Source organism: Artemia sp. Qi Xiang Cuo, chromosome 12 (genome assembly GCF_049724085.1).
Source record: "Artemia sp. Qi Xiang Cuo chromosome 12, ASM4972408v1, whole genome shotgun sequence".
NCBI classification, from domain to species: domain Eukaryota; kingdom Metazoa; phylum Arthropoda; class Branchiopoda; order Anostraca; family Artemiidae; genus Artemia; species Artemia sp. Qi Xiang Cuo.
Genome location: NC_142805.1, coordinates 32,694,269 through 32,756,410, shown reverse-complemented (window position 1 = coordinate 32,756,410; position 62,142 = coordinate 32,694,269). Strand labels below are relative to the sequence as shown.

The 62,142-nt window shown below is 36.3% G+C and overlaps 1 protein-coding gene across 1 annotated transcript; it reads left to right on the top strand.

Annotated features, from left to right (window-relative positions):
- Nucleotides 1–3,912: 3,912 nt before the first annotated feature.
- Src42A (Tyrosine-protein kinase Src42A) lies at nucleotides 3,913–51,916 on the top strand. Its single transcript, XM_089097966.1, has 10 exons — nucleotides 3,913–4,143; nucleotides 22,482–22,677; nucleotides 29,210–29,331; nucleotides 35,224–35,387; nucleotides 37,164–37,332; nucleotides 39,720–39,878; nucleotides 43,285–43,463; nucleotides 45,475–45,631; nucleotides 50,577–50,797; nucleotides 51,828–51,916. Exons 1-9 carry the CDS (start codon nucleotides 3,936–3,938, stop codon nucleotides 50,786–50,788), a joined length of 1,566 nt encoding a protein of 521 aa, XP_088954092.1. The 5' UTR covers nucleotides 3,913–3,935; the 3' UTR covers nucleotides 50,789–50,797; nucleotides 51,828–51,916.
- Nucleotides 51,917–62,142: the final 10,226 nt, after the last annotated feature.

Sequence of the window (62,142 nt, the reverse complement as noted above, 5' to 3'; positions counted from 1 at the left end):
TATCTTCTAAGAAAAATTTGGAACAATATTTTAAATTTTTTCATCTCTTTGAGAAAAATCTGAATTGAAGTGGAAAATTTTATATTATTTTGGGAAAATAGAATTGATCAATAACTTATTTCATTTTCATTGAGAAAATTCGGAATCGAAGTAGAACTTTTCTTCTTCCGGGGAAATATTTGGAACAGAACTTTAAATTTTTTCATCTCTTTGAGAATGGTCAGAACTGAATTTAAGAAAATTTAGAATTAAAGTGAAATTTTTTATCTTCATAGAAAATAATCACAATCATAGTATAACTTTTCCTATCTTCTACGGAAAAATTTAGAAGTGAACTTTAAATTTTTTATGTCTTGGGACTTTTCTTGTTCCGGGAAAATATTTGGAATAGAACTTTAAATTTGACTCTTTGAGAAAGGTCGGAACGTAAAAAGTTAAAAAATACCATGTTAAGAAATTCAAGAAAGTATTTGCAAATTGGGGAGGGGACTCTTTGAGGTTGGAAAATGGGTTTAGGAATGACATTATGAATGGAACTTGTTCAGAAGATATAATAAACCCATAAAAAATTATTAAAAAAATTGGCGTGGGGACTGTTGGGGGGGCCGGGGGAGGGTGTTTGGGGGACCGTTGGGGGAGGGTGTCCCTTCTGTGTCTCAATGCACAAAAAATATTAAAAAAATGGGGAGGGGAGGGGGGGAGGGGGAGGGGAGGAGGAGGGGAGGAGAGGGGGAGGAGGGGAGGGGGAGGGGAGGAGGAGGGGAGGAGAGGGGGAGGGGAGGGGGGGCTTGGGGGGCCTTTGGGGGTTCTGGGGGCCGGTTGAGAGCCTGGTGGACATTTGGAGACCGGGTGAAGGCCTTTGGGACCCCGGTGGTCTTTTGGGAGCTCGATCTGCCTTTGGGGGGCCCGGGGTGGGCCTTTGAGGGTCTGGGGGGCCGGTGGGAGCCCTGGGTACCTTTGGGGACCGGGGGGTTCCTTCTGGATTGGGGTATGGGGATTGGAACCCTTTGGATCGGGGTAGGGTGATCGGGGGCCCTTTGGGGTTGGGTAGAGGACCTCACGACACTGTTCAATTAGAACTTGTTTACTATAACGACCACACTCAAAACCTCTTCTAAAACCCTTTCTAAAATGATCTTTTAAAACGCCTCTAACGGTTTTGCCGAAATAATTCCATAACCTGTCTAAAACCGTTTCGCCCAAATAATCCCCTAAAAGTAATTTCTGTGTGTTCCTTTTGTTTTTTGGCATCTCTCTGCTTTCACATTTCAAATTTCTAGGAAACCCTTTCCTACGTTAATCTCTTCATCTCATAAATGTTCCTAGCTAAACTATTATGGTTTCGTTAGAATATCAATTTACCTCTCCGACTTAAAGCTCCGTGAAGCCGTATTTAAAAATAGAATTTCTATCTCTTTAGACTCCCGCATAATTCCAAGATAACAAGTGATGTCATTTATGATTCCTGACACTAAAGATCAATGAAGCCCTATTCAAAAATAGAATATTAATTTTTCTCTCTGTCCTAAAGAATGTTTATCCCTCAGACCTAAGATTAAAGAAGCCTTAATGTTTCTTAATTCCCTCTTCGTGAATCAACAATTTCCCCGCCGATTATGTAAATCAAGTTCAAAGGTTAGGTTAGCCAAACAATAATGAAGTCATGTTTGTTTCATAATTCCCCCTTCGTGAATCAATAATTTCCCCTAGCGATTATGTAAATCAAGTTCTCAGGCCAGGCTAGCCAAACAACAATGAAGCCATGTTTGTTTCTTAATTCCCCTTCGTGAACCAATAATTCCCCCATCGATTATGTAAATCACCCCACAGTGTCATAAATCAATAATTCCTCCATCGATTATGTAAATCACCCTTCATGCCATTACACGTGGCCAAACAACAACAACAGATCGATTGACCTTGACCCCCATTACGCAATCATTCTCCCTAATGACTCTATGCCCTTATTTGGGGCCCCGTCAGTATTCTATGCCCATATAAGGAGCCCCGTCACGAGCTCATGATAGGGTTCTACTGTTATTTATTGTAATTTCTTTTCGTTTTGGGTTTAATTTATTTATTGATTGTGAGTTGTAGTAGTTTTATGCTTGGGAAATTAGTTGACTTTATTTCTGCTAATTTTTTGTTTAATATAGCTCTTTTCTTTTCTTTGACATATTATAACATATTATTATATACATATTATAACATGTTAAAGTTAAAATAGTAACAATGATATGGCTGTATAAGCATAGTTAGTTTGCGATATTTTCGTTATTTATGGATTTAAAGATTATGAAGTATGGATAAAGATTCTTTGTAATCAGCTCGGTCTGTTTTAAAAGAAAATTGAAAAAAGTTCTTAAAACATTTTTTAAAACTAGGGAATATGTGGAGGTGGTTTTTGGAGAGGGACAGAGGGGGCACTTGCTTTGGGCCCAGAAATTTTAAGGGCCCAAAATTTAAATATATAATCTAACGGCTATAATTCTTTTGTAAAATTTGAATTTTTTTTATTAAAATAAAGTAGAGGGCGCAGTTAATAAATGAAAAATGATTATTAAAGTATTAATTAATTAACAAAATAAAAATAAATAAACACAATTTAATAATAATTATATACGTTAAATAACAAATTGAAAAATAATAAAAAATAAATTATTAATTAATTAATAAATTAAAAAGAATTTGGCAAATAAATGAAATTTTTCTTAAAATTCGGCCGGAAAATTTTGTAAGACAGAGGAGGGGGGGGCTAATTAATATTTAGCCCCGAGTGCAAGAGTGGACAGAACCGCCACTGGGGATATGTGGTATCTCATCAGGGCTCTTCAAAGAAAAAAAAACATTCCATTCCATGTCGTTTTCTCTTGGAGATGACATATTGATCACGGAATTTGTTTTACAGAAAAAGATATAGGCTACATTTCTGCAAATACATTAAAAATGTCTGTGATTCGTAAAGTTTTCGACTCTTCCACCGCAAATTAGTAACGGGTTAGTCATACTGTAAGAAAATAAGCGTATCACCTTCAATTTGACGTGTATAAGAATTTAATATATAAAATATACGTATACAAAACGTATTCAATTATAACGTATATAAGAATTTACTATCAACACATAAAAAAATTAGATAAATAAATAAAAGAACAGAACCAAAACAATAGAAAAAAGTAAGATTGGGCAAGAAAAGAAATGCTGGGAAAACAGTGCACGGAGGGTAGACCCGACATGAGCAGAGAAATGAAACAATAAAAAAAAGAATATTTTTATGCTCCATCATCAAAGGGAGCGACAGGAAGATCAATCTGCCCATTAGTGATTGATCGCTGGCTAGAACCCATGCCTAGGGTAGTTAATGTAGTTTCCGCAATTTTCGACCTGTTTTCGTGTTTTGGTTATTGGATGAGATTTTGACTTAAAACATAGTGAATGAGCTAAATAGTGAAACGTCATAAATTTACCAAATACAGTGGGCACATTTAATTCCCATTTTTAGGGAGGGGGCTAAAGAAAATTGGTAAATCAATTACCTTTCACGCCCTTCAAAAGGTGAAGTTTGTTTGCTATCAAACAAATAAGGTCTTTTTCTCTAATGGTAAAAACAAAGTGAACTGCATCAGCCGTCTTTCTCTCTTTCTCCTTTTCGTCATACCGCTTTCTCCGTTGATCTGGGAGCTAATTCCTCACGAAAGTCGCTTTCTGTTTATGGAAGGGACTATTGTCAAGCTTCTTTATTAACCAGGAGCATTATAGCTCCAGAAAAGGAAAAATAGAGAATTAAGGTCGTTTCAGGAGATGATTTAAAGCCTTAGTAGCTTGGCGACAAGATTTGACCTGAATTTGAAATCTGTGTTGTATTTGATAAAACATCCTAAAAACATAATTTACGATCATTCAATATTATTTAAGGTCATCTGTTTCCACCTAAGATGGGTAACTGCCTCAGTAGAGACGAGAATTCTGGAGGCAGACCAGATGTGGCATCAAATTCTGTTGATAGATTTCCTAGTATGGAGGCAGCGTTGTCACAGCCAGCTAACCATATATCGAACAACATTGATTCTCAATTGCATAGGGAACATGTCAAAAATGTTCCATCTCTCCCCGCAGTTCCAGAAAACGACATTGGCAACCCAGGTAAGGCTATTTTTTTCTCCATTTAGCGTTTTTTTCCAAAGCCTAGAAATGCCAAATTCATGTAGATGCCAATGCTTGTATTTTCTCACTGGTCAGATTCAATTTCGTCTTATTCTGGTATTTAAGGATTTCCGACGCTCGACAAAACTGGTATTTATGGTGCTAGAACTAGATTAACATCGATTGCTGAAATGTTTTCAAAATACAAGATACAAATTAAAGTGCCATAACACCCTATCTAATTTGCTTTTTATCAAATTTCTTATTGCTTTACTGTCTACTAACAAAATCATCTTGTCCAAATCTAGACGAAGAAAAAAAACAAACATCTGATGTAGTTTCTCTATATTCGATGTAAAAAGAAAAATCACTTTGAACATTTTTTCATTTTTGTGTGTGGAATTTTTCGTGTTTCAGGTAAGAAACCTTGAAAATTATTGCACAAAGATTAAGAAGCAACTACAAAACAACTGGTTATATTTTTGAATCCAGCATACATTAGAATACCCTGAATTACGGCAGATTGGGAAAATTCGGAAACTACGTTTGAAGATTCTGAAAAAACTATACGATTGTGTTAATGCATAAGCTTTACTCAGTCGGCTGGGTACTGCGGTGAGTTGTTAGTAGTAGTAGTAGTAGTTTAGCCTTTAGGAGGTAAGAGAAGGGGGTTGTAACAGTTCTGCTCTTATCTGCAGTAATTGCCCATTGTCTATATATAGGTTTAGTATTGGGAGGGGGGCACGTTTGATCCTGTGTCTCCAAAAGATTTACACAATTTATGTTTCGTCTAAATTCAACAACTGGAGTAATTTCAGGTCGTTTAGGTTTTGTTTGTAACTTTTGAATTTGGGTGTGACTTCTATTAAAATCACTCTTATTTTTGTAGGAAAAAAGAATTCAAATGTGTTCTCTATTGTAATTTTACTCTGCCAGTAATTGCGGTGTGTTACAGCATTTGCAAACTTTGCCCAGTTTGCTCACTCTTATTTTGCTCACTCCTGATGAGGGATATAAATCTTACCTACATATACGGGAGATCTTATTTTGCTCTCCAGTTTGCTCACTCTCATTTGCTCACTCCTGATGAGGGATATAAATCATACCTACATATACGGGAGATGGATGGGAATGTAGAAATTAATTTGATTTCTAGTGTCCCGGGGAAAATTACCGCAAGAGAGAAGAAGAAGAAGAAAAAATCGGAATAATATAAACTACATTGAATATAAAAACATTGCTAAGACATTTATAAAATTGTTGTACAGAAAGACACTTCGGACCTAAAGTTTTGGGAAAGTTTAGACCTAGAGTTGCGCCTTTTGTGCCATATAAACTTCCAAATATTCCGCTCCTCCTGACCTGTGTGCGTTTATGTTAGTATAGGCCTTTTCTGGAAAACTTTCAGTTTCAAGTTAGACAAGCGCATTCCTAGAGATAGGTACGAAATTTCAAAGTCGCTGGGACTTTGCGTCTTACCTTTGGTTGCAGTCCAATATTTAAATTCTTATAAACCCGTTTCAATATTAAATATTTATGTATCTTGTTGAACTCTTTCATGTCTGAGCCACTCACCAAAAGCTACAAAAAGCCCGAAAGCCTGAAAACCCTGAGAAAATTTGCCCGATTTTCGAAAAATGGGAAAAAACCACCGAGAAGTAAAGCAATCTGAATAAAAATCACAATATCAGATTTAGCATATTAGAAAACCTCAGTGTTTTGGTTTCAAGGTCCTGTCTACAAAAATGTGGAATTTGAAATTTCTGACCAAACATCACGGATGTGTCTTTATTTGTTTTTTTTTTCCAGGGGCAATCATATCGAATCAATGGTTCTAGAATGTCGGGAGAGGGCTTGTTCGAGAGGAAATAAAAAGTTCTACTACCCTTTTTAAGTCACCACAACGATTTGAGAGCAACTAGCCCCCTCATATGCCCCCTTATCCCCCAAAGACATCCGATCGAAATTTTGATGTTGCCATTTGATTCAACATGTTTGAAAGGTCTAATAACTACGCCTTTGGGTATGACATGGCCCCCTATAGTCCATGGGTTAAGGACTGTAAGTTACGCAATTTGCCCATCATTTACATATAGTACTTGATTTTGGGATTTATACGGAAGTTTTTGGAGTAGATTATTCTGTACATGGATAATTTTATGGGAGTAGGACAATTTCTGGGGTTGGTTTCCCAGGGTAAATTTTACATGGGAGGGGGGGGGGCAAGGATTTCTGGCATGATTTCAGAAACGGTCAGAAATTAATTAAAAAAATCAACTGAAAGTAAGGAGCAACATAAAAATTTTAAACGGATAGAAATTATTCTATATATGACAGGGTTGCCTCCTACTCAATCCCTCGCTGTTTACGCTGAAGTTTGACTTTTTTCACATTTCCTCAAGAAAGACCGTCCAAACACAAGAGCCGTTGAATTTGAATGAAAAATATTTTTAAAGAATTTTAAGACTTTAGGGTAAATTTTTTGAGAAGGGGGCAGTCCCTCTCATATACGGAAAATTTTCTGTTCCATTTAAGTTTTAATATTGCTCCTTACTTTCAGTTGAAAAAACTTGTTTTTTTATATTTAATTTCTTCCGGAGGCAGGGGCTTGAGGTTAAATTGGAAGATATCACATAAATCCTTGAAATTATCCAAAAGCCTTTTTTTATTCGTGAACTATAGCAGAGAGTCCTCGACGTTCTTGAAAAAATGTCAAATCTCCAACAAGGGACTAAACTGATATTGGATATTTTCAAATATTCAACACATTTTTTGTTGGATAAAATTTTGGTAACTAATCTACTTTCGATTTCACCTACCAACAAATAATCTTAGTATTTTTAGTGTGAATTCTCTACTGTGGCCTTTTAATCCGTTTTAGTTCTTTGGCTGCTTTGTCTCTCCTCTCGCTTGCTCTCTTTCTGTCATCTCCCTTCCTCTCTTTTTTCTCATGACATGGTCTTCGTCAAGTGGATCACTTAACAATCAATATTTCTAGGACAACTTTCTAGATTTTATTTATAAATAATAACACAAGAAGACTCGTGTAATGTTCGTGTTGTATTTGTGGCATTTGTTTTTGCGCATTTATTTCATTGATTTCCGTGCGAGATTCCTTTCTTCCTTTTCTTCTTTGATGAGTTTGAAGTGAACAATTAATGAAGCTTCTGAGATGTCAGTAGAGATGCCATAATAACTCGTGACAGGAGTCCTTATATGGGCATAGAATACTGACAGGAGTCCAAATATGGGCATAGAGTCATTAGGGAGAATGGTTGCGTAATGGGGTCAATGACCTCTTTCACCAGGTGTGTTTTTGGCACGCCCTCAGCGAATGTCAATGTTGTTGTTATTGTTTCCGAGGCAAAATGTCAAGGTCAATGTTGTTGTTGTTTTGAACAGAGTCATTAGAGAGAACACGTGGTTAATGGGGTCAATGTTGTTGTCGTTCGAAGCAAAGTTAATGACACTTCCTTCCTGTTCGAGGCGGATGTTATGATCCAGAAATAGTATTTGTTATTGTTATTCGAACCAGATGTTATGAGGTTCCGGGAAACAGTTAATGACACTTCCTTCCTGTTCGAGGCAGATGTTATGATCCAGAAATAGTATTTGTTATTGTTATTCGAGCCAGATGTTATGTGGTTCCCTTCCTGTTCTTGCATAAGAACAGGAAGAACTTGCATAAGAACTTGTGGTCCTGTCCCGGAAACAGTTAATTAATGTCTGACAGATGACGTCAAGTTAATTAATGTCCTTGCATTTCCAAAGAGAATTGTCACCGAGAAACACTTAGATCACACATGATGTCATGATTGATTGATTGACACGAAAGGGGAATTAATTTGTTGTTCTATAGAGAATTGATTCACGAAAGGGGAATTAATTTGGAGTTCTAACAAGAGAATCGTTTCCGAGGCAGATGTTTTGATCTTAGCGCGCAAAAAGGTTTCCAAATAATTTGAAATGCATTAGCGCAGAGATGCCAAACAAAAGGAACATGCTGAAAGTCCGTTTGGGGGGTAATTTTGGCGAAACCGTTTTAGCTATTTTATGGAATTATTTCGGCGAAACACTTAGAGACATTATAAAATATGATTTTTGAAGAGATTTTGGAGGAGGTTTTGAGTGTGGTCGTTATAATACACAAGTTTCAATTGAACAGTGTTGTGAGGTCCTCTACCCCAACCCCAAAGGGTTCCAATCCTCCTACCCCAACCCCGAAGGAAGCCCCCGGTCCTCCAAAGCCCCCCAAGCTCCCAAAGGCCCGCCCCCGGTCCCCAAATGGCCCCCCGGCCCCCCAAGGCCCGCCCTGGGCCCCAAAGGCCCCCCAAGCTCCCAAAGGGCCACCGGCGCCCCCAAAGGCCCACCCACACCCCCAAAGACCCAACCCCGCCCCCCCAAACGCCCCAAGAGCACCCAAACGACCCACCGGGTCCCAAAGGCCCACCACCGGTCCCCAACTGCTCCAAAGGCCCTCCCCTGGTCCTCAAAGGTCCCCCGGGCTCCCAAAGGACCAACGGGGTCCCAAAGGCCCTACCTTGCCCCAAAGGCCCCCCAGGCACCCAAAGGCCCTCCCGGCGCCCCCAAGGCCTACCCATACCCCCCACTGCCATCCCCGGCCCCCCCAAGCCCATCCCCCGGTCCCCAAAGGTCCCTCCGAGCTCCCAAAGGACCATCGACCCTCAAGGGACCCACAGACCCTCAAAGGCTCTCCCCGAGCACCCGTCTTTCGTTCATGTGTGTTGTCTGAAACCTATGATTTGGGATGTGTAGTTTGCTACTTCAGGCTTTTCTGAGCTAAGGTTTCCTAGTATTTCCTAGGTGAATGTTGTCTGAAACCAATAGTTTGGGATGAGTAGTTTGCTATTTCTGTCTTTTATGAGCTAGGTTTCTTAGACTTTCGTTGGTGTGTGTTGACTGAAACCGATGATTTGGGATATGTAGTTTGCTATTTTTGACTTTTCTGAGCTGGATTTCTTAGTCTTTCATAGGTGTGTAGTGTCTGAAACCTATGATTTGGGTTATGTAGTTTGCTAATTTCGACTTTTCTGAGCTGGATTTCTTAGCCTTTCATAGGTGTTTGTTGTCTGAAACCTATAGTTTGGGATGACTAGTTTGCTATTTCTGGCTTTTCTGAGCTAAGATTTTCTTAGCCGTTCATAGGTGAATGTTGTCTGAAACCAATAGTTTGGGATGAATAGTTTGCTATTTTTGACTTTTCTGAGCTAGGTTTCTTAGACTTTCGTAGGTGTGTGGTGTCTGAAACCGATGATTTGGGATATGTAGTTTGCTATTTTAGACTTTTCTGAGCTGGATTTCTTAGCCATTCGTAGGTGTCTGTTCTATGAAACCTATGATTTTGGGATGGGTGGATTGCTATTTTCGACTTTTCTGAGCTGGATTTCTTAGCCTTTCATAGGTGTTTGTTGTCTGAAACCTATAGTTTGGGATGTCTAGTTTGCTATTTTTGACTTTTCTGAGCTAGATTTCTTAGCCTATCATATGTTTGCCCTTTCAGAAAATTATGATTTGGGAGGTATAGTTTGCTTTTTGTACTTTTCAGAGCTAGGATTCTTAGTCACTCATAGGTGTTTGTTGTCTGAAACTTCGAGTTTGGGATGAGTAGTTGGCTATTTCAGACTTTTCTGAGCTAAGGTTTCTTAGTATTTCGTAGGTGAATGCTGTCTGAAACTTATGATTTGGGATATGTAAATTACTATTTCGGGCTTTTCTGAGTTAGATTTCTTAGTCTTTCATAGGTGCGTGATGTCTGAAACCTATGATTTGGGCTATGTACTTTCCCTTTCTAACTATTCATAACCGGATTTCTTAGTCTTTCGTAGGTGTGTGGTGTCTGAAACCTATGATTTGGGATGTGTGGGTTGCTATTTTTTGACTTTTCTGATCAGGATTTCTTAGCCATTCGTAGGTGTGTGTTGACTAAACCTATGATTTGGGATGGTTAATTTGCTATTTTTGACTTTTCTGAGCTAGATTTCTTAGCCTTTCATAGGTGTGTCCTTTCAGAAAATTATGATTTGGGAGGTATAGTTTGCTTTTTGGACTTTTCATAGCTAGGATTCTTAGTCACTCATAGGTGTTTGTTGTCTGAAACTTCGAGTTTGGGATGAGTAGTTGGCTATTTCAGACTTTTCTGAGCTAAGGTTTCTTAGTATTTCGTAGGTGAATGCTGTCTGAAACTTATGATTTGGGATATGTAAATTACTATTTCGGGCTTTTCTGAGTTGGATTTCTTAGTCTTTCATAGGTGTGTGATGTCTGAAACCTATGATTTGGGATGTGTAGTTTGTTATTTTCGACTTTTCTGAGCTAGGTTTCTTAGCCTTTCATAGGTATGTGTTGTCAGAAAATTATGATTTGGGATGTGTAGTTTGCTATTTCAGGCTTTTCTGAGTTAAGGTTTTCTAGTATTTCCTAGGTGAATGTTTTCTGAAACCAATAGTTTGGGATGAGTAGTTTGCTATTTCAGGCTTTTATGAGCTAGGTTTCTTAGCCTTTCGTTGGTGTGTGTTGAGTGAAACTTATGATTTGGGATATGTAGTTTGCTATTTTTGACTTTTCTGAGTTGGATTTCTTAGTCTTTCCTAGGTGTGTGTTGACTGAAACCTATGATTGGGATGAGTGGTTTGCTATTTTTGTCTTTTCTGAGCTAGATTTCTTAGCCTTTCATAGGTATGCGTTGTCTGAAACTTATGATTTAGGATGTATAGTTTGCTATTTGAACTTTTCATATCTATGATTCTTAGTCCGTCATAGGCGTTTGTTGTCTGAAACTTATAGTTTGGGGTGACTAGTTTCGCTATTTCAGGCTTTTCTGAGCTAGGTTTCTTAGTCGTTCTTAGGTGAATGATGTCTGAAACCTATGATTTGGGATATATAAATTACTATTTTGGGCTTTTCTGAGTGGGATTTCTTAGTCTTTCATAGGTGTGTGTTGTCTGAAACCTATGATTTGGGATGGGTGGATTGCTACTTTTGACTTTTCTGAGCTGAATTTCTTAGCCTTTCATAGGTGTTTGTTGTCTGAAACCTATAGTTTGTGATGACTAGTTTGCTATTTTTGACTTTTCTGAGCTAGGTTTCTTAGCCGTTCTTAGGTGAGTGTTGTCTGAAACCTAGGATTTGGGATAGATAAATTACTATTTCGGGCTTTTCTAAGCTAGATTTCTTAGTCTTTCATAGGTATGTGTTGTCTGAAACCTATGATTTGGGATGTGTGGGTTGCTATTTTTTGACTTTTCCGAGCTGGATTTCTTAGCCGTTCATAGGTGAGTGCTGTCTGAAACTTGTGATTTGAGATGGTTAATTTGCTATTTCCGGCTTTTATTAGCTAGGTTTCATAGCCTTTCATAGGTGTTTGTTGTCAGAAAATTACGATTTGGGATGTGTAGTTTGCTATTTGAACTTTTCAGAGCTAGAATTCTGAGTCCATCATTGGTTTTTGGTGTCTGAAACCAATAGTCTGGGATGACTAATTTTCTATTTCAGGCTTGTTCATTTTGAATGTCTGTCATGAAATGCAAGAGTTGGAAAATTAGGGTCTTAGTCCACCAGCCTGAATGGTTGAAATACACTATCTCAGTATTAGGGTCCAAGTCCACCAGCCTGAACGGTGGAAATCCACTAGCTCAGTATTAGGGTCCCAGTCCACCAGCCTGAACGGTGGAAATTCACTAGCTCAATATTGGGGTCTCAGTCCACCAGCCTGAATGGTGGAAATTCACTAGCTCAGAATTGGGGTCATAGTCCACCAGCCTGAATGGGTGAAATTCACATTAGACGACACAAAAACTTATACACACACAAAAACTTACACACACACACAAACTTACACATACACACGATAAATTACATGAACAAAAAAAATAACATGCACACAAAAACTTACAAACACACACAAGCAAACAAACATAAAACTTACACACACACACACACACGAAAAATTCCACACACACGCACAAACTGACACACACACAAAAACTGACAAACACACACACGCACACACAAACTAACACAATAATACAAAAAAAAACTCACACACACATTCACAAAAACTTACACACACACACACACACACACACAAACTTACACACACACACACGAAAACAAACACACAGACACAAAAACTTACACACAAAAAAACTTAAACACACACACACACACACACAAAACTTTCAAATTCACGTTAAAACTTAAATATACACAAAAACTTACATGAACACAAAAAATTACACACACACACAAAACTAAAAAACACACACACACGAAAAATCACACACACACACGACCAAACATAAAAACATCCAAACACATACACACACAACAACATACAAACACACAAAAAAACTTAAACAATAACACAAAAAAACTCACACTCACACACGCACACAAACTTACACAAACACACACACACACAAAACTTACACATACACACACCAAAAATAACACACACACGCCAAAACATACACACACACAAAAACTTACAAATCCACACTAAAAAAAAAACACACAAACAAGAACACAAAAACACACACGTCAAAAATAACACACACACACTAAAACACTTACAAATACAAACCAACAAACACTTACACACACACACACACACACACACAAACTCACACATTCACACTAAAACTTAAATGCACACAAAAACTTACATGCAAACAAAAACACACAAACACACACACACACACACACACACACACACACACACACCAAAACTAACACACACACGCCAAAACTAACACACACACAAAACTTACACACACACACACACACACACACACACAAACTTACACATGAACACAAAAAAACTCACACACACACTCACAAAAACTTACACACACACACACACACACACACAAAACTTCACACACACACACACGAAAACATAAACACACACAAAAAAACTAACACACACAAAACTTACACACATACACACACACACACACACACACAACTTACACACACACACACACAAAAACTTACACACACGCACAAAAACTAACACACACACACACACAAACTTACACACACACACACGAAAACTTACACACACACGCCAAAACTTGCACACACACACAACAACACACACACACACACACACACAAAAAAACTTACACATGCACACGAAAACTTACATGCACACAAAAACTAATACACACACACACACACTAAAACTTACACACACACGACAAAACAAACACACACAAAAGCTTAGACACACAAAAACTTACACACACACACACAAAAAAACTTACACACACATTCAAAAAATTACACACACACACACACACAAAATTACACACACACACACACACACACACACACACACAAACTTACACACACACACACGAAAACTTACGCACACAAAAAAACTTACACACACGCACAAACACTAACACACACACAAAAACTTACACACACGCACAAAAAATTACACACACACACACACGAAAACTTAATCACACACACGAAAAATACCATATAACATTTACATTGTCTTAATTTTTCAAATTTCATTTTGAATTTCTATCGTGAAATGCAAGAGTTGGAATATTTCAGTAGTGACTTGCTGTGCTTTACCTTCTCACAGTTACATTCTCTTGATTTTTCGAAGTTCATTTTGAATTTCTGTCATGAAATGCAAGAGTTGGAAAATTGGGGTCTTAGTCCACCAGCTCAGTATTGGGGACCCAGTCCACCAGCCTGAACGGTGGAAATTCACTATCTCAGAATTGGGGTCATAGTCCACCAGCCTGAATGGTGGAAATCCACTAGCTCAATATTGGGGTCTCAGTCCACCAGCCTGAATGGTGGAAATTCACTAGCTCAGACTTAGGGTCTTAGTCCACCAGCCTGAATGGTGGAAATTCACTAGCTCCGAATTGGGGTCTTAGTCCACCAGCCTGAATGGTTGAAATTCACATTAGACGAGGTTACGTGCGCACACACACACAGAGAGAGACGACTAACACACAGGGACAACACACACACAAAGAGACAACACCTAACCTTTTCTGGCGAGTATGGTTAGGTTAGGTTAGGCTAGATTAAGTTAGGTTAGGTTAAGCTAGGTTAGGTTAGCCCACATACGCTTCACTTTGGTTATCTTAGGTTAGGTGAGAGACAGGCAAAACGTTAGGTTTATTATGTGGTTAGGTTAGGTTATATTAAGTTAGGTTAGGTTAAGTTAGGTTAGGCTAGGTTAGCCTACGTACGCGCGCGTACGTAGGCTAACCTAGCCTAACCTAACTTAACCTAACCTAACTTAATCTAACCTAACCTAACCTAATCATACACCTAACTTTTTGCCTGTCTCTCACCTAACCTAAGCTAACCTAAGTGAAGCGTACGTGGGCTAACCTAACCTAACTTAACCTAACCTAACTTAATCTATCCTAAACTAACCTAACCATACTCGCCGGAAAAGGTTAGGTGTCGTCTCTTTGTGTGTGTGTTGTCCCTGTGTGTTAGTCGTCTCTCTCTGTGTGTGTGTGCGCACGTAACCTCGTCTAATGTGAATTTCAACCATTCAGGCTGGTGGACTAAGACCCTAATTCTGAGCTAGTGAATTTCCACCATTCAGGCTGGTGGACTATTACCCTAATTCTGAGCTAGTGAATTTCCACCATTCAGGCTGGTGGACTGAGACCCCTATATTGAGCTAGTGGATTTCCACCATTCAGGCTGGTGGAGTATGACCCCAATTCTGAGCTAGTGAATTTCCACCTTTCAGGCTGGTGGACTGGGTCCCCAATACTGAGCTGGTGGACTAAGACCCCAATTTTCCAACTCTTGCATTTCATGACAGAAATTCAAAATGAACTTCGAAAAATCAAGAGAATGTAACTGTGAGAAGGTAAAGCACAGCAAGTCACTACTGAAATATTCCAACTCTTGCATTTCACGATAGAAATTCAAAATATAATTTGAAAAAATAAGAGAATGTAACTGTGATATGGTAGTTTTCATGTGTGTGCATAAGTTTTCGTGCGTGTGTGTGTTTAAGTTGTTTTGGGGGTGTGTATGTTTTTGTGTGTGTGTGAGTGTGTGTGCGTGTGTGTTAGTTTGTGTGTGTGTGTATGTTTTGCTGTGTGTGTGTGTTTGTGTGTGTGTGTGTGTGTGTTTGTGTGTGTGTGTGTGTGTGTGTGTGTGTGTAAGTTTGTGTGTGGTGTAAGTTTTTGTGTGTGTGTGTGTGTAAGTTTTGTGTGTCTAAGCTCTTGTGTGTGTAAGTTTTGACGTGTGTGTGTAAGTTTTCGTGTGTGTGTGTGTGTATAAGTTTTTGTGTGAATGTAAGTTTTCGTGTGAATGTGTATGTTTTGTGTGTGTGTGTGTGTGTGTGTGTTATTTTGTGTTTGTGTGTGTTAGTTTTGGCGTGTGTGTGTAAGTGTTCGTGTGTGTGTGTGTGTAAGTTTTTGTGTGTGTGTGTGTAAGTTTTTGTGCGTGTGTGTTAGTTTTGTGTGTGTTTGTTTGTTTGTTTTTTTGTTTGGGTGTGTTTGTGCGTGTGTGTGTATGTTTTTGTGTGTGTAAGTTTTGGTGTGTGTGTGTGTAAGTTTTCGTGTGTGTGTGTGTGGAAGTTTTGTGTGTGTGTGTGTGTGTGTGTATTTTTTTGTGCGTGTGTGTGAGAGTTTTTTGTTTTCATGTTTAATTTTTTGTGTGTGTGTGTGTGTTTGTGTGTAAGTTTTTTTGTGTGTGTAAGTTTTGGCGTGTGTGTGTGAGTTTTCGTGTGTGTGTGTGTGTGTGTGTAAGTTTTTGTGTGTGTGTGTGTGTAAGTTTTTGTGTGCATGTAAGTTTTTGTGTGCATGTAAGTTTTCGTGTGCTTGTGTTAGTTTGTGTGTGTGTGTGTGTGTGTGTGTGTAAGTGTGTGTGTGTGTGTGTGTGTAAGTTTGTGTGTTTGTGTGTGTGTAATTTTTGAAGTGTGTGTGTAATTTTTCTTTTGTGTGTGTGTAAGTTTTCGTGTGCATGTGTAAGTTTTTGTGTGTGTGTAAGTTTTGGCGTGTGTGTGTAAGTTTTGGTGTGCGTGTGTGTAAGTTTTGTGTATTTGTATGTGTTTGTAAGTTTTTGTGAGTGTGTGTGTGAGTTTTTTTTTGTGTTAATGTGTATGTTTTTGTGTGTGTGTGTGTGTGTGTGTGTGTGTGTGTAATTGTTTGTGTGTTTTTATTTTTTTTCGTGTGTGTGTGTGTGTTTTAGTGTGTGTGTGTGTGTAAGTTTTGTGTGTGTGTGTGTGTGTAAGTTTTTGTGTGCATGTAAGTTTTTGTGTGAATGTAAGTTTTCGCGTGAATGTGTAAGTTTTTGTGTGTGTGTGTGTGTGTGTGTGTAAGTGTTTGTGTTTTTAATTTATTTCGAGAGTTTTTGATATTTCTATTTAGTGTGTTTTATTTTGTGTGTGTGTGTGTGTGTGTGTGTATTTTTTTTTTCATGTGTGTGTTTGTTTTTTTGTGTTCATGTGTTTGTTTGTGTGCGCGTGTGTGTGTGTTTGTTTATGGTTGTGTTTTTCTGTATTTTTTGGTGTGTGTGTGTGTGATTTTTAGTGTTTGTGTGTGTGTGTGTGTAATTGTTGTGTGTGTGTGTGTGTGTGTGTATTTTTTTTTTTTCATGTCAGTTTTTTTGTTAATTTAATTTTTAGTGTGCATGTGTAATTTTGTGTGTGTGTGTGTGTAAGTTTTTGTGTGTGTATAAGTTTTTGTGTCGTCTAATATGAATTTCAACCATTCGGGCTGTTGGACTAAGACCATAATTCTGAGCTAGTGAATTTCCACCATTCAGGCTGGTGGCCTGAGACCCCAATATTGAGTTAGTGGATTTCCACCATTCAGGCTGGTGGACTAACACCCCAATTATGAGCTAGTGAATTTCCACCGTTCAGGCTGGTGTACTGGGACCCTAATACTGAGCTAGTGGATTTCCACCATTCAGGCTGGTGGACTAAGACCCTAATTTTCCAACTCTTGCTTTTCAACGAAAGAAATTCAAAATGAACAAGCCTGAAATAGCAAACTAGTCATCCCAGACTATTGGTTTCAGACAACAAACACCAATGATGGACTAAGAATTCTAGCTCTGAAAAGTTCAAATAGCAAACTACACATCCCAAATCGTAATTTTCTGACAACACACACCTATGAAAGGCTATGAAACCTAGCTAATAAAAGACGGAAATAGCAAATTATCAATCTCAAATCACATGTTTCAGACAACAATCAAATATGAACGTATAATAAATAAAGATCGTAAAAGTAAAAAAATATCAACCCACACATCCCAAATCATAGGTTTCAGACAACACATACCTATGAAAGACTAAGAAATCTAGCTTAGAAAAGCCCGAAATAGTAATTTACATATCCCAAATCCTAGGTTTCAGACAACACTCACCTAAGAACGGTTAAGAGATCTAGCTCATAAAAGTCAAAAATAGCAAACTAGTCACCCCAAACTATATGTTTCATACAACAAACACCTATGAATGGCTAAGAAATTCAGCTCAGAAAAGTCAAAAGTAGCAATCCACCCATCCCAAATCATAGGTTTCAGACAACACACACCTCTGAAAGACTAAGAAATCCCACTCAGAAAAGCCCGAAATATTAATTTACATATCACAACTCATAGGTTTCAGACATCATTCACGTATGAAAGACTAAGAAATCTAGCTCAGAAAAGCCTGAAATAGCGAAACTAGTCATCCAAAACTAGAAGTTTCAGACAACAAACGCCTATGACGGACTAAGAATCATAGCTCTGAAAAGTTCAAATAGCAAACTATACATCCTAAATCATAAGTTTCAGACAACGCATACCTTTGAAAGGCTAAGAAATCTAGCTCAGAAAAGACAAAAATAGCAAACCCCTCATCCCAATCATAGGTTTCAGTCAACACACACCTAGGAAAGACTAAGAAATCCAACTCAGAAAAGTCAAAAATAGCAAACTACATATCCCAAATCATAAGTTTCACTCAACACACACCAACCAAAGGCTAAGAAACCTAGCTCATAAAAGCCTGAAATAGCAAACTACTCATCCCAAACTATTGGTTTCAGACAACATTCACCTAGGAAATACTAGAGAAACTTAACTCAGAAAAGCCTGAAATAGCAAACTACACATCCCAAATCATAATTTTCTGACAACACATACCTAAGAAAGGCTAAGAAACCTAGCTCAGAAAAGTCGAAAATAGCAAACTACACATCCCAAATCATAGGTTTCAGACATCACACACCTATGAAAGACTAAGAAATCCAACTCAGAAAAGCCCGAAATAGTAATTTACATATCCCAAATCATAAGTTTCAGACAGCATTCACCTACGAAATACTAAGAAACCTTAGCTCAGAAAAGTCTGAAATAGCCAACTACTCATCCCAAACTCGAAGTTTCAGACAACAAACACCTATGAGTGACTAAGAATCCTAGCTATGAAAAGTCCAAAAAGCAAACTATACCTCCCAAATCATAATTTTCTGAAAGGACACACCTATGAAAGGCTAAGAAATCTAGCTCAGAAAAGTCAAAAATAGCAAATTAACCATCCCAAATCATAGGTTTCAGTCAACACACACCTACGAATGGCTAAGAAATCCTGCTCAGAAAAGTAAAAAAATAGCAACCCACACATCCCAAATCATAGGTTTCAGACACCACACACCTACGAAAGACTAAGAAATCCGGTTATGAAAAGTCAGAAAGGGAAATTACATAGCCCAAATCATAGGTTTCAGACATCACTCACCTATGAAAGACTAATAAATCTAACTCAGAAAAGCCCGAAATAGTAATTTACATATCCCAAATCATAAGTTTCAGACATCATTCACCTACGAAATACTAAGAAACCTTAGCTCAGAAAAGTCTGAAATAGCCAACTACTCATCCCAAACTCGAAGTTTCAGACAACAAACACCTATGAGTGACTAAGAATCCTAGCTCTGAAAAGTCCAAAAAGCAAACTATACCTCCCAAATCATAATTTTCTGAAAGGACACACCTATGAAAGGCTAAGAAATCTAGCTCAGAAAAGTCGAAAATAGCAAACTATACATCCCAAACTATAGGTTTCAGACAACAAACACCTAAGAAAGGCTAAGAAATCCAGCTCAGAAAAGTCGAAAATAGCAATCCACCCATCCAAAATCATAGGTTTCATAGAACAGAAACCTACGAATGGCTAAGAAATCCAGCTCAGAAAAGTCAAAAATAGCAAACTACATATCCCAAATCATAGGTTTCAGACACCACACACCTACGAAAGACTAAGAAACCTAGCTCAGAAAAGTCAAAAATAGCAAACTATTCATCCCAAACTATTGGTTTCAGACAACATTCACCTATGAACGGCTAGAGAAATCTAGCTCAGAAAAGCCAGAAATAGCAAACTAGTCATCCCAAACTATAGGTTTCAGACAACAAACACCTATGAAAGGCTAAGAAATCCAGCTCAGAAAAGTCGAAAGTAGCAAACTACACATCACAAATCATAGGTTTCAGACACCACACACCTATGAAAGACTAAGAAATCTAGCTTAGAAAAGTCAAAAATAGCAAACTACATATCCCAAATCATCGGTTTCAGTCAACACACACCAACGAAAGACTAAGAAACCTAGCTCTTAAAAGCCTGAAATAGCAAACTACTCACCCCAAACTATTGGTTTCAGACAACATTCACCTATGAAATACTAGGAAACCTTAGCTCAGAAAAGCCTGAAGTAGCAAACTACACATCCCAAATCATAGGTTTCAGACAACACACATGAACGAAAGACGGGTGCTCGGGGAGAGCCTTTGAGGGTCGGTGGTCCTTTGGGAGCTCGGGGGGCCCCTTGGGGCCCGGTGGATGGGCTTTGGGGGTCCGGGGCTGGCATTTGGGGGTCGGGGTGGGCCTGGGGGGCGCCGGGAGGGCCTTTGGGTGCCTGGGGGGCCTTTGGGGCAAGGTAGGGCCTTTGGGACCCCGTTGGTCCTTTGGGAGCCCGGGGGACCTTTGAGGACCAGGGGAGGGCCTTTGGGGCAGTTGGGGACCGGTGGAGGGCCTTTGGGACCCCGTTGGTCCTTTGGGAGCTCGATGGGCCTTTGGGGGGCCCGGGGATGGCCTTTGGGGGTCTGGGTGGGCCTTTGGGGGCGCCGGTGGCCCTTTGGGAGCTTGGGGGCCTTTGGGGCACAGGGAGGGCCTTTGGGGGCCTGGGGGACATTGGGGGACCGGCGGAGGGCCTTGGGGCGCTTGGGGGGCCTTGGCGGACCGGGGGCTTCCTTCGGGGTTGGGGTAGGAGGATTGGAACCCTTTGGGGTTGGGGTAGAGGACCTCACAACACTGTTCAATTGAAACTTGTGTATTATAACGACCACACTCAAAACCTCCTCCAAAATCTCTTCAAAAATCATATTTTATAATGTCTCTAAGTGTTTCGCCGAAATAATTCCATAAAATAGCTAAAACGGTTTCGCCAAAATTACCCCCAAACGGAATTTCAGCATGTTCCTTTTGTTTGGCATCTCTGTGCTAATGCATTTCAAATTATTTGAAAACCTTTTCGCACGGTAAGATCAATACGTCTGCTCGAAAACGATTCTCTTGTTAGAACTCCAAATTAATTACCCTTTCGTGAATCAATTCTCTTTAGAACAACAAATTAATTCCCCTTTCGTGTCAATCAATCAATCATGACATCATGTGTGATCTAAGTGTTTCTCGGTGACAATTCTCTTTGGAAATGCAAGGACATTAATTAACTTGACGTCATCTGTCAGACATTAATTAACTGTTTCCGGGACAGGACCACAAGTTCTTATGCAAGTTCTTCCTGTTCTTATGCAAGAACAGGAAGGGAACCACATAACATCTGGCTCGAATAACAATAACAAATACTATTTCTGGATCATAACATCTGCCTCGAACAGGAAGGAAGTGTCATTAACTGTTTCCCGGAACCTCATAACATCTGGTTCGAATAACAATAACAAATACTATTTCTGGATCATAACATCCGCCTCGAACAGGAAGGAAGTGTCATTAACTTTGCTTCGAACGACAACAACATTGACCCCATTAACCACTTGTTCTCACTAATGACTCTGTTCAAAACAACAACAACATTGACCTTGACATTTTGCCTCGGAAACGATAACAACAACATTGACATTCGCTAAGAGCGTGCCAAAAACACACCTGGAGAAAGAGGTCATTGACCCCATTACGCAACCATTCTCCCTAATGACTCTATGCCCATATATGGACTCCTGTCAGTATTCTATGCCCATATAAGGACTCCTGTCACGAGTTATTATGGCATCTCTACTGATGTCATTCAGATGCTTAAAGATTGCGTGCGTTCAATTTTGCTTTGTTCTGAATAAAAAGTGTTTCAGACAAAAAACAGTCTTCAAAAAGATATCGTGTAAATACTGTAGAGATAAAAATATTTTAATTGCTTTTTCTGAATTCAGCATAAACATTGTATTTGATCTAAAATTTCATCATGCTGTTTAATCCAACAAAATCTGGGTATTGGCCCGGCTTGCATATTAGGTAAATTTCAGCCCATTCCTAGTTCCGGGTATTACAAAGCAAGAACATAAACAAAAGCGAGACATCCGAGAAGCTCTTCTAAACTAATTCTATAAGCCAAATTAAAAATATTATGATGTATTTGTTTCAGTAGCACCCATAGGTTTTTTGGACCTATTTTTATTCTTTCTTTTCTTTTGTTGTTCAATTTCTCGTGTTTCAGTAAAAAAAAGCGTTGAAAAATCATCCTTGAAAAACAAAGGGTGGTATAAAAATGTGGCACTATTAAATATATTGTATAGAACTGCATTTTAGATATTTTAATTTCGAATTTTCTTTAAAGACATCCAAAACGTATCAATTTCGTCAAAAGAAAACCCGAAAATATTGAAACGAAAATTTTGGTAAGCAAAAAAGTCTAAATTTTAATTATGCTCAGGTAACAGATAACACTTCTGCTAGTCTATTGCTCCCCTTATGCAATAGTTTAATTTAAATTGTCTTCATAACCTTTCTTAAGTAGTTGAGTTGTGGGCATTTAACTGCACAATAGATTATGATCATTATCCAAGAGAAGACGTTGTATCACAAGACAAGAAACGGTCAACCTCTTGGTCATCCTTAAGATAACCAGCGAAAGGGTCTGGGGTTGGTACCTTGCAGCGCCTACTAGTCTTAGCTCGGCAGGTTAGGTCACTAATGCCTTTGCGGCTGCAGCAGTCAAACTGCAAGTAGTACCAGAAAAAATGTCTCACTAGCAGCGGTAATAAATATTCTGAAATGAATCATCTTGTTTGTTTTCCAGGGGCAAAAATATTTGTGGCACTATACGACTATGATGCGAGAACAGATGAAGACTTAAGTTTTAAGAAGGGTGAACATTTGGAAATAATAAATGACACTCAAGGAGATTGGTGGTTAGCCAGAAGCAAAACTACTAAACAAGAAGGATACATTCCATCAAATTATGTGGCCAAACTCAAATCAATTGAAGCTGAACCGTAAGATTAGACCCTTTGCTAAGCCTAATTTATTGTATACCGTTTTGTTTTTAAGATAGCCTGCAAAAAAAAGAAGGAAAAAAGAAAAAGATCCAAGGCGAACTTAAATATACAAAGGGGAGAAATAACTTTACTTACTTAGCGCTGACAAAAAGTCTCACATTCTATTTGGTAAAAAATGAGCTGTAAAAATTATCCAAAATACCTACGACTCAAAAGGATGATGATGGACGAATCATTCAGGGCTGAGGTGCTGTTGGGAGGTCACCTAGTCTCTAACAAATGAAATAAAATTGTTGTTTAACTAGCAATGCAAGGTCTCAAGGCTATTATATGAATAAACCAGTTGGAAAATTTATTGACTTGTGGAACAGCAATACAAAAATAAAAGTCTGGTCACGATGTACATAATCAGCAAGGATCTGTGTTGTTCTTTTTTTCACTGTTTTTTGGCTTAGATATTTCTTAGTGTAGAGAAAGTGTCTAAACCTGGTGGATTCAGCTATTATCAAGTTGGCTTTGTTCTACTTTAATATTCAGTGGCCATATCTATTTAGTCGGGATAGTCATATTTATTTTTGGGAACATCCTTGCAAATATCCAAAGTCTATCAAATGTTTTAAAGTTATCACCAAAAGAAGTAAAGCTTTTAAACGGTTCATACAGGGTCTCCCTTTCCCCCATGTTCTTCTTTATTTTTTATTATTTTTTTTTTGGGGGGGGGGGGGCCCAGTGTGACAAGGGCGCCAACAATTGACCAAAATGACAAAAAAAAGGGTAAAAACAAGAAAAAAAAACAGAAGAGGGCGCCAAAAAAATCTTGGGGGGATCTCCGCTGGTCCCCCTAGATCCGCCCCTGTTTCCTATTGCTTAAACTTTCGCAGTATTTAATTTCTTCTGTATTGCATTCTAATCCCCCTCACATCAAAGTTCAGATCCGTTTGAGCCTTTGATCACTATTGTATTTGTCTCTTCCTGTTTCACAGTTCTTTGAACATACTTATTAGCGTTTTTTTAAGTTTTCTCTATTAAATAACCAAATTTTTAAAATATTTCACCTTTAGCCTACTAGGCTTGCGAAATGTGTAGTTTGTTGCAAAGATAATTCCGCATCTAATAAGTTTTCATTAAATACAGACAAAATATTTTGGCAAGAATGACAAAACCGCAGAGTCTTCATACGATGTTCTTGCATGTAACAAAAATATTTTAAGTAGAACAAATAATTGCATTTTTTGGCGAAATTTACGGCATGTTAAAGTATGGGAAATTTTTACAAAATCTATAATACATAACATCTTGTAAATCTAATTTATTGAGACTATATTTAGTGCACTTGTGAAAAAATGCATATTGTACTTAACAGGCAAAACTTTTAGTTACGAGAATAAAAAAAATATATGAATGAATGAATGATTTTATTCAGTGATTAAACACGTACAGAGTATTTCACTATCTAGTCTACAAAATAGAGCATAACATATCAAAAACTGAAAAACACAAGCAAAATACTAAACACCATAAAGAAACAAGGAAAAAAAGGAAAAATAACAAGTATGAAAAAAAAATATACTAACAAATACCATCAAAATGTATATTTGGTCTATTAAGATTTTTCCTCGTTCGGGGGGACATAAACTATGATCGGAATGATACAAAAAAGATCATCCCCTGCGCCTGTGCAGGCTGACGAGCAAAAATTGTCCATTTTATTTACAAATAGAAAGGAAGCGTGGTCTGAGAAACTATGTTGTTATTATTTGTATTGTAATTTAAGCGGCCCAAAAGCTGAGTCGATTAATTGAACTTTCTAAATTATGGAGATTTAGCATCAATGCACGTTACTAGCTAGTATTTTATGGGCTCACCAGATAATTTGAAGAAAAATGATTTGACTATTGAATACCAAGTAATTTTTGGGAAGCCAATTTGACCAAGTCTATGCTAAAATGTGCGCAAACTATTTTCCATACTTGATTAAATATATAAATAATTCTAAACAACTTTACCGGTGGATATTTGGTACGCCAAATCAAAACTCATGAGTTATGTTCATTCTCATTTTATAAGTATGTTTGTTTGATGGAGTTATTAGATCTGACAACTGCAGAGCTCATGTTGTGTGTTTTTTTTTATTAACATTGAACCTTTTTTCTGGTAAGAAAGGGAAAGTTTTAAAAAATAGCACAAGGGATGGTACATGCAATAAAACATAGCAGGCTCTTTTATTTATTTTAGTAACAAAATGCAAATGGAAATTTTTCTTTCCTTTCCCATTTATGATATTTACCTGCATATCCCATTATGGCTCTATCTTGAACTTTGATATAGATATCTTTAGAAACAGCCATTTTTTGGTGTGGTTTAACTGTTAAATATATAATATCTCGTATTTTTGCGCAATATTCAGATTACATCGCAGTGGGAATACAGAGCAGCGTGTCAGTTATCATCAGAGCAAATTAACTAGCCAAATGGTTGACATTCTGCTTCTTATCCTTTTTATCTGTTACTTCAGTGTAAATATTCAGTGGTGTCAATTCACGAAAATTTAGAGGTAGGGCGAAATAGATTTTCAAAATCTAGGGTGAGGCAAAAGATATAGGGGGGACATATGACCTCCCCTGCCCCCTACCGATAGACGTTAATGTAAATGCTAGGCTGGCGGGGAATGTCTATGCGGAAGGGCTAGGGAGCTCAAGGGCTGTGTAAAACCTGGAAATCCCTTGCTCTGGGCCTGTCTTTATATTCCAGAAAAATATAGAAATTATTTGTTAGACCATATTGCCTTTCCATTTAAAAAATTAAAAAATGAAAATATAGAGAAAACCGGTATAATATTTTAAAACAATGCAATGGACAAAAAAGCAACAAATAGCAAAGGAATCCGAATATCTTGACTTCACGTCCAAAAGCCTTTATCAACGGATAAAAAATGAATTAAGCTAAATTAAACACAACCTATAAAGAAAAGAAAAACAAAAACAATAAGAAAAACTCACATCTTAATAACTTTTAAAACTTCTTTAGCTTAATTAACTTTTAACTTAATAACGTTTTAACTCACATAGTGATATTGGAAGTTATTAAGATGTGGGTTTTGTTTATTTTTTTTTCCCGCTTCTCTTTATATATTCTGTTCAATTTAGCTTTAATTTTTTTTCCCGTTGATAAAACCCGATTTCTTTATTTTTTCATTTGTTAAATTCTGTAAAGAATAGAAATGATTGAATTTTAAATAAGAGCGTTCAATTACTTGATATTCTTAAATAGCCAGAAAACCTTGTTATCTGCCGACGTAAAAGAAACAACAAAAACAATTCAAAATAAACCAGCTTGCAAATAAATACAAAAACTGCCTCTTACTCTTTATTTTCTTATCATAAAAATATCCTGAACCCGATGCATGTACGAGTTCCTTTAATTCATTGAGAAACTATGAGCTCTACGTCCTTTATGATATCGGGGAAAAGATGAGCAAAATTTGTTATGATAGTAAAGGTGAGAAAGAGCTTAAAAGGGAGGGAAATTGTGCTGAAAAAAGAAAAAGGCTTTAGCTCCTCAATTCTGCAGTTACCTCCTTACCTCCTCTATCTCCTTAAATTCTGCTGTTTTAACTTGCTTTCAATTGAAAAGGCCACCATTGTAAGGCCATTCAATTGTAAGTAAGAAGTGTGGCAATTAGAAATGACTGTGCAAGGTTCTTGAAATAAGAACTAGACCTTGTGACTGAACTCAACGTTGTGTGTACATATAGTGTAGTTTCTGAAAGGAGGACTTACTGCTAACCACTGTGTTTTTACTTGTATTTTAGTTATATCAAATGTATGATTCCATTTTCGGATATTTGGAGGCCGAAATTAAAAAAAAAAACTACTAGAAATCTATTGGAATATATGAAGAAAATGGCTAATCTGTAGAATGGGCACGGTTCTAAAGGGCCTCCTTCCTTTCAGGTGATTGGTCATATTCAGGACTGATGACCCTGAGAATGTAATTTATATGGACTTGTAGAGCAGTTAGCGCAAGTGCAATCCAGAAAGTTTTTGACAACTTACCGCTCTCTCCTAACTAGAGATATATCTAAACATTCTAAAATGAACGCTTAATTTATAGCCACTAGGTAGTTAAAAAGTTTGATTGCAAGAATGCAATGAAAATTGTAAACGACGCTTTGTCTAAAATAGCGTAGATTTTAAAATTTCCGCCACTGCCTGTTTATTTATTGTTACTGTTGGCAAACCTTGCTTCCGGTTATTTCTGCACAAAGAAATTAACCTTTAGAAAATTTAATGACTATTTCTGTTTGTTTTGATGAGCTCATCCTAAAATTTAATTGTTTTCCTCTGGGCTCTGGGACTAAAGAAAACCATGGACAGATCAATTACATTTAATGAAAACAGGAATATATATAAATATATATATATATATATATATATATATATATATATATATATATATATATATATATATATATATATATATATATATATATATATATATATATATATATATATATATATATATATATATATATATATATATATATATATATATATATATAATGTGTGTGTGTACATCAGAGCTGGCAAAGCCATATACAAAACAGATCCAAAGAAGCATAATAAATAGGCTGATAGAAATAAATAAAAACTTCCTATTTCCGAGTCTCTAAAACTTTTAAAATAAAATTGCCTATTGTCACCCTAGGAGACGCTGATTTAATGATCCCCAGTAATAGCTCCTCATTTCTGCTATTAAGCAAACCTCAGCGTAGATTCGCTAAATCATTACATCTAAAAAGAAAATGTCGCAGTCTATTCCCCAAAATATAGCATACTGGGAAAGTTCGTCGTCTATTTAGAAATTATCCCTCCAGTTTATTACAAGTGGTAGACAACTAGCTTGCACCTGAATCCAAATTCTAATATATTTAATTGGTAATATTAACTTGAATGATATTCTTCGCCAAAACTCTCTTTAATACTTCGACAGAAAATGCAATAGTCGAGGTACTTGTGCCAGCACCCCAGCACTAAATCCCTTGGAATTCTAGCCCAGTCATCAAATCCCATAGAAAACATCCTCGCTATTTGTTGAAAGAGAATAACCGATTTTTAATTAGAAGCCTATGTTGCATCAGATGCACGTATAGTCACTTCTCTTTTAAGAATTTGAGACTTAAAGTGAACACAAATTCCCTTTCACATGAAGGAATTACGAACTCCGTCAAATTCTCGCTCTTTACGCTTGAGTTCGAGGTTCACTGTACCGTAAAATAATAATCATTTTCAAAAGCACAAGAATGATTTAAGAATGGATGTGCTCGATTAGGTGTATTTGCCGTAATATAGTAAGGTTAAAAACAATACAAAAATCTGGCTCAAGGGTTTTGATATGAAATGGGTAAACACACCTACGGTTACTACCCGGGCCTCATTGATGCTTTCTAATAAGTTTTCAATAAAAAGTGTTAAGATTGTAAATGGTGTAAAATTGTAAAAGTGTTAAAACCTATTTGTGGGGGGGTGGATTTTCCCTGCCCTAGATTTTGAAAAATACTTTTTGTGTAACTTCTTTTTAAAAATTTGGAAATGCATGGCCCCATAGATTTTGAAAATACCTTTTTTGTATCTTCATAAGAAATCTAAAACCCATCCCCACTAAATTTTGAAAAAACCACCTTTTTTTTGTATTTCAGTTGAAAAGAATAGAAAAAATTTCTATCCCTTACATTTTCTTGAACTGGTGGGTGGGGGGGGGGAGTTCAGTGACTTTGTTGAAATGAATGGCCTCGCGCTCAGTGGCTTTCTGTTTGAAATTTTTATAAGAAGAAGGAGGAGAGGTTCAGCATAAATAAAAAAAGTAAATTTTCTTGTAATTGTTTAACAATTCTTCAAGACCACTGGGGTCCTTTGACCCTCTGACTTTGAAAAATTTGAGGATGCCTCCTCTATCTGGGCTGGTCATTACATGAATGTAATATTCCAGTGTATGTTCAAGTTTTACCCGTATAATATGGGACCTACTCTTCCCTCAACGCTTATTACGAACATATAGTTTCAATATATCCCTTCAAATGAAACGACATTAGAGGTTACTTTATCTCCGTCAGGTTGATCTGAAGGACTTCTCCCAAAAAGTTGTTCAAGTTTCACCCCCGTAATATGGGACCTACTTCGGTTATTACTTTAAAAATATCTAAGATAACCTCCTAATTCATAAAAATTGTCAGTGATATCATTGCATTATATTAAGAATATTTCGGGCTCAAAATTAGCAATACATTACATGCTCCCTGCGTCAGAAGTGCCGTACTATATGAAACAGTTATTTTTTTAACTAATGCAAAAGTTTATATATTCTCGGGTGGTAAATTCAAGTTGGGGGTTTATCCGGAATGTTGACAAATATAGTATTTTAAGTTGTATTTTGCCAATAAACAGTTTCATCATATTCATTGATTCTTAAGGAAGACGTACAGTAAAATAACCACTATTTTTCTTAAAGTCATTTGCTTTTTATTTTGTAGGTGGTACTTTGGAAAGATCAAAAGGATAGAAGCTGAGAAGAAATTACTTTTACCTGAAAACGAACATGGGGCTTACCTTATTAGGGACTCGGAAAGTAGACGAAATGATTATTCTTTATCAGGTAATTGGTCTATAATGCATTTGTATAAAAGAATGGGGGATGGAAATGTATACCAGGCATATAAATATTTAAGTTCGATTCACGATGAGAGATTTTTAATACCGAGATTTGGTTTGCCCTGACGTGAGTCAATCAGAACTGTTTAACAAATCAACATCTCTATGAAACATTTGATTGGCTCAAATACGTGCAACCTCAATCTCAAATTTAGTAAAACTCGGTGTAAATGGGCCTTTGGCTTGCAGACAATATACCAAATTATAATTCAATAAATCTTGACCGCGCCATAATCATAATTGATCTGAATTTCCAATTGTCTGAAAATCAAGACACAAAACGTTCCAAGTGGATATAAAAAGCATTAAAAGTATTTGTCAAAGTGAAATGTTTTTGAGGTGTTAGGTTAAACAATCGCTTTCTAAAAAAACCTCTCAGAGATTATCCGTACTCGATTTTTGTTAGGGAGGGGGTAATAATAAAGTTTCTTTTTTGGAGGAGGGGAATAATAAAAAGAAGAAACAAATTTTATTCAGTAATTTGAATCAGATTTTTCCTGGAATCCAAGTAAATTTATTACTGAGGAGGGAGAATCAGTTCCTCCCTGCGTACAACCCTGTCCCCGCCATCTTCGTGAGTGTCCTACTTGTCGTTGTGTGCCCAGATGGATGACGAAAAGCACAATTTAATGGCAATCTCTTATTCTTCATCTCAACGGTTCTTTCATTATAACCAAGAAAACGAAGTGCGTTTTTCGTACAACGTGTTGTTTGATATTGGGTCAGTTATACGGGTACCTAACACAGTCCTTTGACAATTCCTCTAGAATCTAACATAACGTACTCGGCCGTTAACAAAGTTTCTAAAATTGTGCTTTTTAAATAGTTGCGTCTTCTAATTGTGCTGTATCACACTTGGGGTGTATCTGAATTAGTGGACCTAGAACAAGATCAAATCTATTCAACTCTATTGGAGAGAATTTAAAATAAGGACTTTGAGGATTTTACATGCACTTTCTCTCTAAGATTTAAAGCAAACGGCTTTGCTTTTGATACTCCATATACTGCATGGAAATAATTCAGTAGCTCTTTCTAGTAAGGAGTATAGCACAAATCTGGATCCCAATGACAAATGGTATCCGTGATTGTGACGAGCGGAAAACCCTTATAAGATGGCAAGAAGGGTTGTTCAATCATTTTTCTATTGTGTACACTTTTGGGCTCGACGGTACATGACCAAACTTCTAGCTCTTTTTGTGTCATTATAACTCATAGTTGAGAAAAGGATTACAATGATAATTAAAAATTAATTTGGTACAAAAATAATTATTAATTGGGACAATTAATTTGGGACAAATTGTACATATTTGTTTTGGTTTAATTTGTTTAGAAAAAGCCAAATTTTATTTATTGTTACAGCGAATCTTCTTGTATTTTGTCTTCCCTCATTGCCATTGGAAAAAAAATATTCAAGATCACAGTAAAAAAATACTCTCCAAACATAAAATTGAGCAGCCAAAGGGATTAATAGCCGTCCTAGCCGAGTGGATTGACGCGCAAAGGTTCCTTTGTCCGAGAGGACGTGGGTTCGAATCCTGGTGTACCCAATTATTTGGTTTGGGACGGGGGTCAGTGGCGTGACTGTGTAAGCTCAGCCAGAGTCGAACCAACTTTAAATGGGTACCTGGAGAAATCTGGGGAGGGTAAACAGGAAGGGTGTGCGAAAGCACAGGAGGGTTGGCTCCCAGCCCCCCATTGCACTTCCTGGCTGAAGGGCCAAGAAATGGAGATCAGCACTGCCGGTAGGGACTGTAAAGTCCAATGCTGCATTCTTTACCTGTTTTTTACCTTTAAAGACAAATTAAAAGAGTGAAGAAAAGAAAGGATTATGGAAATTTCACCTGTATTCCAAAATACATGTAGCATATAAGGTGTGGAATCAAAGAGTTCTCAGTAACGAACTGTATGTAAGGAGAGACTTGGGCCAAGTTAAATAACCAAACTCTAAAAATAAAGAATTTTTATAACCGTTAATGCATCAAAAGGTTTGGTTTTCACGGTGATTTTAAATGTATAAAGTTCATTAGGTTTGACGTTACACATCAAATTCCACGAATCTGAGAAAATTCGCCTGATTTTTGAAAAATTGGGAAAACACCCCCCAAAAAGGCAAGTAACTGTAATGAAAATCACACCGTTTGATTCAGCATATTAGAGAAGCCATCTATTCCAGACTAAGCTCTTGATTGCAAAAATGGGGATTCTTTTCTAGAAGACAGATCACGAATACGGGTTTGTTTGTTCTTTTATGGAGTAATTTTGATAGCAATATCACAATAGATATAACAATATGTATGTTTTTCAGTAATTCTAATGGCAATACTACCTAGATCAGTCGGCAAGAATGGCCAGCCTGTCACTAAATCTATTGCCCCCCTCCACAAACATTTTTGCTAGTCATGCCTTTGGTCGGTACTAGACTAAGTCCACGGGAAGTAATTTCTCGTGCTTCTCAGTCCCAGTCTGTTATCTCTGTGTACTTTCATCAAAGAGCATCTCTTCTACAATTGCCTCTTATTTCATATTTCAAACTGTTTTCTTTATCCTTCATCTTACCCTTCTATGATAACTCATCCCCTAAAAACACGAAAAATGAATTTAAATGAGTAATAATGTGAAGATATATACTATAGGACATTCTGACTGTATTTCAGAATGTAGGTAGAATGTTCCCAAACCTCTTCTTTTCTCCAATATTTTTATTTTTCATGCTTTTTTTGGCTGGTAAATTTTTTACGTCGGGGGTGGGGGAGGGGTAATACGTCTTGCACCAAATCAGTTAGATCACTGACAAAGCTTGTTTAATTTTCTATTTACATTTTATTTTTTTCTAGCTCCAAAATTTTTTGTAAATCATAATTGAGAAGAGATTGCAGTAAGCCCAATTAGAAAGTAATTTTGAACACAAAATTCACCCCAAGAAAACTATTCATTTAGTTCATTCAGAAATTCAGTTCAATTTTTTTTTTTTTATTCAGTTTACTTAAAAGCGAAATTATTTTTTTCTTTACCTTCCGTCATTGTCCTTGGTAAAAACAAATATAAGAAGATCATACTAAATAAAGAATTTAATCTGACGTTTCGCTAATTACAATATAAAAATCGCAGTTATAGCGTTGATCAATGATGTTTACTTTTCCATTTAATTTCTGATTTGTTGTATGCAATCAAGTTGAGTCTGATCCATTCTTCTCGACATGTATGTTTACGGTATTTCAGCCATTCTTCGTAAATGCAAGCAACTTTATCCTCATCTTCTACACTTGACCGCCTAATATAAAAAAGAATTGTTTAAATTTTAATTACTGAAAGGCTAGGTTAGCATAGATTATATATAATAGGTTCAGTCTGCAGTCAGTGTCTATTTATTTATTAATACAAAAAGTGGTGACCCCAACGCTTGCTCTAAAAAAACAAGGGATACTGCAGAATAAAAACACTGACTATTAAAAGAATGACTTATTTACATAACGTGGTTGTCACTTGTATATCTTTTATGCAAGGCCGTATCCTTCAGCCGGTTGAAGGGTTTGACCCCCCTCCCCCCGAAATTTTTGTCCAAATGGTAAAAACGCACCAAAAATGCATAGAAACAATTTGTTATAAACCCCCTCCCCTTGAAATTTATCCTGGATGTGCCCTTGCTCGTATGTGACGTTTTTTGGCATAATTTACTCAAATCTTTTCCTCTACCTTCACTCTCTTAGAAGATGCAAGATGAAACAATAAGTCCTGAATTTTGTGATAAAATCGACTTCTTTGGCAAGCAACTTGTTTTTCCAAATCATCAGCCTTCTCCCCCTGAGCTAATTATTATCTCTCCTCTCCCTTTGACGTTTTGTTGTTTGTATCTGCGCAGCACATCAAACTTGTAGGCATAAAATCGTAAATGAACTCGTGTATTCTTGTCGAAATAACGCTTACAAGCTTTAAGTACAACCTGAGTGTAATAGACCAACAAAATGAAAACACAAAGGGAACCAACAGAAAAAAAGGCTAAACCTCTAAAAGATAAGCTTCAAGAGGCAAAGATTATTGTACAAAAAGCTGTTAAAAGAAGAGACAAGAATGATTTAGTCCTTCTCTATCTATCAGCTTCTTGGGACCAAAAAGGTCAAAACCCAGTGAAAAGAAGAAACAGTGGCCAACATTTAACCCTTGATTTACAACAGGAATTCAAAGGTATCTCATACTGTTTTCAATTTCTTAAATGTGATACAATTTCTATATTTATTATAGAAAACATCCCTAAGAAGTCTCAAATTTCGATTTTAAAGAACTACCCCCTCCCGATTGGATTCAAAGCATTCTCCGAAAAAAGTGAAAAATAATGAACCCAAAATACGCCTTTTCACAAGTCTTTTGACATTTTGTTCACTGACTCCATAAGGGCCTATGTGCATCTATGAACTTCTTTTTTTCAGAGATGCTTTATTTTAGTGTTGTTGCAAAATTTCTTCATGTCAAGGTTCATCTGGGTTGAATCGTTTTCGTGTTACGTCGTAGTTGTAGCCATGTACATCTTTAGAAAAGTGTTGTCACCTTTTTTTTTCATTTGACCTCACTTTTATTACCAAGTCACTATTATTATGAAGACCAGTTTAGCTTTAAAAAGAATAGTTATTTAATTATATTGGCTTACATGAAATAATTTGACATCTTGTGGTCGAATATTTTTAGCTCCTTCTTCATTTACCAGTAGTTGGGTAGAATCGCTGATTTATCCCTCAACAAAATAAATTGTTCGACAAAAACAATAAGGTCATATGATTCGTTGGTTTTTAAAATACTGCAGCTTAATGTATTTACTTTTAGCTCAACAGCTTATATAAATTACATATTATATATTATTATATATATATATTATATAATATATATTATACTATAAATTATGCAATATATAGATATATTATATAAACACGCGTTCTGCTGAGCAGGTTGAATTTAGTGGCTGAATGATATGAAGTTTCAAGAGTCATCAGTGGCATCAATGGAAAAAAATGGGGGAGGGGAGGCAACAGTTTTCAAAGTGAAAATAACAAAACTTTGTTTTTCAAAATAAAGGTTATTTCCCCTCGAATTGTCGCCCCTGATAACCATGGAATACGTTAGATTCTTTTAACTTTTTATAGTAATACTGTTGTGAAATAGATAATGGAAAGTAAGTCCTCTTCCTACTCTTGTATACAAAAAGAGATTGGACCCTAATTATCGGTTGAGGACTCTTAAGGAGAAGTTTTCAATGTAACAAACGCTGTAACGGAACCCGTATATTTGTGTCTAAAAAAAACACAGACACGAAAAAAGGCAAATCAAAAAAGTCAAAACATTTTTGAAAATAGAATCAGGTTCAAATAGAGCATTTCCTAATTATTTCATCATACCTATAAACTTATTACTTTTAGCCCTTATTCCATGTTAAAGGTCTTAGACAACTCCGATTCCCTCGTTGATCGGTACACATTTGAGTACCGATCACAGGTTCAGTTATGTAGACAAGGCCAGGAATGATAGGTTTTGGAGACTCTATCTTAAGGGTTTTTTTCTCAGTACATAATAACCCCCTCCACCCTCTCCTTCTCCAATGAGCTAGGACGAAACTTGGTGGAGAAATGTTAAGTTGGGCCTATAATCCAGCATTGTTTATCCTTGATAACTTGGTGAAGATTTGGGAATCCTAGTCGATCGTGAATTTTGAGGGAGCTAAATTCCCACACTGTATCTCTGAAAATAGAAATTTTATAACTCAACAATCGATGTTACAGTCGAATCGTCGAAAAAAATGGTCTAGAATGCTGGTTTAATATAATCTGATCTTTTTGTTTGTGCGTTTCAGTTAGAGACGGTGATACAGTTAAACACTACCGTATTCGACAGTTGGATGAAGGTGGCTTCTTCATTTCCAGGAGGACGACATTCAAAACTTTGCCAGAACTAGTTGAGCATTATACCTCCGATGCCGACGGGCTTTGTGTGAATTTGAGGAAAGCTTGCGTACAGGTAAGTTATTGTAATACAATGATAAGGGATTTGAGTCAAAAAGACAAGTGTCCAGATTTTGGTACATTATTCTATTGGATACTTAAGTTCCGAAATTTAAATACAAATGCAATTTGCGTCTAATAATACCATGAAGTAGTTTTTTCATTTCAAGCTACCCGTTAACGGTATATGAAGTATTGGACCCTTCTTCTATAGGTCTCAATATGTCACGTATAACTGTTGATATCTAGGGAAAAATTATATCAGACCATGCATGTGGTGTCAACAGGAGGGGGGAGGGGTACGTGGCAGGGACAGTGGTGCCGATTTACAAAATGCAGGGGAGAGGAGCAAAATGTATTTTTCAATATCTAGGAGGCGTGGCAGATTGGGTATTTTTAAATCTTATTCAATGAAAATACAGAAAGGCATTTTGAAATGAAAATAACCCAAAAGAAGTATTTTTCAAAATCTAGGGGAGACGCAGTCTCCCTGTCCCCCAAGATTTGTTCCCCTCCGTTTTTATTGAAATATTACATTTTTTGGTAATTTCATTGAAGAAATTCCGACTCAAAGCGTGCAGTTAGCTAAGCCGCCGTTAGTAATGCCACGGCTAACAGGAATTCCGAGTAAACTTCCCAGTAAAACCCAAAGATAATTAACTACTCGACGAATTCTGCAGGATATATATATTTCACAAGTCAAACTAATTGAATAAAAAACTTTTATGGTTCACAAAATATACTGTATTTCTTGTGTTTGCTTACGCCATTTGGCATGAGAATATTCTTATGCGCAGTTTAGGTAGTGCTTGGTTGAATTTTGTCGTAGGCTTCACGTTTATTTTTTAAAAGAATTATCTTCTTTTTTTGCTTTGAAAAATTTTTGTGAACTACAACATTTTTTCTCCTTATAATAAACTTTTTTTTTCATAATTAATAGGATTTTAACTAAAATCACTTTTAACCCTGTTCAAGGCGAAGTTATTCTGTATCATATTCTTTATCTCAATTAACTCTGTCAAAAGCCTATTTTAGGCTGATATTTTTAGAAATTGATCTTGCTTCATTAACATAATTCTACTATTTTGTAAAGATTAGCCATTTTCCTTTTGTATGTATGATTTCCGTAATATTGAACTTCGTTGGCTTCTCTACTCACTGTTGGAGGAATGGCCTAGCAGCTTGAAGTTGCTCGGCAAGTGTTTTTACTGTTTTACTTTTAAAGAAGATGGTTCTTGGCGGCTTGAATACTTTCGATTATTGTATCTTTAAAGTGAACAGACGGGGTTGTCTTGTTTGCAATTGGTCCAAGCTTCAATCGAACTTAAAAAGTACAAAAGTAAACAAAGTGACTTAAGATACGCCGCTTTGTCAAAGAACGGGCGTTGAAACCTATAAACATTAAAGGTGCTTCACTGACATGCAGTACGGCTCCCACTTCAGTCCTTGATCAAACCCCACGTCTCCTTGAAATATACTTTATTGGAACTATGACAATAAGGTCCCTGCCTTGCTCCCGGACATACAACCCCTCCCCTGTTCAATCAAGTCAATTAACTTGCAATAGCTGGTTGGAAGCAGTCTACTATCGTTTAATAGTTTTAACTATGAAAATATGTGGAGTAGGTTTGATATGCCGAGCATTGAGCCAATTGAGCCAAGCCTTGTTGAGTTTATTCTGTTATAATTCTTAATAAGTTGTTAATAAGTCTTGACATCAAATAGATAACATTTTGTTGTTGCAATGAGAATTGTTTGGTTTCCTTTGTAAATGTTCACTTTTTCTTTATAGATTGAAAAGCCAGTCACTGGAGGCTTATCACACAATACTAGGGACCAATGGGAAATTGATAGGTCATCCTTGCGTTTTCTGAGAAAACTGGGCCACGGCCAATTTGGTGAAGTATGGGAAGGATTGTGGAATAACACTACCCCAGTAGCGATCAAAACTCTTAAACCAGGTAATTAATTGTTTCTTTTCCCTAAGCCCCTACCCCATAAAAAATATTACCTCTGTTCTCAACTATTGGTCGAAATTTTAATAAATTTAAAATTGCTTTACTAAAAATATCCTTCCATGAAATGAGAAGAAGTCTTCTACTTGAACTTGCTAATTTAAAAAAAAATGGAAAAAAAGTACGAAAAATTAAGCAAGAAAAAACTGGTCTTAATTTTAATAAAGCAGTAAAACAATAAATAACAAAAAATAAACACTTAATTAAAAAAAACTCCAAATATTTCGGCCCCACATCCGGGAGCCTTTCTCAGCGGAAAAAAAAGAAAAAAAAACAAAAAATGTTCTTTTAAACAATAACACGCATAGAAATACAACAGCTAAACACACGAAGAGAGAGAGAAAAAATATATATAAAAATAAATAAGTAGGAAACAAACTCACCGTTTTTTCTTGCTTAATTTTTTGTAAATCGAAAAGCTGTGTGGTCTAAGAAATTATTTATGGAAAAAAAGTACGTTAGGGATTTTTTTGTGGTTGTGCTAGAAAAACTGTGCATTTGTTCCAATAGGGGTAGAAGCTGTCTGAATTTCAGCTCGAAAATGAATGTGTTGTTTTGTTTTTTCTTTTCTTTTTTTCAAGTTGAACATCTATATTTTAATGTCCTTAAAAGCGTTAGAATTCAGTCATCTGAGTAGGGTCATTATTTTAGTCGAGACTGGGTTCCAACTGGAAAAACACATTTTTGTGTCTCTTTTCATTAAACAACCAGAAATAAGTTTTTTTTTAGTTTTTTTTAGCTTCTTTTGGGAGAACGGTTATGGGACTTAACCCTGCTCCCTTTTTCCTCCCTGGATTTACCTTGCTTGTTATCAAACTTATTTTTCGCCCTCTTTTTGATCTGGAATCTTGTTCGAATTAAAAATCGACCATCTAGTTCAATTTGAGGAAGCGTTATCAAAGCTGTGGTGATGCCGGTACGCAAGGTAACAGATTTTTACTCCAAAGATGGTTATTTTTCAGCAACGCTTCAATGGTGCTCCAATAAAAGGAATAGATGTTTCGTGGTTTATAAGTAGCTTTTTGGCTGTTGTCGACTTTAGGTAAACTCCTCTTTAAGTATCACAGGGGTCTGTGTTGGTTGTGAGGATCTTAGGAATTGTGAAACTTGCATGAATCACTGAATTAAACGTCATTGAAATAAAAGGCTTTCTTTTTCTCCTAATCCGGCTTCCTCTTTTTATAGATTCCGATAGCACTCGGGATTGCTAGTATTCATCATACTAATTTCGTGTCGACCGCAAAATCCTTTGGCATCGTAAAAGCCTGAATCAAATCCCTTGAGTACCGGCCAAATCGGCCTTCCGTATTGTTTTCTTATTTTATGGGGTGCAGAGACAAAGATGTATCCACGATTTTTTCTGGTGGGTGGTGATGAGGTGTGTGTGTGTGTGTGGGGGGGGGGGGTTGCAAATAAATCTTCAAAAAACTTATTTCCATTTGTTTGTATGCATTTCCGTTACTTTTTTATAAGTTGGAAGAAAATTTCGGGGGAGACGCTTCAAACCTGAAACTCTCCTTCCCCCCTCCCCGTCTGCATACGACCTTGTACAAGGATTCTGAGCATTTCTTTTAGCAGTGAAAAAGCATCCGTTTTGGTGTCGTTTTCTTTGTCCAGGACTTGTAGGTTATTTAAACGCACTTTTCTCATGCAATAGTGATATACAATTTATAAATTTTTGTTTTATGGATAGTTGAAGGGTATTACTACTTAAGGAATGTTTTTTTCAACGTTTTTATGTTATGTTTTATGTAATTTCTCATCAGAGGCGATTTTAGTCATTTTTCTTGGGATTCGAGTTTTTACTAAAAACTGGCCTCTAGTACCCGGGTCAATTCTCTGTTTCATCTAAAATTGGGGCAGTAGTTTCAACCTTGCTAATTCATGGGCACAATTGAGTCTTAAGTCAGAGAAGTAGTTTGGTAATATCGACGCCCTAGGAAAACTTTTTTTTCGTGAATCAGGACTTGAGATCTATATTCTGTGAAATTAAGGAGCTAAAAGGTACTTAGCTCAAAAATAGTATCTGTCTAAATAGATATTTCATCACTGCAAAACTTTTCAAAACTCATTCTATTTCTGTAACGACATCAGTCTCAGGACAAGAGGTTAGTTAGGATTCGATACTGTTTTTAGCAATTTTTTAGTCCGGAATTGTCGTTTTGGGACATGAAATATCAGAAAAATGTGTCCTGATATAGCGCCGTATCTTTAACATAAAAAAGAGTTAAGAGCTTACGTTCGTTTCTCTTGTTGAACTTCAAGAAGTTTCGACTACCAGCAAAAATTAATATTCATGAAAGTTTAGATGACTCCCTTCTTTTTTTGTATAGGCACAATGGATCCGAAAGATTTCTTAGCCGAGGCGTCCATAATGAAGAAACTAAGACATCCCAAGTTGATCCAGCTGTACGCTGTCTGTACGTTAGAGGAGCCAATTTATATCATAACGGAATTGATGAAGAATGGGTCCTTATTAGAGTATTTGCAAGGTAGGTTTTCTTTTGAAAAATTTGAAGCATTTTAAGTGTCTCGGTATTTCCGTTGCGTTTTAGAGAAAGGGCCTAAGTCTGCTTTTCTTAATTTTACAGGAGAGCAAAATGAAAATGGAAACCCGAAATGAAAACATCTTTCTCATAAATAAGAATTTAAGCAACTTGAAACTTTAAGAACTGATTCGTTGTACATTTTTATCGAAATTCGCTGAAAATGTCGAAATAGCTGAATTGTTCGGTACTTAGAAGATAAGAGACTTTTTTGAACAATTTGTAACAATCAGAGTTAAAGTTAAGCCCATTTTGATAGACCACTCGACATATCTGTTTGAGCACTTTGAACTATATGCTTAACCCATTTTAGGGAATAAGTGGACTTAGGCCCTTTTTGCATCATGCCAGATTTGTTGCCTTGCGTATATTAGAGAATATGTCTTGAATAATAGTTTACGAACTTATTACATTCTACAGATATCTTGATTGAACTCGGTTGTAAATTCCAGCCCACAATAAAGAAATTATTTTTGTTTCTCTACAACATGGTGTAAAAATCATTTCTGTTGCAATCTGTTTGGGGTCAATTCTAGTTTGCCTGTACTATCAGATTTACATCAGAGTACCCTACTGTAGAGGTTTCAAGCTCCTACAAAAATGTGGAATTTTGTATTTTTTGCCATCAAAGGATCACGGATGCGTATATATTTGTTGTTTTGTTTTTTTCCCAGAGATTATTGTATTAAACCAATGGTCCTAGAAAATCGGGAAACGACTAATTCAGACGGAAATTAAAAGTTATAGTGCTCTATTAACGTAACCAAAATTATTAAAGGGCACCTTCCTCCCCCCCCCCTTCCATGCCTTTTTCTCCAAAAGACACCTTGTCAAAATTTTGAGACTTTATATCCAATTCTTTGAGGGAAGCAGGGCTGGAACGGGACACCTTTTATTAAGAGGCGTAATCTCATCTACTACACTGTTCCTTATTGGATTTTTAGGGCGCTTTTTCACAATGTATGTAACAATCTAATTGTTCTACAAAGCTGTTCATATACTTTTGTTAAATTGATTATTAAGGTAATCTGAACACTTTCGAATTGATTTTGGAAAAAAAACAGCATAAGTGAACCAAGACTGTATTATGAATGTAATTAGGCCTGTTAATTCGCATGAAAATCGAAGTTCATTTTTTTATTTGTAATTATCCTGATTCTTAAATCTCTGGAAAACTGGCAGTGGTTTCATTTCGGTGGGAGGGGTCATATGTCTCCTATATATTTTGTCCCCCCCCCCCGCTCGTATTTTGAAAAATACTTTGTTTTTGGGAGAGAGGATATTTTCATCGATAAATGCTTTTTTTCCGTGTTTTCGTTGAAGAAACTGAAAAAAATTACAGTTTTGCCCCTGTGTAGATTTAAAAAAATAGATTTTGCTTAAATATTTCCGGAAATTGATAGCCTACTCCTTTCCTTGTTTCCAGTGCCTTTTAGTCTATTTTTCGAGCCTCTGAAATCTGTTTATGGTTATCAAAGAATTCCAGACCAATATCAATCAAGGTGATTATGGGCGCAGTTATTGGGGTGTCTTCTGAATATTTGTCTATTTATGAGAGGGATTATTAATGCTTTGGCTTAGAAGTTTTTCTAGTGTCTTAGGCAAGTTAACTTGAAACCTCCGACTCACTCGGGGTACTGAACTCAGAGTTGCGGTTCTCCTTTCTTTTCAGGCCTTAGGAGAAAAGACTTGGCTCAAAAAATGGGAAAATGAACCAAGGCCTCAGAAGATATGGGACAAAAAAAGCAACAATTGTAGTCCAACAATCTGTTATTGTATACCTTAGTTCATCAGCAATCTATTCTCTTATTCAACAAGGATTATTTGGATTTTTTTATTCAGTTCGAGTTAAGAGATTGGAAAGTTGGTAATAATAAAGCAACCTCTGAAAACATTTCTTGTATGTCTTCATTTCCAAGAAATTAAAAAACCCTCTTCTTTCTATATGTTTTTAATTTGAGGAAAAAGGACCAGTTAGATGATAAATATATTTATTTCCTAAACCTACAGAGAAAACAAAAACTCTGTAAAAAACACTACTCCGCTGTGCAGCGTACCTTCTCCGATAGAGTTGCAAGCTTTGGGTGGCGGATTTATAACTACAAATTTTTTTAAAGAATTTATAACTTCTGTGTGGTATTAAAGAAAGGTAGTGCATTACTACGGTTAGGATTTACCAGTTAACTATTCTATTAGAATTTGAATTAACATAAGATATTTAAAACTTTGGTAAGGTTTTCATGTTGGCCAACGTGCCTGGCAATAATTGTTGGTCTACACCCTATAGAAAACTGATCTGGTCGATTAGCGTCAATGCAGTGCTGTTACAGGGTTAATCTCTTTAGCCCTTCATTAATAATTAAGGCTAATCTCTTAAGACCACTCATTAATAATCACTTTGAGCAGTGGTTTTATAAGTGGAATTACATTAGGCAGTTGCACCGGGCGCAGAAATTTTAGGGACGCCAATTTCTTAATATGTACTCTAACTTTTGTAATCATGTTGTATACCCTTGCCTCGACGATTTTAAGAGTAAAATTCTCGACTACTGACGTGAGAGAGATATTAAAAGTATAGGATCTAGATCTAGACAGATATATAAAAGATCTGTAGTAGGGAGAAAACTTATTACTGTGCAGCGATTGCAATTTAAATTTGAGGCATACAGCAAAAAATGAAGGGACTACTGAGAGCAAGACATTAAAAAAATCTTTGGAAATTAATACGGGGGGGGGGGGGACATGGGCCCGCTTTCTGTAAGAAGACCATTGTTGATCTTGATTGGTACCGTCAACTAGTGCTGTTTTTAGGCATTAAAGGATAATCGAATCGAAATTTTTGCTTGTGTTACTCCGACGCTGTGGACAGATGGTCTACATTGCTTTAAGATTCACGGGGCCTTGGTACCAGATGTCTTGTCTACAACAACTGTCTTGCATTTCCCTCTATATAATCTCTCCTTGAATCAACATCAGTTTCAAGATTCCATCTTCGCCATTGTTAATCTAAATCGTTCTTTTAAATGTTTAGAATATAGAAAAGTTTAGTTATTAAATTGAAAAAATATATTTTTTTAATGTCCAAAGTCTGTTCCATCCATCATTGACCTTTATTTTGCTTCAAAGTAAGAATTAAGGTAATTAAAGAATACTCCTTTTCAGTTCTTTTGAGAGACTACTTTGACCTCATTTCTTTCTGTTATATCAGAATTTGGTTTGTTTTTTGGCTATTTGACGTTTTGTTTATCAATGTCCTTCTCTTTTCTTTGTTATTCTCAGTCTCGGTTTTATAATAGCCTAATCTTAAACTCTAATTATGGTTCACCATTAACTGCAATTTAAACTATTCTAGGCAAGGGAAAGATGTTAAAGCTTCCGCAACTAATCGATATGGCTGCACAAATTGCTGCAGGTATGGCCTACTTAGAAGCCCAAAATTATATTCACAGAGACCTGGCTGCTAGGAATGTATTAGTTGGCGACAACAATGTTGTGAAGATCGCTGACTTTGGACTGGCACGGCTTATTAAGGTAGGATCTTTTTGAATCCAAACAAAATTTTGGTAATATTTTCATGATGGATTTACGATATGCTTCGTGCGTCACACCACTTCAGTTAATTTTGTTGGTGATATGCATTCAGGGCCGTCCGTATGGGGGGGAGGGTGCCCCCCCCCCCAATGTTTTGGTCACTTCGGTAAAAAAAAAAATCGGTAAAATCGTGAAGCGAAGAGCCATGATTTTTCCGACGCTGCTGAAATTCTTTGTTCGGTTAAATAAACACTAGGAATATACTGACATGTCAACAACAAAAAGTTAGAACTTGGTCGGTAGACCCGGCAGTTTTACCGACTCTTGCCGTGAGTTTACGGATGGTGCAACAGTTTCCCATTTGGTTTAAAAAAAGAGCATTAAAATAGCGACATGATATGTACCGAAATCTGAAACTCGGCTGGTTAATGCATCGGTTTTATCGACTCGTGCAGTGATTTTACGTATTGTATTCGAAACGGACATTATACTAATTATTGACAAAAAACAGATGGTAAAATCTCTTGCTCCCCCCCCCAAAAAAAAAATTTTGGCTAGTAATGACCCTGTATGCATGTGGGCTTGGAAATTTCACCATTTGGGGTTTTAAAAGATTCTAAAGTGTTTGAAGGATAATTTACAAATTTGTTTCAGTAATATGCTTCTCACTCTTGGCTCTTTATACCAGCATATGGTGATACTTATGCTTAAAGTAACATGATCTCTAATACTTACGTTCCATCTTCATCTTGCCCGTATTTTAGTTATTTAGTGGAACACTGCTTTTTTCATATATTTGAATAATCGGGTTTTTAGTTTGAATAAATCCTCCTTTGATAAACCAAATTTTTGGGAAATTTTTTAACGAGTGGCAATGTTCATTTTTTTTTTTATAGAAAAAAGCCGTACCAGGATATTTTTGTTTTGTTCTTACATGTTGTACATGATCTATGAAATTGCTTTGTGCTCTCCAATTGCAAATTTATTAACTGAAAGCACAAACGCAATCAAAATGGCTTATAACAAGCAGGAATTAATATGTGAATTCGAGGGTGGATCTAACCTTAGGTGCAACGGAATATGTTTAAATATCTAGTTGAGTTTAGTCAGAAAAGCAACGGAATCAAATGAAGAAGAAATGGGTGACCATTAAGCTCTTAAGAATGCAGCTAAAATTAACCACCAAAAATGAAATATGCAGTGTTATTCAACTATTTTATGATCAAGGCCGTCTTTTGGGGAGGGGTTCGACTGCCTCCTCCTTCCCCTCCGAAATGTTAGGCAAAATCGTAAAAACGTAGGAAAATACATAAAAACACGTTTTTGATGGGTTTTTTTAATTTTTTTGCAACCATTCCCCCGAAAAAAACCCTGGATGCGGCCCTGTTTATGGTACTTAACTTTTAATGTTACATTATTCTACATTACCTGATAAATTCTAATAACTGACCTTAAAATGATTATTCACATTACTGCAGGCACACAAAGCATAACTCAACGAGAACCCTTCAAAGAGAAGACCCAGAGAGTAATTGATAGCCATACGTAATATGACACGTCTGTTTTAGAATATTATTGAGAGCATCAGATAGAGTATTATCCAGGATTTTTTTTTTTTTGGGGGGGGGGGCTTCATTCAACAAAACTCATAAGTTTGGAAAAACTCCTGAAGACATTTAGGTTTTGGGCAACTCCTATATTTTCCTTAGCTATTTAGCTTATTTTCAGTAGCTGTTAAAATATGATTTGGTGAATAACAGTGGTATCCGAGTTACAGCCTTATTTTAACATTAATGTTACAGACTTAATGAAGGCAGTTTAATTTTTCCATTAATAATTTCGGAATTCTTAACTTCGTAATTCCAATTGATGAAATCTGCTGTGTTATATTTCATTTCCTTGTAGATGGCCTTCAAATAGTTGTGGTCATTATTGTTTGGTTTAATTATTGTGGTCAGAAATTCGATTTCTTCAGCACATGTTTTTATCCTTTTTTTTCTTATTTTCTAAGGAGGATGAATATGAAGCTCGTGTTGGTGCTCGGTTCCCCATTAAATGGACGGCTCCGGAAGCGGCAAATTATTCAAAGTTTTCCATAAAGTCTGATGTCTGGTCCTTTGGAATTCTATTAACAGAATTAGTTACTTACGGAAGAATACCTTATCCAGGTAAATGATATCCTTGGCCCCCTACTTTCTCTATCTCTGTTCTATATCCCTCTCTCTCCTTCTTGATCTCTCTTTCTCTTTCAGTCACCAAATTTGATTTCGTTCCAGTCCATCTTAAATGAGTCTCTGTCCTGGGAACGTATTCTGTAGATACCACGAGCGCGGGTACTTAAATCAGCGTCTTGAGAACCTCTTAGAGATGACTGTAAACTCATGGCTGTACTAGCCAAGGAAGCTTTCACAATATTGCGAATTGGGCAAAGTAGGGATAATAGGGATATTCAGTATAGATAATGAGGTGCCAATGATGGTAGGAAATGTTTTACATGATCAAGAGGTACAGGTTTGGCAATATGATTCTATCTGATTCCCTGTGACTCTACGTGGTTGTAAAGGAAACATGGGGTGAAAAGGTATTTTTTAAGGTAAATTTAAGAAAGGAGAAGCTAAGGTACATTATCAAATTGATGGAAAATAGTGCACCACTTGGGGCAACAAGAAAATAGTTAGGGAGGAGGCAACGGTAGGATGGTCCTTTCTCTCGCCCCATATGTGGATTTGTGGAGACGCGGTGGGTCATATGATGGGTGAGTATGAAGAATTGAGCGAGTTGCGAAATTGTAGATTTGACGTAAGATGGCTGGCAAGTATAGTGTGAAATGAGCGTTTTGTGTGTGTATGAAAAGACTATGACGATTTCTCAGACTAGCAAGGGAACAGTCTCATTCTTGAAATTCTCTTTTTGTCTTTTTTAGTACCATGCTTTTGCCTTTCAGGCAAATCTTTCCTTGGTTTTGAGACTTGTTATATTTAAAAATAACTACAGTAGATGTTATCATTATGTGTATGAGAAATCGCAAAGAGCCGGATTGGTCCATACGAAGAAAGTTAGGTTTTCATTTTTCAAGATGGAGCTTATAGTTGTAAATAGACCCCGGCGCCGCGCCGGTAGATCGACCGAACGCTGCCGACGAGAGGCCTGGTCGAACGCCGCCGAAGTGTCGTAACGCCGCCGGCGCGCCAAAGGTGCACCGCCACCGACAGAGGCGGTGGCGTTCGGTCGACTTTAAATTAATTTTGCAGCAATTCTTTATGGCGTCAACCGCAAAGTCGGAGATTTTCCTTCTCGTTTGGTTTATTATTTCGATTTTCCTGATTAAAAATCAAGCAAGGCTTGCACTATCCCCGAATTTTCGGGTATTTCCCCGAAAATCTATGCGTCACCCCGAAAAAAAAATTTAGTTCCCCGAAAATCACGCAATCACGGTGTCATCCCTAGCGATTTATCACCAGTGACTTTCCCTGCCAAATGTTTCTTGGCCCACCATAATTCTTCACTACTATCTTGTTCACTGATTTTCATCTCTTTTGTTACTTTGCATAAAAAACAGACAGATGCAATGTGCAATTGCAAGTATTGCAATATACATAGTTCTTCATATGTTGACAAAATACAGTATCGTCTTTATAAAATTAGTTTAAATCATTTTGAATGTAGTTTCCCAATCGCTATTTCTAACATCGTTCGTAGTCAAGAATTTTATTTTCAATTTGAATAGAATTATAGAACGAATTCACTACTATACAGCTTCAGCCTTCAGTTGGATTTTGAAATTGATAGCCGACAGATTGTTTCCACAGCTGAATTGTAAGTTTTTTTTTTTTTTTTTTTTTTTTTTTTTTTTTTTTTTTTTTTTTTTTTAGATAAGATTTCCTTAATGTTTAATGCTCAATTGTTGAACGCCTGAACGTTTAATACTCAGTTGTTCGGAAGCTACCCGAAAAATATGACTCATAAATAAATTGTAAATTACTGCCTATAGGGGGGGGAGATATGGGGCTATCATTTTTAAGTGATAATACCTTATTTTTATTTTATTGAAAGCAGGGATGCAAAAAAGATAATATTTTTTTTCGTTCAAAGTGGAAACGGAAGAAAATGATGTCAAATTTCCTGAGAAACCATTGAAATATTTTGATAGACAAAGGCCCCCCCCCCATTAGGACTTGTTCATTGTCTTGGGTATTTTGCGATTTCTTATAGTCTACTGGCCTTATTTGGCTTTTGTGTGTGCTCCCTTTTAGTTCTAATGAGACTCTTTGCCTCCATTCAGAACGGTACTGCGCAAGCGTGACTGCTTCTTGGAGATCAGTACCGATCATGGAGAAGTACAGGGTAAGGCTGTCCCTCCATCTGAACCGGGGTCTTCCACGGGGGTGCTTCCAGCCATGTTGAGGAGGATCAAAATTGAAAATTACGCTGGCGGGTGCTTCTTCTGGCATGCGAATTAAGTGGCCAAACCACCGTAGAGTTCTTATGGCGAGCTGACGAGAGTTGGGTGTCTGATCCGTTAGTGTCAGCAATCGGGTGTTGAAACGAAGTCGTACCACTTGATTCAGGGGGTAGAAAGATAAAAATTCTGGAGTGATAGACATATTTAGGTGTAAGGTTTTAGGCAAAGGGTAATTTATTAGGCAAATAGGACATAGTGAGGAGCTGGTTAGGATATGCTAATTTAATTCCAAGGAGCCAGATATGAGATCTAAGATATATTAGGGCACAAAAAGACATTTTAAGAAATAAAATAGCGTCAGTGATGCAACATGCTTAGGAAGTTTGGGAGTTGCGAAAAAAGTGGCAAATTTTAAAGGCTGGGGGTAGGTTATTATAAGAGGTGGTTTCGTTTGAACAGAAACATTAATAGTTTAGTGGGTGGAGATTTTTGAAATTTTTCCTCTGAGAAGTTGTAGACTAGTGAATATGATTAGGTCCTGGGAACGTATTCTGTAGATACCACGAGCGCGGGTACTTAAATCAGCGTCTTGAGAACCTCTTAGAGATGACTGTAAACTCATGGCTGTACTAGCCAAGGAAGCTTTCACAATATTGCGAATTGGGCAAAGTAGGGATAATAGGGATATTCAGTATAGATAATGAGGTGCCAATGATGGTAGGAAATGTTTTACATGATCAAGAGGTACAGTTTTGACAATATAAAAGATGTCTATCTGATTCCCTGTGACTCTACGTGGTTGTAAAGGAAACATGGGGTGAAAAGGTATTTTTTAAGGTAAATTTAAGAAAGGAGAAGCTAAGGTACATTATCAAATTGATGGAAAATAGTGCACCACTTGGGGCAACAAGAAAATAGTTAGGGAGGAGGCAACGGTAGGATGGTCCTTTCTCTCGCCCCATATGTGGATTTGTGGAGACGCGGTGGGTCATATGATGGGTGAGTATGAAGAATTGAGCGAGTTGCGAGGCAAGTATAGTGTGAAATGAGCGTTTTGTGTGTGTATGAAAAGACTATGACGATTTCTCAGACTAGCAAGGGAACATAGAAACATATTTTGTAATTGGTGTTATGATTTGGCTTAAGTAGTGTTTATGTTTTTTTTTGTGTTTATATCAGTGTTGATTTTGTCAATTAGAATCGAATTTTTTATTTTGTGTTGCCATGCCTCTAGAGTGATACAGTTTTTATTATTGTTAGCATATCCTCATGATTTGCAAATTCTTGTTTTTGCACGTAAATTTTTTAGGGTTTATTTACTTCAATCATTTACTGAATAAGAAGTAATATTATTTTTTCTGAAATATCTTTTCTTTTTTAACTTTAATTGAGAAACCAAATTTCGGTCTTTGAATGTATCTTTATAATTCGAGATTTTGCTATTATTATTCCTCAACAAATTTTTATGTTTTTTCCAGAGATTTTCATTTATTGAGGTTTACATTTCACAGTACAAGTTATTTTATCTGATTTTGTTCGCATTATCAAATTTAGGCTTTTCATCTTTGAAATTTTGATAGTGTAATGAGGATCAATTTTCCTGTTGAACCACCTTGCCATACTTCAATTTTTGGTTTGCGTGGTGCTAGCACAACGGGCCCTCAAAACCATTTCGAAAGAAACTAAAATCATCAAAGTCCAAAACGGAAAAATAAGAAAAGGCGCTAACTTCCAATTTTAGGCCTAAAACCCCCTGTAATTGTTTCCACGCAATAACCTTTCTCAGAATTTTCACTTTCTTCAAACTCATTTACATCATTTTTGCCACTGTAGCACGGAAGAGGATCTAACAATTTGAAAAGAGTGTCTGTGCTGATTATTTCCTCCCTCTTTCGTCATTATTCAATTTCAAAACAAACACCAACTTTTAACTAAATTTTCAATTAACGGCAACGGTCATCTGAGCGAGATCCACTAGAAAGGATAGATATAAAAAAAAAGAAAAAAACTGCTATAATACAATAATTATAACCGTAAATTACGATTCGCAAGAATAATAAAATAGAAAATAACAAAATAAATTAGGACTTAATCAACTGGACCAAAGACCCTGATGGACCAACGCGAGCCACCACTTTAATAGGTTCTTAATCTTCCACCTAATTTAATAGGTTACTAATTAATAAATGCCAAATAAAGTAAGCCACAATTATCCCTAACTTTCCTCAGAGGTGAACACCTTTAGGTTCTACCGCACAGGTCAGGTCATGTAGTCAATAAAAATACATTCTTCAATAGACAATAAATATCCATAAGCATTCATTATAAGGTCAAATTATAAACTGAATCATTCAATTAAATTTCCTACTTGCAAACGACTGTACATCTAGCTATAGCCGGAGCTATTTATTGCGCCAGTCTTTTTCAATTAGGAAGTACAAAAGAAGAATTTATTTCAGACGAATACATTTAAGAAAAATAATATAAGGAAAATCGATCCCCATTACAATAGAAGTTTGTGAAAGCTTAAATGACATATGGCAAACCATTTTGAAACTTTCTTTTCTTTAAAAGTAGTTCAACTTACGAGCTTGTAGAAAAACTTAATTTTTGTCTTAATTTGTTATACAATATCTCGTCAATTATAATTAGTCTACCTTTCCAAAGGAAGTGTATGTTTTCGAATGGAAATTAATTTTATTTCTATAAAGGTATGACAAATGCAGAAGTATTGCACCAAGTAGAGCATGGCTACAGAATGCCTGCCCCACCCAACTGCTCACCAGCTCTCTACGAAATAATGCTGGAATGCTGGCACAAGGATCCTATGAAGCGACCTACATTCGAAACCCTTCAGTGGAAGCTTGAGGATTTCTTCACAATGGACAACACAGAATATAAAGAAGCTTCTGTTGCCTACTAGTTATAGTTGGTATGAGAATATAATTTATTCTTTTACTTAGTTGCATACTTGCCCATAATAATGGTAGAGACAGAGAGAGAGACAGAGAGAGAGAGAGAGAGTCAGGGCCGTATCCAGGATTATTTTTCGGGGGGCGTTTTAAGCGAGAATTTTTTTTCGGAGGAGGGGGGCTTATACAAAAAACCCTCAAAACACATAAATAATTTGTTTGTATCCATTTTTGTTACGTTTTTACGAGTCAGACGAACTTTTTTTGGGGGGGGGGGGTCCAAACCCCCTAATCCCCCTGGACACGGTCTTGGCTTTCATTATTTCAAAACTTCTCCAGGAGCATATTAGGCTCTCCAAAATCTCTACGAAAAATAAACGTTAACAAAAGTTATCACCTTTAATTTTGTGCTAGCATTCGTGTATTTTATGAAGAGATTTCGACGAACCCAATTTTAAGCTGGGGAAATCAGGGGACACCCCAGGGGAACTCTTGGATAGTGGAAGAACAAAGATTAATCTTAATTCTGAGAAAAAAAATGGGTAGTATACAAATGTAAAAGGTCAAAGCTAAAATTGCGGGTAAAATTGCAGATCAGATTCATCAGGTTGGTTTCTGAAAGACTCATGTACCTTGGTACAGATCTGCTTAAAATTGACACTGACTCGGAAAAAAAAATCTAGGAAATCATGCCCAATAACGTAGGTTACAGAAAACAACTATCTAAAAAGGTTATGGCATCCTTTGACTTTATTCGGCTAAACCAGAAAAGTATTTCCTTTTTCAAAATGTTTAGGAATTACTTCCCTTCTTATGGGGTACTTTTAGATTATACATTTTCTATTTTCGAATATAAAATCACATAAAAACTCTAAAGTATTCAGAAAACGTTTAAATTTGATAGCGGCCTTAAAAAATCATAAGAAATAACTTCAGAAAAAAATTACTTGGGGGAGTAAAAATCTCACTGAAGTTATTAACAAATTACTTAGAATTTCTGTTCAAACATTGTTTTTTATATTTTCATTTAACTTTTTATTTCTCTTTCAGAGAAGCTTGATATTCTACTGAAATACAAAACTGAATCGTTCATAAGAACTGCTGTCGATGTTTTTGCCAATATATTTCATTGACTTTCCTTTGTTTTGGATGTTTATTGAGTGACCAGTTATGTTACAAACTTCGCTATCCTTGTAGATTTGACAGTATTCCTAATCAAGGCACAAGTAACGATTGACTACGATAAATGTGTTCAATTCTTGGTGTTGTGACTTCTTTTTTTTTTTTTCTTTTTTTTTACAGAATTGTTGAAATGAAATGGAAGAAGTGCATGACATTTAGGGTATTTAATTTTCGATAAGTGTCGAAAGTCATAATTATGTTAATCGCGATATGTTGCATAAAATTTTTTATTCCGGGGAGGTTTAGTTCATAATGAACAAGAAACAATGTTCGTTTTTTAAGATTCTTACTATTTCCGTAAAACATTTCTGCTTAAAAAATATTCCTTCCCTTTGTAATTGACTATTAAACCTTCTTCAACCCTCTCCCAATTCCCTCGTTATTCGTTAGTAATTCACAAAAAAGTTTTTTTTTTACCTGCATCGGAAATCACAATGTTGTTTCCGTCTTTTTTAAATCGCTCATTTTTTCTTTCTTGCCCGTCCGGTTTATTGTTTTGAACACAAATTTTTTGTTAATATGTCAGGGACTGAATTTAGTTTTTGTTTTATCTATCAATAGATAACTGACCTAAAGTTTGTCATTCAATATACTCTAAATTATAATAATTGAGTTACTTGGAATCAAAAATCACAATCTTATATTGCTCTTCTCCTCTGGTCATAGAACATTACGGGGGGATTATGTTGAAGCGTTTCTATTGTTAATATATTAATTGAATAAAGATTTAGTTTTTTGTAATGATTGTCAATCATTCGACACCGCTACAAAGCGCTACAAGAATAAAGTAGCCTCCATTATTTTGCCATTGACGTGATGACAGTGATTTGACGGTGACGTGATATGGTGCTGACGGTGAGGACTGGGAAAGCAGAAGTTTAGTTTTTTTTTTTTTATTAATTCAAAATCTAGTATATAGATAAAGTGATTTGATTCAAAGCACCTTGATTGAGAACCCATCTAAATGGGAATGAAAGAAATTCATTCCTGGTCTCCATGTTTTTTGAATAAATTCTATTAACGTAGAAGAGGCTTCTATGCTGGGAATAAAAACGGGAACAAAAAAGATGTTCAATTTTATGCCATTTTTGGCAGAAATGAGGATCCTTTGGACCGATCATAGGGGAACCCTGTCCCCCGCTTGAATGTAAAATATTTGTAGTTTCTTACTGATATAAACCTTGAAACATCTATACTTCAGTATACAGTATTAAATAAAAAAAAATCAGTATATTTTCAGTTTCGACTTAGCTTGTTTCTTTGATGTTATCTTTGAGCGAATAAAAAGTTGTTGACGATTTCGTCTGATAGTGTGTGAAAGACTGTGTTTATTTACAAATGTAGCTTGTTCCTGTCCCATCTTTATTGTAGAATTGAACGGCGTTCATCTTAGACTTCAGTGGAGCTGTTCATGGTGTATTGAATTGGATCGACTAAGCTATCCAGCTTTCCTGAAGCACTGTAAAGGGATGAACTAAGGATGTGCTAGCCATCTTCAATTTCAGTTTTATGTACGTTCACGATTTATTTTTATTTCTCTGGCATCCTGGCACAGACTTCTTGACGGAGGTGCTATTTATATAGCACAAATAGCCTGCTATTTGACCTACCATTTGACCAACCATTTTCTTCTCAACATCACCAGTGTTGAGATCAGTATTGACATGAGCCTGCTATTTGACCGTGTGACTTTCTTGCAGTCCCATGTGTCTTTTATCTGGCATCCTGGCACAGACTACTTGACAGAGGTGATTATCTTGCAGTTCCAAGACATGACCGAAATATATCAACCTCTTCCTCTTTCACACATCCGTTAAAAATTATTGGACTGCTTTACTTTTTGTTATTTCATTGCTAGTTTTTTTTTTTCTGCTATACTATATTCTAAAGTCAACTTAGGTCCAATTTTGTAGATGATTGATTTTCAACTTGATTTACTTTCTAACTTGACTTACTAGTATGGAAAACATATTTCTACAGAGAAATATTTTTCCGAAGTGTTAATACTTCTACAGCTGGGCTGTTTTAGCTTATTAAAAGATTCAGTGATTCTCTGTTTCTTCTTGATTGCTATTTTTACCCTTCCAATGAGTCCAACTACTTTAGTATTAGGGCTTTGTAACTTGTTCAAGAGTGCTGTTCAGTATAGAACAAATGTCGAGCTAGTGAGGGATCGGGCTGTTTATTTTCATTTTAGTTAATTCTTTGCCCAGTATTCTTTGCGCTGACTATGATTGCGCCAACTAACGTTTAATTCTTCTAGTTCTTCTAGTACATCTAGTTCTCTAATGTAGCATCTTCGATTTGTATAGCAAGACATTAGTTTTAGCAAAATCTAATTTCAGTAGTTGCTTACTACTTACTATTTCACCATATCTGGAGTTACACCTCAATATGGGGTCTTATGTTACAATGAAAAGTACCCAAGAAAGCATGCAAAAAAGAAGTAATTTTTCTTACTGTTCTTTGCACAACACTTACTTCCTTCACATCCGACTATATTTTTCTGGTTAGTTTTCAGTTTCTCCATAGTACTTAAGTCCTCTTCTTTGACAATTGTTAGTCGGATCAAATGTCTTTCTCACCTACACAGGGTCCAAGTTTACAGTTGGGGAGGAATATACTTTTTTTTTCGCCTGTAGTCCAATTCCTGTTCCCCCATATAAAATTTAACTAGCGCTAATTTAAGCCAATCAGAAAGTTTTGCGAAAAAAGTGATTGACTCAAACTAGCCCGAGCTAAATCACGGCATTAGTAAGATTTCATTTTAAATGGGCCCTATAAGAGCTGTTTTAGGGCACTAAAGATCATGTTTTATTCTTTTTTATTTGACTTGGTCCCCACTTTCTCCTACCCCAGGACCAGCTGTACTTGGTTAAAAGAAAAGCACTATAAAAATTTTTTCGTTCAATATTAATACCACAATCCTGTAATTAAGGACAGTGATTGATATGCAATTTTTCTCAAATCGACTCTGGTTTATTAAGATACTTAAATTTTTTATCTGAGTGCATTCTATACCTTATTCTCGATTGCAAAAATTCATCAAACATGTCACCTCCGCAAAAAGAGTTTTTTGTCATTTGAAGGCCTTGATAAAAGAAAATTTTCGAGACCTTACCTCGCAGTCATTTTTCAGGGTTTTATTCTTCTGTAAAATTTTTTGGAAAAAAAAGAAGTACAGGGGAAATTCAATTGGGAGTGTGCTTAAGAACTTAAGAACAAAACTTAAGAAATTAAAATAAATTTTGTTTACCTAATTAAATGATCATGTATATTGAAGGAACTAGGTAAATGACTAGTGCCACAAAACAGGTAATATAAGTTTTTAATGATGCCCGAAATTGTCACTTAAGCTAGATTTACAGAAAAATATGTGATGATCAATCGTAAAAAAAAATAAAAAAAAAAAATGTGAAACCTATCTTGCTTATATTTGCGTAAAATTAAGTTACCAAGCGGGTTCAAAAACTGAAGTAGAATAGGTCTAATATGCATTTATTTGTGATTTAATTTTTGATGCAAATTTTGCGAGATTGTTTGTCCTACTTCTGCCGTGAATGTTGTTTTTGAAGGATATGTGTTGACATTTAAATTTGTCATTCGTCGTAAATAATTTAAATTTTTAACCAAAGAGTATGAGTAACTTATAAGAGTGGGAACTGGCGCTAGTATCGACACTCAATGCCATCTGGCGTTGGTGACACTGCATTTTTTAAGGCTTCGTAGTCGGTTTTTAATCAGAAACTTGTATTGAACACTTAGTACTACCCTCATTTGACTAATTACACTAACGAAATTAATTATTTTTGCTATTGCACTGAAAAAAATGATAAGTGTCGCAAAAGACTAGATGGGGTTTTTTGTCGACATTAGTATCAATTCCCACTTTTATAAGTTACCCATACTCTTTGATATTACCCTTATATTGCTTCTATTAAAAGGAAGTGTTCTTCCTTTCCAAGTGTTATTATCAATATCCTTGCAGTTAATTGATATTATCAAGACCTTGTATATATATGTTTTTTGTCTGTCATGTTTTGTATTTTTGTTTCCTTTTTCTATTAATTTTAACCGAAAATAAATATGTGTAATGTCTCTTATAAAGGTTTAGGTTTATTATAGATAATAGGCTTTTGACACATGGTGGGCCCAGTAGATTAATGTTTAAATTCAGCAAACTAATATTGCTTGTTAGCGTAATGTTAGCTGACATAAAAATATAATGACCTAAATAAGTAGAATATCCCAGGTTTTGATTAGTGAAAAGCTTGCTTCGCAGGGCTTTATGAATTCGGTCAATTGTCTGCGCCAGTGTTCCTTGATATTGTGAATATATGGGTATTGATAAATGTGTTTGGTTCTGTAAATTGTAACGCCGTTTTCTTTTCTCTTCAGTTGCGTAGGTAGTTAAAATCACGAGTTGTAACTGCGTAGTTCAAGGGCGAGTCACTCCGGCTAAAGATGTATTTTTGGATAGCAAATTGGGTCGAAATTGACAGGGAGGGAAAAAGGTAATATAGTTGATTCTTTTGAGTTGATGTTACAACTGGTGAGGGCTTGGACTGGCTGGAAATAGTGTGATTACGGATGGAATCCACCCGCAGCCCATAGGTGGCTTGCCCGTTCTAGGGGCAAGGTTTTTCAATTCTTGAGTTAAGAGCGAAAACAGTAAGAGCTTTTTTCTTTATATATTTGACTTTTTTGATTAGATTAGGTAGAGTCTGGAGCTTATAGAGCGGCTGAGATTATAATAGCTTGGTATAGGAAGAAAATCCTATACTCAGCAAAAGATCTTTCCTCGAGGAAAAGAAAGAGAATTGGGGAGTTCAATCTTTATGGTGCCTGGGGCCAGATAGTGTGGCACTTTTATACCACAGGGAACTAAACTTAATGAAACTTATCCCTTTGGAATTAACATATTAAGCCAATTCTTTTGATATGTCTATTCGTATCAAAATACCACTCATTAGAGTTTCGATTACTGTTGAACCGCATCGTTCCTTACTTACAGTTCGTTAGCACAAACTATTTGATAAATGGCAAACACTTATACTTTCTCATCAGCAGACGTTAGAAAACGATTTTGTCGTTTCTGACGCCAAAGAGTTTTAATCAAATATAATATAAATAATGAACAAATAATTAAATTAATAAATAATATAGAGAGCAAATATTCACGTTTACCTGTTACAGTGTAATAAATAATATAGAGAGCAAATATTCACGTTTACCTGTCACGTTTACAGTTACCTGTCATTTTTTTTCTCCTTCTGTTCAGTTACTTAGAGACAAGGACCTATAAAGTATATTTTTATTGCACGGTTATCTTATACGTTAAATAGAGAATTGAATAACGTTTTTGAAAAAGAACGTTTTGAAAAATTTTTGTGTTGATTTTTATTAGGCAGATTTTAGAGAGAAAAAAGTTGTACCTATGGAGATCAAAAGTTTTAACACAGAGAAGTGGAAAGTTTACTGTTGACAACTACAAATAAACATTATTTGTAGTATTATTTTCTTCAATGCATATGACCTGTTAACTGAAAAAAAAATACTGTATCAGAAATTCGTGAACCACCACTTTGAAAAATCAATACCCATATCACCTTCCTATAGCGCAATGGTTGCGACCGGGTATCACTATCAAAGGTATCCCGGTTCAAACCCTCATATGGGAAGGAATTCTAAACTTTTTGCAAGTATAATAATTTTTCTTCTGTCTAACCTTTTTCTTCTGTTTTGGAGAAAAAATAAATGCATAAATAAATAAATACGTACATAATTATTGCTCACTTGTAAAGATAGTATAAAAGGCCTAAAAAACTCCCCATCCCTACTCTTTTTCTATAGTATTTTTCTATATTCAATCAGAATCGTGTTCTTGCCTAAAATTTGACTTGTAGACAACGGGTAAATATAACGACGGTTAAAAAGGGCGGGTTTATTATAAAAAGGCAACTGCTTAAAAAGGTGATTACGAAAATATGTCACAAAATTGAACAACAGGATTTAAAGCATAATTTTTAACACCGACATATCTCTCTTTTTCTGTTTGCTTCAAACAGGGATATCAGGATATTATTGTAAATCAGGGATATTAATAAAGAAACGTTTCTCCTATTTTTGTCAAAATAATCGAATGCCTTTTTTACTCCTAGGAGTGAAACCAAGGCGAGGCAACAAAAATGACGAAGATTGAAATCTGGCGTAGCCAATAAGCCGCATACGCACGATTTATTTTCTTTGGGAGCGGGGGGGGGGGCAGAAGAAAACAGTTTGATAATTTGTATAAAAAGAGATTTTGAGAAAATGTGTGGTCTCGGAGACCATCCCCCTACATGCTTACATCAATTCAAAATTTTATTTTAGTGTAATTTTCAGTTTATTTTCAATGTTGTAATAAGTACAAAAGAAAATTTGGGTAAGGTTTATATTAACAGACTAATCAGATAGATAAAAAAAAACATACCACTAGCATCAGAATTTCATCCTAAGTCCAAATATAACACTCATTTCTGTCGCAAATTATTTTCAAAATTACTTCTAAGCTTCTTTAAGTTTCATCAATTTTCCTGTTTTTTTCACAGAAACGTCATGGCGGCGATTCGATTTGAAAAATACTACATTTTACTGAAAGCTACAATTTGAATTTAAATATACTAAATCTTGTTGAACGATGATTTCATATGAAAAATACTAAATTTTGTTGAGCAGTGATTTGATATGAGAAATACTAAACAGTTTTTGAGAATTACTAAACAGTTTGAATTATTCATTTTTTTTGGGAAAAACTTACCACTAGCTTCAGAATTTCATCCTGAATCCAATATGGCATTCATTTCCGTTGCAAATTATTTTCAAAATTGCTACTAAGCTTCTTTAAAAACAGCAAAACTTCTTTCATCAAAACAAATACTTTATGGCAGCTACATATACAGTTTTATAAATATCAGATAAATAGCACTTAATGTAAACAAACTAATCACTCATATCTAACTCTTCATCATCACTTTCTGAAGCATTAGGGTGTCACTAACTGGTGCTCTAGGGGCCCTATTGATTCCAGTGGGATAGAGCTTTGCAGCTTCAATCAAAAAATTATGAAGTCAGTCTTTTCGCTCAAAATTTTGCAAAAATAAGAAGCGCAACACATACTGCTCCATGTATGCTGTTTGCATCCCTGGTCTTTTAGAGTGCTTTTTGAAGCATCTCCACAGACTTTCTATATTGTGAGCATGAATGGAACAGTCCTGTGGATCAACAAAATTGGCTGAATGATTGATTTGGTAATTGATTTTTTTGAGTATATCCATGGCTGGACTATGTACTATTAGCTCCCCATTTATCATTTTAAATTATGCTTCCAGGCTTAATATATTTTTTAATAATAGGAATTAAAGTTTCCCTGTTTCTTTAGAGGCTTTCTTGGCCATCATTCAGGGGTACAATATTTTTTTTTGCTCTCTCTCTATTCCACCAAAAACCACTAAGTGACCTAATTTATTTAGTGGTATAAATTTGGATTAGACCTTGACGCCACGCCGGCGCATCAACTGAATGCTGCCAATAAAAAGCCTGGTTGACCGCCACCGTAGTGTCGCACCGCTGTTGGCGCGAGTGCGCGCCGTAAGTCAAACTTACGTAGAGAGAGAGAGTAAAAAAAAATATTGTACCCCTGACTGATGGCCAAGAAGACCTCCAAAGAAACAGGGAAACTTTTTTTCCTATTATTAAAAAATATATTAAGCCTGGAAGTGTTATTTACAGTGATTAAATAAAAAAAAAAACAAGTTTTTTTAACTGAATGTAAGGAACGACGTTAAAACTCAAAACGAACAGAAATTATTCCGTATATGAAAGGGGCTGTCCCCTCCTCAACACCTCGCTCTTTATGCTAAAGTTTGACTCTGTCTCACGACTTTATTTTTTTAAACAATAAAAAACTTTAGCGTATAGAGCATGGCGTTGAGGAGGGGACAGCCCCTTTCATATACGGAATAATTTCTGTTCGTTTTAAGTTTTAACGTCGTTCCTTACTTTCACTTAAAAAAAAATGTTTTTTTTTAAATTTGTCATTTCAAAAACAGAAATGAGTGTTATGTCAAAAATTCGGCAGGGGGGGGTCAAACCCCTAACTCCTCTCCTGAATACGGCCTTTATCTAGTACCTTTTGGGGATCCTCTTCATCTGTCTCTCTATCTAAAGTCCACGAATGCCTCATAATTATCACACAAAAGTATACACAAATTTAATGTTTCAGGTTTGACTTCTGGATTTTAACTAAAGGTCAATTTGTAGCTGTAACCCGATGTGAATTTCATTCACTCTACCTGATTGATATCTCGGTCAATGCGAGTAGAAGGCTATCTTATAGCCCCACGATTACACCATCCCTTCGAATCCCGATCCGGACACTTTTTTTTAAAACTCCCACGAGCACACCAAATATGGGCATAGAGTCCCTAGAGGAGATGGATTTCTGAGAAATTGATTGCGTAATCGATTGGGAATTTGGAACACCTGTGCTGTCAGTCATTAATCAAATTGTTTCCAGGCAAAGTTTAATAATGTCTGACAGGTACTGTCAACATTTCTCCAGGAATAGATCCAAGTCATTAATGTCTTTGCCTCGGAAACAACTCTTTTGGTCGAACTCCAAAAGATATTAATAACCAAACGCCATGGAAACAATTCTCCAAGAAACATCTTAGCGATGAATTGTTTTAGCGCGGGAATCAGGTTTCTTATTAATTTGAAATGCGTTAGCGCAGAGATGCCAAAAACAAAAGGAACACGCTGAATTACGTTTAGGGATTATTTGGGCGAAACTGTTTTAGACAGGTTATGGAATTATTTGGGCGAAACAGAGACATTTTAAAAGATGATTTTTGAAGAGATTTTGGAAGAGGATTTGAGAGTGAAACTCTGTGGTCGTTATAATACACAAGTTTCATTTGAACAGTGTTGTGAGGTCCTCTACCCCAACCCCAAAGGGTTCCAATCCCTCTACCCCAACCCCGAAGGAAGCCCCCGGTCCTCAAAGGTCCCCCGGGCTCCCAAAGGACCACCCGGCCCTCAAGGTTCCCCCAGACCCCCCCCCCCCGGGGCCCAAAGGGCCCCTCCCCCTTGGCCCCAAAGGGCCCCTCTCCCTCCATCTCCTCCTTCCTCCTCCCCTCCCCCTCCCCTCCTCCCCCTCCCCTCCTCCTCCTCCTCCTCCTACCCTCCCCTTCCCTCCCCCATTTTTTATACTTTTTTTGTGCATTGAGACACAGAACGACCCAGAAAAATCAAGAAAATGTAACTGTGACACGGTAAACCACAACCAAACACTAATGAAATATTCCAACTCTTGCATTTCAACGAAGGAAATTCAAAATGAACTTTGAAAAAACAAGAAAATGTAACTGTGACAAGGTAAACCACAACCAAACACTACTGAAATATTCCAACTCTTGCATTTCTACGAAAGAAATTCAAAATGAACTTAGAAAAATAAAGAAAATGTAACAATGACAAGGTAAACCACAACCAAACACTACTGAAATATTCCAACTCTTGCATTTCAACGAAAGAAGTTCAAAATGAACTTTGAAAAATCAAGAAAATGTAACTGTGACAAGGTAAACCACAACCAAACACTACTGAAATATTCCAACTCTTGCATTTCAACGAAAAAAAATCAAAATGAACTTTGAAAAATCAAGAAAATGTAACTCTGACAAGGTGAACCACAACCAAACACTACTGAAATATTCCAACTCTTGCATTTCAACGAAAGAAATTCAAAATGAACTTTGAAAAATCAAGAAAATGTAACTGTGACAAGGTAAACCACAACCAAACACTAATAAAATATTCCAACTCTTGCATTTCAAAGAAAGAAATTCAAAATGAACTTTGAAAAATCAAGAAAATGTAAGTGTGACAAGGTAAACCACAACCAAACACTACTTAAATATTCCAACTATTGCATTTCAACGAAAGAAATTCAAATGAACTTTGAAAAATCAGGAAAATGTAACTGTGACAAGGTAAACCACAACCAAACACTACTGAAATATTCCAACTCTTACATTTCAATGAAAGAAATTCAAAATGAACTTTGAAAAATCAAGAAAATGTAACTGTGACAAGATAAACTACAACAACACACTACTGAAATATTCCAACTCTTGCCTTT

What these genes read in the sequence shown, in the direction of transcription:
- Src42A (XM_089097966.1), top strand. Translation starts at nt 3,936, where the DNA reads ATGGGTAACTGCCTCAGTAGAGACGAGAATTCTGGAGGCAGACCAGAT. An exon ending in AAATGATTATTCTTTATCAG is followed by an intron (nt 29,332 to 35,223) that starts GTAATTGGTCTA and finishes TGTGCGTTTCAG; the next exon opens with TTAGAGACGGTGATACAGTT. An exon ending in GACTGGCACGGCTTATTAAG is followed by an intron (nt 43,464 to 45,474) that starts GTAGGATCTTTT and finishes TTATTTTCTAAG; the next exon opens with GAGGATGAATATGAAGCTCG.